Here is a 72,089-nt window from a genome sequence, read left to right as displayed (position 1 = left end):
GGGATCATCAGAACGCTTACCTGGAACTCTGAATTACGAAGGATTTTTTACTGTATTTGAATAAACCCTTCACGACTAGGTGTTCCTAAAAATTAGGTGACGACTCTTTTAAAACAAAGTCCGAAAGAGCACCAACAAGTTCGAAGTAGCTTTCTGAGCGCTAACCCCGCCCGCGAAATGCGAACCGTAACAAATGGCGACTCCGCTAGGGACTTAAAGGTTCTAACCATAAGGAATCGAATATAATATGAGTATATTTGCCTTAACTGTTTATGTGTTTACTTTCCCGCAATTCTTAACTGTCATTGCATGAATATCATGACTCCAACACTCCTCGCATTTATTTTACACTTTGTTCTAAAGGCGGGGAACAAAAAAATTCTTTTGGAACCGTTATGAGGTGAGGTTGGTTCGCAGCCGTCTAACAGCCCTAACGGTTTAGCCCCAGTTGTCCACTCGGGTTCCCAGTCTTTTTTGAAAAGCCCACTCTAGTGAAAACTAGGATAGAGCTAAGACAAATCCCTACTGGACTACAGCATTCATACTTAGACGAGCTTTGGTTATCTCAGACCTACCTAAGGTTCATTAAGAGAGACTACTTTGTGCTCGGATGATCTATAACCCGAAGAACACCGCATTTCATTTATGTGCCATGTGGAAGCATGTTTGTGCCTATGTGATGAACCATTGATCCTATGGGTATGAGAGAATCTTAACCATGTTTTGTTTTGTAGATGGAGTGCAGAATCTGTTTTGACATAGTCACCGAGGCTCCATAGTTGCTAAGATCTTGGTATGAATGGTTGGGTGATGCCCACCGGAGAATAATTAGTTGCACTGTAACGACCCTTTCCGGTCATTATGGGAATTTAGGACTCCATTGGGAATTCCAAGGCCGTGGGTGGATTCATAGGGCGTCTTTTGGTATGTATGCATGTTTCGGGTTGTGGTTTTGAGGCCTTGGGTGAAATGTGGCGTGATAGGGGGAAAACTGGACAGAAAATTGAGCTACTGCCCAAAATGCATCGCTGCGGCGGTAGGAGTACCGCTACAGCGGTACTGCTGTAGCGATGGGCTAACCGCTCCCAGCGGTCCGCCATTTTCTCTTGGGGCCGATGTGGAGGGACTTTTCCCGCTACGACGATGCCGCTATAGTGAGGTGGTGACCGCTATAGCGGTGGCTTGGCCACTATAGCGGGACCGTTGCGGCAGCATAGTGACCGCCGCAGCGGTCGACGGGAAGGCAGTATCCGTGTTCTAATGCCTTAGTTTTATATTTTCATTCATAACACACCAACACACTTTCCAACAAGCACCTAGAGAGGATTTCCAGGCTAGGGCAAGTTAACCTTGAGAGGTAAGTCGCTTTGCTTTCCATTCTACCATTTTATTACCTCCATTATTGTAATCATCTTCTTGGGTCTTTAATGGTGAAAGTGAAGTAGGAACCCTAGAATATCAATAAACCTTCTAAACTTGATGGGTGGAAATTATTAACGCGTAGTTATCTTTTAAATGAATTGATTAGTTGCTATTTGTCATAAATTGAACAATTAGAATAGTAAACTAAGCGATTGAGACCTAGGGTTCTATAAAAATGGTGTCTTTGTCATAGAAAACTATTTGTAATGGGAATGTTGGATAGAATGTGGTAAAAATTGACGGTTTATGAATATTAGGGGCTTTGATAGGTTGTTTATCACCTAGAAAATCATCCACCCTTAGAACGGGGAGAGGGAAGGGTATTTCTTGCCCTGGTATTTGCAAATTGAGCAATGTGACTCATTAAGCCTTCTATTTTTAGACCGCGAATGTATTGAGGCTTTGAGGAAAGGAAAGGCTGTAGCAGAGTGACAGGCATTGTTCTAGCTCTACTCTGAGGTAGGTTACGGTTTACTTGAGTTAGACTTTGGTTAGTTGAATGTATGTTTTGTGATTTCATTAGGAGAAGGCATGTCTAGTATTCATTACATGATATTGTGTGGTTAAGCTCCTATGTGCTTGTGATGGAGTGTTGTGTAGGCTTCATGCATTATTCTTGCGTGATTTAATCTGCAGTGGATGTATTGTGATGAGAAGTTAATATAGTCTTCTCGAGGGTATTATGACATTAAATGACGAGGTGAATATGGATATTGAGAAGGTAAGAAACACTGTTCTATAAAAGGTATGACAAGGCACACATATAGCCTAGATTATAGGCTCGTGGTCCGAGGATAGTTTCGAAAATGAGAGGTTTATTGTTATATCCCGCGTCCGAGGTTCGTTCTGGAGCGGAGGTTGTGCTCGGGTCCGAGGAGTGTTCCGGAACGAGTGGTACATGGACACCATGGGTGCCCTGCAGGTCATGACTACTGATCTATGACATTAGATAGCATGTGTGTACAGCGAGGGGGGTTATAGTGGTAAATTTATTTCCGTTGTGGTTGACGTGTTTGTGATTCTTGGAAATTTGGTGATTTTTTGTGATTGTCCGTAGTTGACTTGTTGTGATGTATTGATATTCGTGTATGATTAACTGGCTTGTTTATTCTATTGATTTCATAAGATATGCATGATACTAATCTTAGTCGGCCTATGATGCTTACCGGTACATAGTGTTTGTACTGATACTACCTTGCTGCATTCTTTGAGTGCAGATTTTGATATAGAGATTGCTACTAGTCCTCACATCTAGCGTGAAGGATAATTGCTGACAGATTTTGGGGTGAGCTTTTTCTCATGCCAGGCTGCCCGAAGATCTCCTACTTATGATGTCTTTTCTTATTCTGGACATTATGGATATTTATTAGGCAGATTTCAGTTCTTAGACATGTTTTGGCTTAGAGTCCTGTACGATGACTTTCGAATTTTTGGGATTGTAATAGTTAGAACTTCCGCACTTACTACAGTATTTATGGCATGATTTACTTGTTCTTTTGTTGTTAAATGAGTAATAATTGTTTAGCTTGATTTATATAAAAATCGTATTTAATGGATTAGGTGGTATGTATGTTGGTTCGCCCATTAGGATTAGGTGGTACATAACGGTTCGCCTTTTCGCAGGCAGGGTTAGCGCTCAGAAAAGCTACTTCGAAATCGTGGTGCTCTTTCAGACTTTGTTTTAAAAGAGTCGCCACCTAATATTTAGGAAATTAGGAAAACCAGTTTTGGACGGTTTATTCATACGCCGTGAAAAATCCTTCTTAATCCAAAGTTCTAGGTAAGGGTTCTGGTGATCCCCTAGGGAAGGTGTTAGGCACCCTAGTATTAAGGATCCATACTATACGGTTGACCTTCGAATTCCAATGTGTGAGTATTTGCATGAACGGTTTATTTAGTGTTTATTTCCCGCAAAATCCTGTCATGTTGCATATCGTTTTTTGAAAAGAATTAAATATATTCCTCTTACATATGGGGTGTTAGGTTCGGATTTATGATATCCGGGTATAATTAGTTCCTTTTATATATAAGGATAGTAGTTTTTCTATAGAAAATGATAAAAAGTTTATTTATTTTTTATGACTTGGGTGATTAGGTTTTATTCATGCTTTACTCACACGTGGATCAGGACAATCCGTTTAATATATTTCTAGAACATCCTTACCTAAATTTTTTAATTAGGCATAAAATTGGACCGCTTTGATTTTTCAAGAAAGGGATTCTTTATATATATTTTTTTGCATGTTTTGTCGTTTAAGAAAATGAATTATATTTATGGTCTAATAACTTGTGCATATGTTCCCTTAATAATGTACTCCTTATATATATATATATATATATATATATATATATATATATATATATATATATATATATATATATATATATATATATATATATATATATATATATATATATTTTATAAAGTCTCAGATTTATTTCGAAAAGGTAAGGTTTTTTACTTTAAAATCCATTTTGTTTTAGGGCCAGAAATACTTTACTTCATCTATTTAAATCGTGGGCCCTAGCCCAGAAACTTTAACCATGGGTTATTTATTTAGAGAAAATCATGTGGGTTTTGACCCAAAGATATAGTTTTATGTTTTAAAGGGACAAAACTGTGTGGGCTCTACCCCAAATATACCTTATTCTAGCCATTTAAAATATGGGCCTCAGTCACATTTTCTTTAACTACATATTTGTATTAAAAAAACCAAACGAATTTTTTAGCCCCAAATAGTGGCTTATGTAAATTTTGTTTTCAAAAGACCAAATTAAATGGGCTCTGGCCCAAAGAATATTTCAGTGAACATTTGGTTTCTTTAAGAAAAAGGACTTAGGTGGGCTCAGGCCCAGAAATATCATATTTTTTCCAACTCAAAACCCAGAAGAAGGAACATGTTTCAATAGTTTAAAAAAAGAAGTTTTTCGTATAATTTACTCATCCTCTTGATTTCATACAATACGTTATACCATTTTTGCTTTTCCAAAACCTCTTTAGTTTGTTATTTATTAAGACCAAAAGCAGTTGTTTTCTATTTTTTATCTTCAAAATCAGTACGCGTTTTTTCTAGATTTTCAAAAGAATTTTTCTTAGGATCTAGAGTCAATCTAAACAGCATATGCACCGTTTGCCTAAGATGCCTAATTCGCAACATAAATGGTTCCAATAATGTTTGTGGGTTTTTACAAATACGAATACAATACAAGAGCACTTAAACCAAATAGAGAAGACATAAATATAATAAGGAAAGTAAACTGGAGTGTACCAAACCCCAACCATTTTCACCCATGGTTGGGCCTTAATGTCATTTTTACCCATGACTGGGCCTTGAATATATTAGCTTCCCTTTCTTTTCTTCTAGACTCGATGAACTTGAAAGAATTTCCCTATTGGGCTTTTGACCCAATAGGGTGGCTGGACCTTGGCCCAAGTGGCCATGCAGTAGAGAGGGGAAAGAAACAAAAGACCTCGGTTAGTTTATATTTTACTACTCCTATCATACATATACTATGCACACATATATATAAAGTGCACTATTCATTTACAAGTCCTATTCTATACATAAATATACACATGTACAGGCAACATATCCCATTTATTCATAAGCCCATATGATGTGCATATGTGTTTTTCATGTCCTTAAAGTCAAACCCCAAACCTAGGTGGTGGGAAGGCTAAGTCATCACCCCCTTTATTCCTGATGTCGCACAAGTTCCAAGAGGTTTCATGAACCTCCAACATGGCTGGTAACCAGGGGAAGCCTCAAACTAGACCCCCCCCCCCCCCCTCCCCCCTTTCACCTAAACTATCTCTCAACCAACAATAACCATGGAAGACACAGATCCACATACACACACACGGCTTGGAATAAATAGGATAGGTCCAATATACATGTATATAGAATAATTATAAGTCAACAAGAATAGATGAGAACAAGGAGAAAATAAATGAATAGACTCAACAGGCAAATTAATCTTATGAACCAAAACCAAGGCACCAAATATGATCTAAACATGGAAAAAAGGAAAGTGATCTGCATGAACATGATAAGGCCAAGACTGAACCTAAACCAAGTAATCACAACACAAGCAATCATATAGGAGTAATACAGTTCTTAACAGTATTGAATCAAGTAGATGTGGCAAAGTATAAAGGCACATAAGAATAGGGTATATCAGCTTCTAGACATGGTACAATCACAATAGTTTTAGCATTCATGGAGTACATGTAGAATTATTTAGACAAAATCCTCAAATGAGCCTAGATGTCTTATTCACAGTCCAAGTAAAGATTATTGCCACTTTCCAAGAATCACATTCTCAAGTCTAGGTGATTTTCACAGAAAATACAGGAAAAACACAGGAAAAACCAAACTGTAATTTTGACAGATATGACATGACAAATCCAAATAGGTAAAAATCAAAACTCTTTTTATTGTAACAGCCATCTCCTAGTAAGGTGCGGTATTATTCTCAGCAGAATCCAGTTTGAGACACAAGCAAAATGAAATCCAAGCCAGTATCAATTGTGGGAAAATGCTAAAGAAATTTCAAGTCTTAATGGTTCTATGTAGAGGATACAACCTTAGGTATGGCAACTACATTTTTACACATAACTGAAGTAAGTAGAAGGGCCAAAAGTCCGATGGATGCACAGAAGTTTCACATTTTTAAGTTCTGAGTTTGAAATTTTTTTAGACTTTTCTCCTGATCCTATTCCATTGCAAAATAAACCAAGTTGATTTTGAAAGAGGGTGCACATGATTTAGATATGTTCATAAACAGTGGCCTGGTCCTAGTTTTCCTTTCCTCAAAACTGGACAAGTATAACATATCCTTAGCTGATTTTTAATGCTACATAAAAAGGGAGAACACATCTATCCAACATGATCAAATTAAGTTTTTATCTGCTACTTAGGTCTTGGACTAATGGACTCAAGAACATATCTCAAAATGGGAAACATGATGTATTATCCAAAGCATCACAAAGGAAGGGTCAAATATACCCCTAAGACACTGCATTATTACCTTAAATTGATGTAAGATACTAATTTCTTTAATTTTAAGGTCCTACTGTTACTTAGAAGAAGAAAGAAGACAAACCATCTTTCAAGCACAAGTTGGACACAAATCAGTGCGCACAAAATTCACATGAAGATCTAAATCATGATCCTAACTGTCACGACCCAGCCCCGTGGGCCGTGACTAGTGCCCTAACTGGGCACCCACACAGACTTACTTACCAGATCGACATATCAAAGACTTATTCAAATTTAGCATACGCTATTTTAAATAGATACTGAAAACATATATCATCTTAAGCGGTCACCCGTACAGAAATATCATACCAAAAACCGATAGGCTGGCGGAATACACATTGCCCGGATACACATACATATACAAACATATGGGCCGTTTTGGCCATAATAGCAAACGGGGCCGCTTAAGGCACAAATCACAAACATAATCGAACAAACGTGACCCATGACCCACATATATGTCTACAGGCCTCTACAAACCATAACAGAAACATATGACAGGACAGGGCCCCGTCATACCCCAAATAGCCATATACATACATACATACAAAAATATGTACAATAGAAGATATGTACCAAAAATATGGGCTCCGGATCAAAGGGAGCACTCCGAATAGCAGAATAAGTATCCTACACTGGCGGGTCACCAGAACGAACGTCTGTACCTGCGGGCATGAAATGCAGCCCCCGAATAAAGGGGGTCAGTACAAAATATGTACTGAGTATGTCAAGCATGAAATACAGTAATCCGAAGCCTAATTGAAGTGAGAAATGCGGGAAAATGGATACAGAGTTAGTATATCAAAATATGTGCTGAAAATATAAATAATGCAAATAAAAATCATGCATAGGGCTCAGGAACGTGGTCGCCACTCCGACGCTGGCGCCACAACACATCATACTCCAGAAGGTTTCAAATCTCCATACAACCCCCGAACATATCGTATCATCAGAACATATCACAACATCAGAACACATCATAGGCCATATCACATCATAACGCCGTATATAAGCGGTACCCGGTCCTATGGCGAGGTCTGGGGAACCGTAACACATCATACTGCCGAATATAACATAGTGCGCACGATCACAAAACTGGCCCGGGATCCGGCAAACGATATCAAAGTAGTAAGCACGAGCGGAGAGTGAGGAAACCATATGCATATAAGTACATAAATAAATTTCAAACCTCAATGGACAAATATATTTACCGACATCTGAAGGCTCAAAAATAAGATTCGGGTCAATCAGAATTAGTATAAGAAAGTTACGAGCTTTTGAAGTACAGAACCTTCTGAAAAACATTTCATAAGCCATACATGGAAATTCAAATATCATTCATATTAGAAAACTTTCGAACATCATTATGGATCAAATATTCATATTAGGAAACTTTCGAATAATATTATGGATCAAATCAAATGGAGACTTTTGGACCATATTTACGTAACAAAATATTCATCAAAGACTTTAGTCATCTCGATTTTCTTTCGAACAACATTCGGAAACATAACCACTAGAGTCTTCGAATATCACAAATATGTATCAAGCCATATGAAATAGCTTATGGAAGTCAAAGATGTTAGCCATCCTAGTGGCTCTAAGAGTAGGATTTTTCTTTATAAGCATACATATACATTTTTGTTCATTTCAAAAGGATCATGCCAAAAGAAGGAAATGTGGGCTTTACATACCTCGATCGCTCGCTAACCAAATCCCGACTCAAGTCTCGGGTTCTCCAATATCTACAATAACGTTATCAATTACCAAACATTAGCTACAATTACTTAGAAATCCAATTCTAACTAGTACTTGTCTACAGAAATTTCGGCAGCATCTCCCCTGTAAATTCAACATCCCCGAGAATTTAACTCGGCCAAATTCATCAACAACCATACCAAAAATACCAACAACCATACCAATAACATCAAGAATCAATTTAAAGCGCATTCTAATATTAGTATCCTTCTATCTCTACGTAGCATATCACATTCAATTTAACTACGTATTTTCAAGCCCATATCAACGCTTACATATTCATTACTAATTCAAGATCATTCAAATACAATTCAAAAGCATTTCAAACAATTCTACAAAATATTCAACAATCCCACCAACACCATATTCCACTCGAAATCTCCACAAATGCGACAAGGTCACAACGTCGCATTTGCTTCTTCCAATTTCATCAACAACAACAACAATTCACACTTTAGCAACTCCATTTCCATAATTACATAAAAACTATAATAAAATCACATAATTTCCTACAACAACTTACAACCAATTTTCATGCCAACTTGAACCATGATTCTTCCATTTACATCACAAAGGCCACAATCAACACAATTAACATACTAAATAAAATTTGTTCATCTTCCTCCACCAACAATACCACACGGCCACACACACACATACACATCCACACGACTACACCCACAACACACAAATTTCATACTTTTCATTCATTTCCACATACTACAACATATATATATATATATATATGTCTTCCATAATATAAAAAAAGGATAGAATTTTTACCTTTTCTTAACTTTCCCACTTGCCACAAAAGGTATTTTCTTGCCTAAAAAATTATACCACGTTGAAGAGGGTCTTGAACTTAGTAAGAATACTAGAAAATTAAGATTTTTGGATCAAAGGTTGATGGGCTACAATTTGTTTTCTCTCTTCCTCACTTGGCCGAACCCCCCCCCCCCCCCCCCCCTTTTTTTTTTTTTTGCTCTAGTTTTGTTGTTCTTGAAAGTTCTTGAATTATGAAGAACTTGTGGCCCCTTTTTCCTTTTTAATACATGGGTTTAAATTTTACATGGGCTTGGGCCTTTTTAATTGCCATGGCCGGCCACCACAAAACATTGGGCCTCTTTTTCTTTTTTGATTTTCCAAGCCCATTTAGTTAGGTTAATATTTTGTAAGTCATGAAACAAATTTTCAAAATTCCAATTTTGCCCTTAGCCTTCCTCGATATTTTCGCATCAATATGTTTCATGAACAACATATATGTTAAATAAATTCAAAATATTGCCTTATATCTTACTAGTCAATATTATTTCAATTTATCCGAATGTGCAAAATTACGGGATATAACACTAACTGTTACATGTCGTGTTCTCATGTGTTGGAAAGTGTGCAAGTTAAATGATATTAGTAATGGACACGAGGTTATTCCCTGAGCTTATAGGTGGTTAAAGTAATGGTACACATGTATCGTAAGGATTTGAAGTTAAACCAATAAAAAAAAAATAAGTTTGTCGAGTTTCAAAATTTATTCGAATAAAATACGGTCCACGCTATAATATCCCGTATTTTTGGACCAAGAAATGGAACCGTCCAACATGAGCGGTTTTACCGAGGCCATAGGATTTGGTTATATTCAAGCACGAAAATTAAAAGCTTGGTGTATATGAGGAATGAAGTCCAAAAATAATTTAGGCCTTAACAAGTATGACCACGGTGATTGAGAATAATATTTTGTGTATATCAAAAGAGACTATGGACGAGTGCTTTATCACATAATCGTAGCAATGAGTATATGAAGTGTATTAAAAATAATTGTTATTAAAGTGAATTGAGATCAAGAAATTAACTATGTGTATAATTGGTTAGAGGTTGGATTTTAAGTGGAGGTTTAGAATTGAATAAATTAAGCTGATAACACCTTTCCAATACGTGGCAGTAGCTAAACAAATTGATAGCATTACGTTCTTATAAGTGTAATAAATCAAGTTCACTTGAAAGTGCATAGTGCCACGTGAAAATAAGGAGACAAATGAGTCAAATGAGGATTTGTAGATAATTTCAAGGTGACAAGGATGTCCCCACGTGGCTTTATAGAAAGGAGCAGCAAGTGACTAGTACAAATTGTCATTTGGTGGCATCTTTATAGCCAATTTCGTAGTGATAGAGTCTTGCCTTTAATTGTGTGGAGACGTGGCCTTAAATAGAGGAATTCTTCACTTAATCTTTCATTTTAGTGATATGGAAGTTAATAAAATAGGGCTGCTATCTGCGGAGCCATGACAAACAAAAACGAACAGAGGATTGGTCATGATTTCGGTCTCGTTGTTCCATTTTGTGGTGTTGTTGAATCCGGGTTTTCTTCGTAGTGAAGTAAGGTGGAAGAAAATTATTTCTTGGAATATAAGGTAAGAATTCTCCTCTACTAGATATATTTAAATTCGTCCGGGTCATAGTTAAATTGTGAGACGGAAACTATGAAATTAATTGCGGGAAGTCGGATAAATTGTTATTACTATCATGTGGGCTGTTTTGGAGGTAATTTAAGAATGAATTTAATTTTAGTTGATATGAAATTATTGGTATTGTTTTTATTGGTATAATGATTGATATTTTGGCTAAGTTGGAATCACGAGGATTATTATGTTTTTAGAGAAGATGCTTCCCGAATATTGTTAGACTTCTAAGTAATTAAGGATTGGTTTGAAAGAGTATCCTAATTTAATTATTGGCATATTTGGTATTATTTGTAGATGGTATGAGATTAGTGAGACGTGGGCCGAATTCTATAGAGTTATGAAGTGAGTTATCGTTCTATTTCCATAGAATTTATGTGATGACATTGTTGCAGTCTTTATTTGTGATGCGGAAATGATATGAAGTTTTGTTGGAATGAATTATACAGGGGATTCATTAAATCATTTGTTAAGTTAATGTGAGTTAAAGCTAATCCCTACGGACTAATTTGAGCATATCGCTTTGGGATATAGACTTGCAGGTTCAAGAAATGAGACATAGGATGAGTAAGTAAGCGACGAGGTATGTAAAGTTAACCCTTCTTTCTTTTTGGCATGATCTTTATGAAACGAACAGACGATGTGTATATGGTTCCAAGGAAATTCCTATTCTTAGAGCCACTAGGATGGCTAATGTTATTGATTCCCAGAACTTACTTTATTATGTTTTGATACGTACATATGGTTCCAGAGTTCTATTTTGATATAATTCACAGTGACATTCGAAAAGTATTTGCTATGACTATTGTCTTGATTTGCAATTGATGGATCGTTTTGATTATTCCAGTGAGTCTCAGATATGATTTAAATTGCATATAGTTGCTCACTACTCTGCTCGTGCGTGCCTCAATATGTCTTTCACCGAGTCTCGGGCTAGGACACGTTTTCGTGCACAGCTTCACTGCATTGTTCACCGAGACCCTCACTAGAGGGCCGGGACACGTTATATGTATATGTATACGATGATATGATGACATGATGATATGATGATACGGTGATGGCGGCCAGGATGGCATATGATGACTTTATTCACCGAGTCCCTCACTAGAGGGCCGGGACACGTTATATATATATGCATGATGATGATATGATTTTATTTACCGAGTCCCTTACTATAGGGCCGGGACATGTTATATATATACATATGTACAGGATGATTACCTAATTATGTCACTACGTCCCATAACGGGTTGAGTATGATATATGATGTTGACATACATGAATTATGTTTCAAAGGCAAAGTGTTTTGGTATTCTGAACATTGTATTTGTTTCCTGTACTCCTTATTTCAGATATGATCCTTTTACTGTATTTCATGCTTTACATGCTCAGTACATATTCCGTACTGACCCCCTTTCTTCGGGGGAGGTGGGGGGGCTGCGTTTCATGCCCGCAGGTACAGATACTCGCTTTGGTAATCCGCCAGCTTAAGATTCCCTTTCTGCTATCTTGGAGAGCTCCGTCGTTCCGGAGCTTAGATTTTGGTACAGACTTCCTGATATGCATATATATATGTTTTTGTCCATGGGTATATCGGCCCCTATCCCATCATATGTTACTGTTGATATTCCTAGAGGTCTGTAGACATGTATGTGGGTTGTGTTCAGATGTGGTCAGTTGTGCCTATATGGTCATTATGGATGTTCTAGCGCTGTAGCAGCCTTGCCGGCTTGCATATATTATCGTTGGTTGTGGCAGCCTTGCCGGCTTGCATATATTATTATTCTGTTGTAGCAGCCTTGTCGGCTTGCGTGATATTCTGATATGTAGTGGCAGCCTTGTCGGCTTGCGTAGAATAATAATATATACAGTGACAGCCTCGTCGGCTTGCGTATGTTATTACGTTGTGATTGATTGAGGACCTATAGTATCGGTCCGATTATGTTTGACAGGTACATATGGATGTCCAGCTCGGGCACTAGTCATGGTCCATGGGGCTGGGTTGTGACAAAAGTGGTATCAGAGCAGTTCGTCCTCGGAGTGTCTACAGACCGTGTCTAGTAGAGTCTTGTTTATCGGTCTGTTGTGCACCACATCTATAAACAAGAAGCTACAGGACATTTAGGATGTTACCTTTCTTTCATATCTAAGATCATGCGATAGAGCCAAGCCATAGGAACAGAGATTCCTTATACTAACCCTTGATTTTAGCAGAAGAATGGCATCGACAGAGGGAAGTGACTGATGATGTTGGAAGTTACAAAGTACGCAGGTAATAAACAGTACGAACGATGTATGTCGAGCAATGTATTTGAAGTACGATTGAAATGTAAAGTTGAAGATTGAAAGGGAAAGTGTAACAGGTGCAGTTTGAGTTGTACATACGAGGTAAGTTCGTCATTTTCATACTGTTGTTGAAATTGGGAGCCTTGTGTGGATATAATATGATATGATATATACGTATATATGTTGTCCCTGTGAGGCATTGTTGGTATTTCCTGCGTGTAGGTTTTGGGATAGTAAGAAATACAGAGGAAACTCTACCAAAATATTCCTAGAAGAAAAAAAAGAATGAGATATAAGTTCATAAAAGTCTTGAAAGGTCATGTCAACAGTAATGATGAGATTTGACTAAGTTGCAAGTACGTATGACTTCGAGAAATAAAGTTAACAGTTGGATTGATAATAATAGTAATGATGAGGTCGATATCAATAAGGTAAATTTATCATGTTGGATTAAACCTTTAAGAGATACCCTCCATGTCATCCGTAAGAGGCATCCTTCTTATTTGGGAAATGTTATTTTAAAGAAACAAATATGAGCGGCAAAGTTTGGAATTCATTTGAACGGACCGGAATACTTTCCAGCCACATTTTACCGTAGAAGAGGCTCATGTTGAAGAGCAAAAACGTCCACAATTAAGTTTCACTTTTATATGAAAAGTACAAAGCATACAACAAGTAGTTTATGAACTAAATAATTTGTTCACGACTCAAGAACAAATCTGGAGGTAAACCATGTGAATCAAGCACTAGAAGTCCTGTGGTGCTTGTCGGATTCTAGTTTTTCTTCTGGTGGTGGTTGGAGAATGCTTCATGGTGACATTTTTATTAGTTTTAATCAACTAATTGGAGATGGAATTTGTGGAAAGAAAAACTCAACCTTGTGGGCTGTCTAGGATCATGTGTTTCACGCGTTGTTGATGAGATGCTAGGATAATTTGGAAGAGCTTGTGATACTAAAGGATGATTTAGAAAAAGGTGGCAAATCTTAACAAAATATTTTATTGAGGTATCGAGTGAACTGATAAGTAGAGATAAATTACGACGAGTTTGCAGTTAAAATGAGTAATAGTATGACTGAGATAAAAGTACGGAGGAGGAAGAATTATGACAAATTATGAAGGTATTGATAAGATAGCTTGTGAGATATTAAGGATAAGATTGATCAGAAAGGGTGAAGGGTTAAATACGCCTACTCCACAGAGTGTAATTAAAACATAGTAAGAATCGTGAATAAGGTTAAGAAGTGTTACATTATAGGATGGATAGCGAACAGGATGTAACGTGAACACCACAAGGATTGCTATAGAAATGAGTAAAGACTAGCAAGGAAGTAACTAAAGGATATGATGTGATTAGTATGAAATGGAAAACCAAATGTAGAACGAATATGAAAGACTTACAAAGTCCTATAGGGAAAGTTCAGAATAGTGATCAAGTGGTAACGAAAGTGAAAGCGAGCACAGGAAGAGAATGAGTTGATAGAAAGAAGAAGATAAGAAGAAAGCGAGTGAGATTACGGTATAGCGATGCGTTATGACGTGTATAGCTGAGGAAATGGGTAATATAAGCGATAGAATTGTGAAAGACCGAACTAAGGGAAGATGAGCAACGAGACCGAATGAATGCCAGAAATGACTGGTATGATGAGAACAAATAGAGATGAACGGAATATGTTTCGAAAATGAGAAAGGGGTTATGTAGAAGTAGTGTTTTCCGAAGGATACAGGAGTAGCATGAGATTCCTCGTGCACAGAATAAAAGATGGACATAGACTGGAGAAATGAAAGGGATACTAAAGGAAGCACTCAAGACAGACGTAAATAATTGAGTACGAGTATGAAATAAACAGGAAAACATATAGCTATGAACTTAAGGTGTAGTATAACGAGAAGGCGATAAGACAAGACCACTATTAAAACGAGTTTGATATGATTTTGAGTAAGATTAGAAGTGAGCGTTGGGTATACAACAAGGGTGAAAGCGCATGAGGCATAAAGGAGTATTGCGTATATGTGACTTCACCTCGGAAATAGTGAAATCCTTAAAGGACAAGAATTGTGGATTTGCGAAACAACTGATGTATTGTGAATTTATTAGAGGAAACAGATGATATCCGCTGAGATAAAGATATTGTTATAAGAAAGCTTGGGACATTTATCATCAGAATATAAGTGCTACCTAATTGGGAATTCGAAACGACTATAAGCACTAGCTAATTACTGATCGGAATAAATGGAATGTGACTTTGGATAAATTGCTACATTAATTACATTACTCGAGTACCAACCATCAGATAAGATTTTGTACTATATATTGAGAGTTCTCATCGCCTCGTGATTTGGTTAAGGTTTTGCACGTGGGGAATCAAAGTTATAAATGATAAAGAAAAGACCTGGACATGGTATAAGTACAACCCCAAAGAGGGGAAGCGGATGAAAGCAAAGTAAGTACAAATGGAAACAATTGACGCTATAATATATCCCATATGGATACTCAAACTTCAAGTGAGATCCCATGCTGAAACAAGTTGGTAATATCTAAAAGCTAGCGATAAATGAATAGTAGCGAAGATGGTATTTGAGACAGTGCTGAGAATTATTGGTAAAGATATTGGATAATATGACATTAGAAAGTGGATGCTTATAAAAGGAAGAATACGACAAGAGAATGGTAACGAGTAACTTAAAAGATATTATAAAGAGTAAATACTGGATTAGAGGTTAAGATGTTGGCAACAGAGTCGTTTCCTAATGATATTGTGACTTACAACTAGCAAAGGAGAAGGGACAGAAAAATCTCCTACAGTAGGATATGAGGAAATCAAAGGGTAAATAAAGGAAGGGAAAGGAGTACGACAAGACAGAGAACAAGTGAGTTTTAGTACAATAAGATATGTAGAGCAGAATAAACCAGGAGAAGGAAAGACTATGACTAAGATTGGATACACTTTGTACAAGAACAGTTATGCAACCTACGAATATTTGTATGCTAAGGATAAGACCAAGTGAGTACTTGATAAGAAGAGTGAGGATTTAGTAATAACAATGTGGTTACGATATTTTGGATACACTAAAGAAAGGTGTAAGATGGTTTAAGGCAAAACTGCAGAGATGAAATTAGTACTGAGGGCAAAAGCCATAGTTAAGGACTAGTTATATCAATTGAAAGATATAAGAGAAGAATATAGGGCCTGCATAAAGACTAGCGAGGCGACACTAAGGTATTTTCTGGGCTGATTTGAGCACCTACACATACTCTTGTAAAGATTGCAATAGGATGTGTGATAGGAGAACTAAGAGAAAATTTGAGTAAAGGGACAATAGAAGAGTTTGAGTCAAAAATAAAGAAACGACACGAGATAATATGCCTAAAGTATTGCCAGTTAGGTTAAGGGAAATTATGAAATGATTTAACCGAGGCAATCAGAACAAGTGAGTTACAGGATGACAGTGAAGTTATAATATGAGGGAACTCCAGCGCTACTTGATAGCCAACTCTAAAGACTAAGATCAAGAGCTAGAAGCAAGGTGACAGTTAAAATCGTATAAAAGAAAGTCGAGAAGTGACACATGATACAGAAGATTCCAGAATATGGACTGTAACAGCAGAGCAATGCAAGTTTATTGGAGTAAAATAATGTTATACCTTGGAAAATGACGTTTTATGCGTAGAGTTTGTGAAGGGTCTACAAATTACCAGAGGTATGAAATACTCCAAGAATTGTAAAGTCTAATAAATCGACGAGGGACGTTTGTGCGTTATAAAATCTTATATGAAGATTAAGAGGCAAGATGAAATGAACGATATATCTTAAAGGAGTAACTATAGGAGAAGAAAGAGTCGAGTGATGACTAAAGAGCACCATGAATAGAACTGAACGGTATGCAGACAAGAGCAAGAGAAAATGTTACGGGAATGGTTATTTGGAGATCTGGAATCCGTTATAATAAATTGAAGGGAATCGACCGACGAAAGAGGCATGTGAGGGGCATAATTCAGTAAAAAACAACACTTGAGGAAGTCTTTGGAATGCAAGATTAGCTTAACATTCGAGGACGAATGTTCCTAAGGGGGGAAGGATGTTACATGCCGTGTTCTCATGCGTTGGAAAGTGTGCAAGTTAAATGATATTAGTAACGGAGACGAGGTTATTCCCCGAGCTTATAGGTGGTTAAAGTAATGGTACACATGTATCGTAAGGATTTGAAGTTAAACCAATCGAAAAAAATAATTTTGTCGAGTTTCAAAATTTATTCGAATAAAATACGGTCCACGCTATAATATCCCGTATTTTTGGACCAAGAAATGGAACCGTCCAACATGAGCGGTTTTACCGAGGCCATAGGATTTGGTTATATTCAAGTACGAAAATCAAAAGCTTGGTGTATATGAGGAATGAAGTCCAAAAATAATTTAGGACTTAACAAGTATGACCACGGTGATTGAGAATAATATTTTGTGTATATCAAAAGAGACTATGGACGAGTGCTTTATCACATAATCGTAGCAATGAGTATATGAAGTGTATTAAAAATAATTGTTATTAAAGTGAATTGAGATCAAGAAATTAACTATGTGTATAATTGGTTAGAGGTTGGATTTTAAGTGGAGGTTTAGAATTGAATAAATTAAGCTGATAACACCTTTCCAATACGTGGCAGTAGCTAAACAAATTGATAGCATTACGTTCTTATAAGTGTAATAAATCAAGTGCACTTGAAAGTGCATAGTGCCACATGAAAATAAGGAGACAAATGAGTCAAATGAGGATTTGTAGATAATTTCAAGGTGACAAGGATGTCCCCACGTGGCTTTATAGAAAGGAGCAGCAAGTGACTAGTACAAATTGTCATTTGGTGGCATCTTTATAGCCAATTTCTTAGTGATAGAGTCTTGCCTTTAATTGTGTGGAGCCGTGGCCTTAAATAGAGGAATTCTTCACTTAATCTTTCATTTTAGTGATATGGAAGTTAATAAAATAGGGCTGCTCTCTGCGGAGCCATGACAAACAAGAACGAACAGAGGATTGGTCATGATTTCGGTCTCGTTGTTCCATTTTGTGGTGTTGTTGAATCCGGGTTTTCTTCGTAGTGAAGTAAGGTGGAAGAAAATTATTTCTTGGAATATAAGGTAAGAATTCTCCTCTACTAGATATATTTAAATTCGTCCGGGTCATAGTTAAATTGTGAGACGGGAACTACGAAATTAATTGCGGGAAGTCGGATAAATTGTTATTACTATCATGTGGGCTGTTTTGGAGGTAATTTAAGAATGAATTTAATTTTAGTTGATATGAAATTATTGGTATTGTTTTTATTGGTATAATGATTGATATTTTGGCTAAGTTGGAATCACGAGGATTATTATGTTTTTAGAGAAGATGCTGCCCGAATATTGTTAGATTTCTAAGTAATTAAGGATTGGTTTGAAAGAGTATCCTAATTTAATTATTGGCATATTTGGTATTATTTGTAGATGGCATGATATTAGTGAGACGTGGGCCGAATTCTATAGAGTTATGAAGTGAGTTATCGTTCTATTTCCATAGAATTTATGTGATGACATTGTTGCAGTCTTTATTTGTGATGCGGAAATGATATGAAGTTTGGTTGGAATGAATTATACAGGGGATTCATTAAATCATTTGTTAAGTTAATGTGAGTTAAAGCTAATCCCTACGGACTAATTTGAGCATATCGCTTTGGGATATAGACTTGCAGGTTCAAGAAATGAGACATAGGATGAGTAAGTAAGCGACGAGGTATGTAAAGTTAACCCTTCTTTCTTTTTGGCATGATCTTTATGAAACGAACAGACGATGTGTATATGGTTCCAAGGAAATTCCTATTCTTAGAGCCACTAGGATGGCTAATGTTATTGATTCCCAGAACTTACTTTATTATGTTTTGATACGTACATATGGTTCCAGAGTTCTATTTTGATATAATTCACAGTGACATTCGAAAAGTATTTGCTATGACTATTGTCTTGATTTGCATTTGATGGATCGTTTTGATTATTCCAGTGAGTCTCAGATATGATTTAAATTGCATATAGTTGCTCACTACTCTGCTCGTGCGTGCCTCAATATGTCTTTCACTGAGTCCCGGGCCAGGACACGTTTTCGTGTACAACTTCACTGCATTGTTCACCGAGACCCTCACTAGAGGGCCGGGACACGTTATATGTATATGTATATGATGATATGATGATATTATGACATGATGATATTGTTATACCCCGTATTTTTGAACGTCAGATTATTAACTGAGGTGGGGCCCAGACGTCAATATTTTTTTTTTGGGACACGTGACAAGTTATATGAATCGCATGTGTAAAGTAAAACACAACTTGTGAAGGGCCTTGGGGCCAAATCAAAGTGGAAGCCCTCCAAACGAATTTTTTTAAGAAAACGTTTTCGGATAACCTGAATTGGAGGGGCAAAACCGGCATTATAAGTCTGGAATTTGGGAAAACACCCAGAAGTAAATGTTGTAGATAATTGAAATAGATTTCCAACGGTAGGTCGTGGGCCTATAGGTGACATCGGGATAAGGAGATATGAACATTTTAAGGCGGAAAGGTCAAGCTGGGCAGTGAAATGGGCCCAACCCAATTCCAATCCGGGTCAGGCCCATTTCCTTGTTATTTAAGGGAGGTTTCAGCCTCCTCCTCCACATTTTCAGATCAGAAAAGATCCAGAAAATTCTTTAGAGAGAGAGAGGGAGGAAAGACTTAGAGAGATAAATAAAGTTTGATCAAAATCTGAGCCCCGAATCCCGAAGCCCATGAAGAGAAAAGTGTTCTACGTCGCGTTGCCTTCGATTTGAGCTACAAATCAACTAAAAATAAGAGGGTGGACGTGGTAGCTGTGCACTTAAGGTATGATTAAGGCTCTTTTTCATTGCCAACAAGTTTATTTAAAGTTTCAACGGAATAGAACGGGAAAATAGCGACATAAATTCGTCCGTTGGCATTGAAATTGATTGTAGAAGATTATGTCATTTTAATATGATTTTATGATATTATGGAAATGAAGTTGTTAAGATGTGAATTATGATTATGGTTGATGAAATTGGAAGGTGGAAATATGTTATGAATATGTATGTTGAAGATTTGAAGTTTTGGATGGATTATGGTTTGGTGGAAAATTTGTATATTTTGTATATCATGTGAATATTGTATAGAAATGATATGAAGTACTTCCAAATCACATTGTAATGGTCTTGATTAATGATGAATATGGAAATGTTGATACTAGTTTGGGTTTGTGAAGTTGAAGTGGAAGTTGTTGGACCATGTGGAAAACAAGGCTAGTTATGCCATACTATGTGTTTTGTAATGCTTGTTGTTGTTAGTGATGTTGTTGTTGGGTTGCTGTGTTGATATATTAAGCCGAGCTAAGTCTCGGGGATGTCATATATATAGGGGAAATGCTGCCGAAAAGCTTGAAATTGACAATTGGTAAACATGACCATTTGTAGATTCTGGACGAAATTGGAATTGAAGCCAAGCGAGCGTAAGGCGCAATCGAGGTATGTAAAGTCTTCCCCTTTGTTCTTTGGCATGTGCTAGATGTACTAGGTCAAGATCGGAGCCTCGGGGGCGATTCTGCTCATAGAAACTCGAGATTGATTTTTGATACTATTCATTCAATTCAATTGAATTTCAAAAGGCGCATTTCGCTAGAAAAGTGGTTAAACCTCCATAACTTGTACAAATGTAACCCGATCACTATGAAACCTTCCTGGATGACTCCGTAGAGTCTAATGGGCGTGATTCTTGTCCGCCGCCTCGACTTGGCCCGAGGTGGACCCGTTATTCCCCGATGCCTCTCTTATTGTTCTGTCTGTCTTATTCCCATACGATAAGTCGAGGAAACTTATGGCTATTGTTCCGACTACTAAACGGGAGTTATTTTAACGAACCTGAATTGATTTAATGTTCATGGAAACAATTACGGGGACAGAAACCCTGATATAAATTCTGTATGGCTTTAGCCAATGTACTCGTGTCCGGAGCTCGCAGGTAGCTCCTGGTTATTATGTTGTTTACTATACGATAGGTGCTATGACCACCTTTATGAGCTTTATAAAATATTTTTTTTTGACATCTAAAACGTTTTGAAAATATTACCCTGATATTTTGGATAAACTACTTACCTCCCGTACTTACTAATATACGATTTTGGTATACCTGAATCTTGTGTGATGTATGATCCTGGCATGTGTGATTATGTTGGGAAAGTGATAATTTGGCATTTTGTATGGTTGTTTTCTGTTTTACCGAGTCCCGGGCCGGTTATGTGAATATGCGCATATGTAATATTGGCCGCTGGACCCTCGACCGCGGCGTGTCCGACATTGACAGCTGGACCCTTGACCGCGTCATGCCGGACGTGTGGCATTGACTGCTGGACCCTTGACCGCGTCTGCCGCACTTGTGATTGTGCCTGACATAGACCGCTGGACCCTTGACCGCGGTATGTCAAATGTGTGATTGTGACCGCTGGACCCTCGACCGCGGTATGTGTGATTGTAACCGCTGGACTTTTGGTCGCGGTATGTGTGATTATAACCGCTGGAACCTTGGCCGCGGTACGTGTGATAGTGACCGCTGGGTACTTGGCCGCGGTATGCGTGGTAGCGACCACTGGACTTATGGCCGCGGAAATTGTGCGTTGATTCCTTTATATGTGTGAAACAAAAATGTTTTTCAAAAGAAAGTAAAGCATTTTGACATTCTAACTGCCGTATTTGCCTGCTGGAACCTCTTGGGTATGACTTGTGCACTAGAGGCGACCCTGTGGCGACCTGGTTATTCGTGCACACCCCAGTGCACTGTCCATTGCGCCCCTCACTAAAGGGCCGAAGTAAATGTATACTACCTGTGCTTGTGTAAGTTTATGATTCTGCATGCATGGTTCTGCCTGTTACATTTCTGGACAGCGGATTCGGAGAATGATTCTGTTGGTGTTGCTTCTGCATGATTGAGCCGGAATATGCTTCAGTCGGCTATAGTTCTACGCCCCTAGCTTCGGTTGCGGGTATGTCAGTCGCACTCTGTGCCCCGATCCGCACGATGATCTTGCCAGTTAGGCTTTGTACCTCTGTTTCATATCACGATTCAGACGGCTACACCCCGTGCTTATGATATATATCGTGGTCCTGGCTACACACTCTGTATTTCCATTTCGGACTTGGATCCGATACTACCTGTTCTATTTCTATACTTCTGGCTCGGTTTTGCTTATATTGTTATATTTCCGCTTTACATACTCGGTACATTTTCGTACTGACCCCCTGTTCTTCGGTGGCTGCGTTTCATGCCGCGCAGGTACTCCCAGTTGAGTTGAGGACAGATGGAAGATGTTCCAGTGCAGATGGCAAGCTCCATGTGTTCCCGGAGTGCTGCCGAGTCAGATTCTGTATGTTATGCTTTTGGGATCTTATTAGAGACTTTGCAGACAGTGTCGTGGGTATTGGTTGTCGGTCTGTGTACGTAATGAATTTTGTATGACCACAAATTTGTTCGGCTTGAAAGCCACGAGAAAGAATATTTCTGAAAGAAAAGTTTTGCTATGTACTTTATTATTTGTTTTAAAGAAAAAAAAAGTTGACGTGATTTTATGTGCAACGAGAGTCTGAGGGTTCGCTCGGCCCTAAGTAAGGGTCGGGTGCCCATCACACCCCAGCGAGGTCGGGGTGTGACAGATATGATGATACGGTGATGGCGGCCAGGATGGCATATGATGACTTTATTCACCGAGTCCCTCACTAGAGGGCCGGGACACGTTATATATATATGCATGATGATGATATGATTTTATTTACCGAGTCCCTTACTATAGGGCCGGGACATGTTATATATATACATATGTACAGGATGATTACCAAATTATGTCACTACGTCCCATAACGGGTTGAGTATGATATATGATGTTGACATGCATGAATTATGTTTCAAAGGCAAAGTGTTTTGGTATTCTGAACATTGTACTTGTTTCCTGTACTCCTTATTTCAGATATGATCCTTTTACTGTATTTCATGCTTTACATGCTCAGTACATATTCTGTACTGACCCCCTTTCTTCGGGAGGGGGGGGGGGGGGGGCTGCGTTTCATGCCCGCAGGTGCAGATACTCACTTTGGTGATCCGCCAGCTTAAGATTCCCTTTCTGCTGTCTTGGAGAGCTCCGGCATTTCGGAGCCTAGATTTTGGTACAGACTTCCTGATATGCATATATATATATCTTTTTGTCCATGGGTACGACGGGGCCCTGTCCCGTCATATGTTACTGTTGATACTCCTAGAGTTCTGTAGACATGTATGTGGGTTGTGTTCAGATGTGGTCAGTTGTGCCAATATGGTCATTATGGATGTTCTAGCGCTGTAGCAGCCTTGCCGGCTTGCATATATTATCGTTGGTTGTGGCAACCTTGCCGGCTTGCATATATTATTGTTCTGTTGTAGCAGCCTTGTCGGTTTGCGTAGAATAATAATATATACAGTGGCAGCCTCGTCGGCTTGCGTATGTTATTACGTTGTGATTGATTGAGGACCTATAGTATCGGTCCGATTATGTTTGACAGGTACATATGGGTGTCCAGCTCGGGCACTAGTCATGGTCCACGGGGCTGGGTCGTGACACTAACTTAACCAAATGTTAAAGAATCTGTTGCATATTATCATATTATCTTCATAAACTCTTCTTGCCTTATTTTCAAAATAAACAGTATTCCTTTTTGAAAAGCCTTTTCCTCTTTCCAGTTTTACTGCAATCTTTCACATTATCATATATCACCTAGCCTAGTCAACCACCTCCCTTAAGACATATCAGAGCAGACACAGCAAAACCAAGTTTATTAATCTGATTGAACAATTAATGAATGCACAAGAAACTCATTTTTTAAGATCCAATTAACTTTAAAAAATGGCAAGGAAACACCAAATGTGAAAAGGTAGGAGGTTACACCCCCATAGGCTTATGAAGAACGCCATGACAATCTCTTATTTGGGAAGAAAGATACTATGGGTCAAGTAATGCTTGACCCTTTCTCAATCCTCTCCTAACATGTCTTTAAAATACTTTCCCATTTAGCCAAGTGGTTTTCACCGCCCACATCTACATTTATGGTCCCTGTTATTACCCTTTAGCATATACCAAAGAATGACTAGACAGCTCACAGGTCAGAGCCAAACATTTCCTTAAGGTTTCAACCACAGTTTTCCCTCTTCTTCTATCCTTTTATCCTCTTCTTTTACTTAGACTAGAATCATAAGGTCTTTCCTATTTGTTTTCATTTTTTAAGCATAGACAATCAAGGACCATAAGTTATTATCACCATATTCTTCACTTATGCATACAGAAAAGAAGATAGAATTCATATCTCAAAAACAAAAGCCTTAGTCTCTAAACTGTTTAAGACTGGACAAATCAAAACCGAATTGCTTCATTTCACTCTTCTTTTAATACTTAAAACTTATTAAATTGGAATACTTAGGATCTTCTATTAAAACTTATTACATTGGAATACTTAGGATCTTCTATTAAACTAGGGCTTATACATGAGTGAAATAATACACAGATGCAAGACTATGACATATCAGTCCACTTCTAAAACAAGTTTACTTCTATAGTTAGATAAAAAAACCTAATAAGGGTAGGACTAACAACAGGAGATCAAAGATAACAGAAAAAACTTCCCTCCTAGACAACTACTTCCTTCCATTTTTATACCTTTTAATTCCAACATGATCAGTAACCAAGTTACAGACTAACAACCACCTTGTTAGCTAATTACTAATTAGAGTAACTCTAATTAATCTTCAAATGAGGATTTAGTCTTACATTTCCTAGAGTTAATTCTTTCTTTTCATTTTTCCTTTCTACCAGACTATGAACCGTTAGAAGTAGACCAATTTTAGATGTAAGACTAGTGACATGAACTACACAAAACAAATTATGGACTCAATATGTTTAAGCAATAAGTTCAGACAAGAAACTAAAGCTTTTGATCAAAGCAAGGAAAGAACAGATTCTACACCCAAGCACCTCAATCATGTTAGTTCTAGGATTTGCTACAAATCATAGACAATTAGCTCACAATCTGGCCTACATTAGATGACAACACAATCACAAGTATTGCCATTAACAGTCTACCAACCCACAAACTCAAACTGGACCTGATTCCCTTTTAATCTAATTATTATTTAATAGAAACAGTATTGCTTGACCCCTCAATCTAATATTTCTATGATTAATACAATTTCATGGAACATTGGGGGGGGGGGGGGGGGGGTACAATCCAAGAAAGCTTTTATAAGGATTATTAAAATTGTGAAGAAGCATAAGGTGCAATTTGCAACTGTGCAAGAACCTTTTCTAGATGACTCTCATCTTGAAAAATATAGAAGGAAAAGTGGTTTCCAAAATGATATGGTCAAAATAATTGGAAGATTTGGTGTTTTTGGGATGATTCATTGGACTGCACAGTGGTCTCCAATAGCAACCAACAACTTACCTTAAAGATCAAGCAACTGACTACTAGCAGAACTTTTTGGTATGCTATTGTCTATGCCAAGACCACTACAAGGAAAAGAAAGAAGTGATGGTATAAGCTGAGACACAACATAGGCATAACTGATGGTTCATGGGCTGTTTTAGGGGATTTTAAAAGTAATACTATCTCTAACGGAGAAAAGAGGTGGTAGACCCTACAGAATCAGTCAAAGTATGGACTTCATAACATGTATGGATGATTGTGGCTTGGTGGATGTTGGTTATAGTGGTAACACTTTCACTTGGACTAATGGAAGGAAAGCAGGTAGCTGGACATGCAAAATACTGGATAGAGTCCTTTACAATGAGGAATGGAACAACAACATGGGTGCTACACTGGTGAAAGACAAAGCTAGAATAGGATTTGATCATAATGTAATTCTTTTCAACTGTAAGGAACCTTCTAACAATTTAATTAAATATTTCAGGTTTCTAAACTTTTGGACTTTGCAGCCATGTTTCTTACAGGTGGTACAAAGCTCTTGGGAGGAGGAAATGCAAGGAAACTCCATGTGGATCTGAAAACAAAAGCTGAAGAGACTTGCTAAGAACCTAAGCCAATGGTCCAAAGATATCAAAGGAGATGTATTCCAACATGTTATAAAACATGAGGAGCTGATCCTAGACAAGGAACAAAACATAGATATTGCTGATTCAGAGGAGAATAGACGGGAACTCAATAGAGTAAATGCTGATTACATCAAGTGGACTGGAATTCAGGATAACGTCTTGCACCAAACGGCTAATATCCATTGGGCTGAAGAGGGAGATTATTGCACCAAGTATTTCTTCAGTTCTATAAATCCCAAGAGAAGGAAAACTACTCTTCATAGAATTAAAAACACTGAAGGAACCTGGACTGAAGGCAATGAAGCTATTAGGGAAGCTGTTATACAACATTTTCAAAAGCTATATACAGACTCTAATCAAATGCCAGACTTTGGAGTACTGTATCACATTGACAAGCTCATTACTGAGGAGGACAATGTAAAATTGGACGCCTACCCAAAATAAGAGGAAGGAGAAGGAGGAGAAGAACAAGGAGGAGAAGAAGAAGAAGGAGAAGAAGAAGGAGCAGAAGGAGAAGGAGAAAAAGAAGAAGAAGAAGAATAAAGAGAAGTAGGAGAAGGAGAAACCCTAACTTTCCATAATCTAATTCTTAACCAAATTTGAGATTCAAGCTTAGAATCTAGGTACCCATAAGGTTTCATGATTATATTATGCAAGATTCACCAAATAAACTGATTTCAATAGCTTAAGACTCAACAATCCAAAAAAGGGTTGCAAACCTATCTTCCCCAATTAATGCATTCAAACTACCATGGATTCCTTTATAACTAAATAAACTAACCACACAAAGAAGTAAAAAAGAACTTACCCAAAGAAGAAATGACCCCAAAGCTCGGTAAATTGCCTTCACAATCTCTTAGGGTTCTAATTTAATGAATGAATGAAGAGTGGTTTGAATTGGAATAAAAAGGGAATCTGTTTCAGTGATCCCCGCTTCCGCGGATATGGATCGGCTTACGCGCTCCAGCCTCGACAGATACTTGTCTGCTGAGTCGGACCTCATTAATGACTAGGCATCTCGTGTCTGCAGGCCAAGTATCGCATGGACGGACCCGTAGAGGCAGAAACACACCCGTTGAAGCGGGACATCAGAAAACCAGAAAATCTGGTTTTCATCAAGTTCCACTCCAAATCTCCACATCCACCCGATACCTCCTGGGTACAAACTGAACATGCAGACACATGTAAAAACATGCTACGAACTCAACCATAGCATTGGAATTCCAATGGAGGTCACCTTCAAGCTGTCAACCCCCAACGGCTAAAACTAAGTTTCCAACAAAGGGTAACAAAAGCTCCCGAATACCTCGGGAACCTAACCAAATATCCCACCAAGTCACAATCGAACCTCCGAACCTCATGGAATCAACGGAATTTAGAAAGTGTTCCATTTATCCAAAAGTCAACTATTAATCAAAGGTTTTTCGCTTTAAGACTATAATTTCTCCAAATCACTCTAAGACTCGCCCGATAACCTCGAGAACCGTGTCGCCATCCTCATGGGTCAAAATCATGCTAACGAGGCTCAAAGAAGAGTCAACGGGGGCAATTTAGTTAAAAATTCAATAACGACCAAATGAATTGTTACATCAGATATCAATTAAATAATTGTTTGTCCTCGGACGAAGAATGAATGAAACGAAGGAAAGGTACCTGAGTCGGTGAAAAGCTGGGGATATTTCTCTTGCATATCTTCCTCGGTCTCCCAAGTAGCCTCCTCAATAGAACGGTGCTTCTACTGCACCTTGACAGAATCAATCTCCCTTAGACTTCAACTTCCTCACCTGCCAATCCAAAATCGAGATCGGCTCTCCTCGAAGGACAAATTCTTATCAAACAACACCGAATCCCACTGAATGATATAAGAACCGTAAGAATGATACTTTTTCGACATGGAAACATGGAATATCGCATGAAAACCTAATAGACCCGGTCGAAAAGCCAACTCATAAGCCACCTCACCAACACAACAGAAAATCTTGAAGGGACCAATAAACCTCGAGCTCAACTTACTCTTCTTTTCAAATCGCATCACACCCTTCATGAATGAAACCTTCTACAGAAGCCTCAAACGGTTCCATGTCAATCCTCAAATGATAACTGTTGTTGTACGCAAACTCTGTCAATGGTAAGAACTAGACCCAATAACCACCAAAGTCGATAACCCAAGCTCTCAACATTTCCTCAAGCACCTGAATAGTCTTCTCGGACTGATCATCGGTCTGTGGATGAAATGCAGTGCTAAGATCCAACTGAGTACCCAACTCCTGTTGCAAAGTCCTCCAGAAGTAGGAAGTAAACTGAGTGCCTCTATATGATATGATGGAAATGGGCAACCCATGCAATCAGACGATCTCTCTAATGTAAATCTACGCCAACTTTTCTTCATTGTAAGTCACCTGAACCGGAATGAAGTGCGCATACTTAGTCAACCTATCAACAATAACCCAAATCGAATCGAACTTTCCCAAGGTCTTTAAAAGCCTCGAACGGTGCCATGTCTGGGATCCATCAATACTTATGAGACACTTCAGGAGGTCAATCAAAAAGCATACGAATTGGGGCTTCTGTTAGGATTAAAAGAATTGCACAAGAACGACTATTACCTTTAACGGGCGAGAAAGAATGGACATGGTAAGTTAAGGCAGAAGTGAAATGCGGGTCATATTTAGGTTCCTCAAGGTGTGGTTGTATGGAAATTACGAGGCTATATGTTGTTGAGAACAATACCTTGTATACCAATTCAGTTGAGTAATGCAGATACTTTTGGGGCCCGAATGGACAGAGGGAACTGCCAACCATAAACTCTAGATCTCGAACCTTTCGATCAGCATACTCCTTTTGGCTACTCTAAGTTGCCAGAAGCTTCTCCTAAATCTGTTTCACCTTGACCAAGGACTCTCTCAACAAATCCATAACCCAAGGTCTCACCTCAAAAGCATCAAACCACCCAATCGGGGAACGACATCTCCTACCATATAAAGCCTCGAACGGTGCCATGTCAATACTCGAATGATAACTGTTGTTGTACGTAAACTCTGTCAATGGTAAGAACTAGTCCCAATAACCACCAAAGTCGATAACCCAAGCTCTCAACATTTCCTCAAGCACCTGAATAGTCCTCTCCGACTGATCATCGGTCTGTGGATGCAATGTGGTGCTAAGATCCAGTTGAGTACCCAACTCCTGTTGCAAAGTCCTCCAGAAGTGGGAAGTAAACTAAGTGCCTCTATCTGATATGATGGACATGGGCACCCCATGCAATCAGATGATCTCTCTACTGTAAATCTACGCCAACTTCTCTTCATTGTAAGTCATCTGAATCGGAATGAAGTGCGCAGACTTAGTCAACCTATCCACAATAACCAAAATCGAATCGAACTTTCCGAAGGTCTTTAGAAGACCAATCACAAAATTCATAGCAATCTTCTCCCACTTCCACTCGGGAATAGGCATCCTCTGAAGCACACCATAGGGTCTCTAGTGCTCATACTTAATTTGCGGGCAATTCAAACTCTGAGAATCAAAATCTGTGATGTCCCTCTTCATCTTACTCCACCAATAGTGCTGCCTCGAATCATGATACATCTTTGTTGCACCCGGATGAATAGAATACCTGAAACTGCGAGCCTCTCCTAATATCAAACGAATCAAACCTCCCACACGAGGAATGCAAATATGCCCCTTAATCCTCAAGACACACTCACTATCAAGCATGGCCACCTTGGCCTCACCACTCAACATCTTATCCTGAATCTTAGACAATTTCATATCATCGAACGACTGGGCCTTAATCTGCTGCAGTAGAGACAATCTCGCCTCAACATAATCTAGAACCTAGCTAGGTTTAGAAATATCAAATCTCACAAAGCTATTAGCTAGAGTCTGAACCTCCATGGCTAAAGGACTCTCTTCAACAACCAAACAAGCTAAGCTACCCATACTCCCCATCTTTGGGCTCAACGCATCAACTACCACATTTGCCTTGTCTGGATGGTAAATAATAGTGATGTCATAATCCTTAAGCAACTCCATCTATCTATGCTGCCTCTAATTGAGATCCTTTTGGTGGAACACATGCTGAAGTATGCGATAGTCAGTAAACACCTCACAACGAACCCCATACAAATAATGCCTTCAAATCTTCAACGCGAAGACTACCACCGCCAACTTCAAGTCATAAGTGGGGTAGTTCTTCTCATGAACCTTCAATTGACTCAAAGCATGTGCGAATAAGGTGCCCTCTCACATCAACAAACAACCCAAACTGATGCAAAATGCATCACAATACCCCTCAACAAATAATGCCAAAATCGGGGCTGAAGTTAATAAAGCCTTGAGCTTTTGGAAACTCTCTTCACACTCGTGGGACCACTAGAAGGGAACATTCTTCTGAGTCAACCGATTTAAATGCGAAGCAATCGAAGAAAACACTTTCACAAATTGACGATAATAGCTCACAAGCCTACGAAACTACGAATCTCGGTAACTGAGGTAACCTTGCCTCAATCCCTAACAGCCTCAATCTACTTGGGATCAACTATAATCGTATCCTTAGACACAACATGGCAAAAAAATGCCACTGAACTGAGCCGAAACTCACACTTAAAAAACTTGGCATACAACTTCTTTTCCTTCAATAGACCAAGCAGAATCCTCAAGTATTTCTCATGCTTTTCCTTACTTCAAGAATAAACCCATATGTCATTGATGAACACAATCACAAACGAGTCCAAATATGACTTGAAGATCCCATTCATTAAATCCATAAACGCTGCAGAGGCATTAGTAATCCCAAACGACATAATCAGAAACTCATAATAACCATATCGGGTTCTGAAGGCTGTCTTCGGAATATCCTCTGCTCGGATCTTCAACTGATGATACCCTGATCTCAAGTTGATCTTAGAGAAGACCGACGTGACTTGAAGCTCATCGAATAAGTCATCTATGTGCGGTATCGAATGCTTCTTCTGAATAGTAACCTTGTTCAATTGTCGATAATCGATGCACATCCACATAGAACCATCCTTCTTCATCACAAGTAGCACAGGAGCACCCCAAGGGGACACACTAGGACAAATGAACCCCTTGCTCAATAGATCTTGCAACTGTTCCTTTAACTCTCTCAACTCGGATGGAGCCATATGGTAAGGTGGAATATAAATAGGCCGATTACCTGGCTCTCAATTAATGCAGAAGTCGATATCATGGTCAGGCGGCATACCAGGCAAGTCTGCGAGAAAGACCTCTACAAACTCACTAACTATAGGAACAAACTCCAAGGAAGGAGTATCCACGCTCGTATCACGAATATGAGCCAAGTAGCCTAAACATCCTCGATCCACTAACTTCTTCGCTCAGAGGTACGAAATGATCTTCTTAGAAGTAAGGCTAGGAGTACCCTTCCACACCAAACGCGGAATACCGGGCATAGCTAATGTGACTGTCTTGGCGTAACAGCCCAAGATAGTATGGTACGAAGATAACCAATTCATGCATAAGATAATATCAAAGTCTACCATACTAAGGATCACCAAGTCAACCACACAAGCCCGATAGACTCGATCTACTATCACAAAATCTCCAACCGGGATAGACACACATATGGGCACATCAAGAATATCATAAGTCATATCCAATCCAGTAGAAAAGTAGGTAGACACATATGAGATGGTAGAACCCGGATCAAATAAAACCGAAGCTGCCCAATGACAAATAGAAGTAGTACCTATGATGACTGCATCAGAAACCTCTCCCTCTGGTCTACCAGGAAAAGCATATTAATGGACCCATATGCCACCGGACTACGCATCACCTCGGCCACTCTGGCCTGACTGAGCTTCTCTCCTAGAACCTTAAGAACCACTCCTATCGGGCTGATAACCACATCTAGTAGATTGAGAACCACCGTGGCCTGTAAGAGCATCCCCCCTCCCCAGAATGTCCAGCCATGCCGGCTGAAGGTGCTGCAGTCCTGGGAGTCTAAAAGCTAGAACCTTGCTTGGCCCTAATCTATCTAGGCCTAGAACATTCTCTAGCAAAGTGGCCTAATTCGCCACATTCATAGCATCTGACTTCCCATGGTGGTGACACGGAAGCCAAAGAACCGGTATAACCACCACGGTCTGTAGGTTGAGAAAAAGAACCCCTGGAAATATGCCCAGCATTGTAACCACTCTATCTCGAAGGACCACTAGTTGAAGCTTGGAGCGCTGACTGGATGGGACGGCCAGGATAGTGCTGATGAGTCTTGCCTGACTGGCCCCCACCTGTAGAAGCATAACCATTGAAACTGCCAACATGACAGGCCTTTTTGTCGCTACTTCCACCGCGTGCTCGGAGCCTAGCAGACTCCACCCTCCTGGCATGATCCACCACAGATTGGAATGAAGACCCTATAGCAACAAGCTAAAGACAAGACAAGTGCAACGAGAGTATCCATCCTCTGACAAACCTCTTAACTCTCTCAGCCTCGATAGGAATCAACTGAATAGCATATCGACCAAGGCAACGAATCGGGCCTCATACTCAACTATTGACAAACCCCTCTACTCCAAGTTGTTAAAAACATCTCTCCTCATATGCTTAAGATTGAAGGGGACGTACTTTTCCAAGAACGCCTGATGAAATATAACCTAAGACAATGGAGGCTACCCAACTAGCCGACACTCAACAAAAGACCTCCACCACACCTTAGCATCACCTCGAAACTGATAAGCGACATAATCTACCCTATGAAAATCAACAATACCCATCTTGTAAAACCTCTCATTACTGTCAACTATAAACTCATAAACATCCCCAGATGGAATGCCAAAGAACTTCGGTGGCTCCATCTTAATAAATTTGGCAAATATCTCCTGATCTTCAACGGCCTAGGATCACATGCAGGTGCTGGGATCTCGTCGATACATGGAGCCATAGCAGCAGCAGGCTACATCCCCCGAATCCGGCCCTGCTTGGGAGTTTTCTTGCTTCCACTCTAGTCTGTGACCCTCCTGGAGTGGCTGGATGGCCATCCAAAACATGCATCCCATCAAGATAGTGCATAATACGGACCATGGTGTCCTGAAGCAATGGAGTAGAAATCACCTCGAACTGATTCCGGGCTGGTCCCAGCTCTGTCTCATCTACGGGCTTATGCTCGGGCTCATGCACTGGTTCTGGTGATAAGAATCTAGCACATCTCTGACCAACCACAGGGGCCTTACCCTTGGCTGGTGCTGCACCACGGCTTCTACCATAGCCACGACCTCTCCCTCGGCCTTATCCTCATGCGTCGGCCCTAACGGCGAGCTTGGGCAATCATCCCTCGCGATAGTAACACAGGTTCTCACCATTCGTGAGAGAATAACAGTGAAATCAAATGCCAATTCGAACATCCTAGATACAAATTTGAATACTCAAGATACAAATTTGAATAAAGTAGTACGAAGAAATGAAAGAATTGGAAGTTTTCTAAATGTCCTATACCCTTTTGAATATAAGTACGGAGCTCATCGTACCAATCCGCAAGACTCTACTAGACATACTCTTGTACTTATAAGACAGGGTAACTAAAGGCTCTGATACCAACTTGTCACGACCCAACTCGTGGATTTTCGTACTCAACAGTTTAAATAATCAAGAAGAAGAAAATATAAGTACTAAACAGTCTCAAATCATATAAATAGCTACTAAGTGCGGAGTAATACTACAATGCCCCCAAAATCTTATCTAAGTACAAGAGCCACTAAATATATATAAGTCTAGAATGTCAAATAACATAGTTTGAAAATACTGTCTCGGAACAATGGGCTGATATCATAAGAAGAGTTTTCCGGGCTGCTGGTCAAGAACATACCTCACCCTAGAAACTTATACTAAGGGCATAATCACTCACAAGGTGCTGAAGTGGAACCTATAGCAAACTCTGCACACAGAAAAGAGTGTAACAAAGTAGCATCAGTACAAACACTATGTACTGGTAGGTTTCATAGGTCGACAACAAATAGTTCACATATATGAAAATAAAACCAACACGTATGCAGTTAAGAAATCAGACATACTCACAAATCAGATCATCATAATAATAAAGGAATTCCACCAACCATAAGTCACACAGAAACTCAACTATTCAAGTCATAAGCCTAGGTGAAGTCACTAAACCATAATTCAGTTAAATCAGATAATTGATCTTTACCATAAGAATAATTCATCAGTCAAATCAATAATAAAAGTGCCATATGATGTCATGGATGAAATGTAATGATATGCAATGCACTGGCCAATACCTCAAACTTGTACACATATGCTACAGACAGAATTTTGACGCCTCGATAGTCATGACCCATGGGGGACCCGCGAAGTTCATGTACACCACTCGCATCCGGACCACACATCAAATTCACAAGTTCACAATTTCCACTACGTACCGCACATCGGATTACGGATTCTCATTTCTTTTCTTTTCTTTTCACAATCCGGCAAAAACCTCGGATGTTCCACTCTTCTCGCTTATCAGTAGCAAGTCACATGTTCACATCAATGTATCATATGAAATGAGTTTGTATGCCATGCATGATATCAATATCAACAATAAATCATAATCAGGATCTCATTCGTGTCTTATCATAAGTACACATCACAATTCAATCTTTTATCATTATCCTTCCTTTCTACTATGATAAGTGGAACATCAAAGAGAGAGATGAATACAATACAACATAACATAGCAAGAATGGAAACAAGCCGAATCAAAGAAAATAAAGAGACAAGACTAACATGACAAATATAGCGACAAGCCCACACAACAACTGACGGAACCAACCTAATTGAAATCCATCCCAACAACATACCCAAAGGCCTAACATGCTTTCCCTGTCAATATCAAACTCCCACATATGCTTCACTATTTGGAGTCTAACCGAAAGGTAAATTGTAACCTAGCTCGATCCGGAGGGGGTGTCACGAACTACCCAACTTGAGCCTTGCCCTTCCGAAGAGCTTCCGAAAGATCGAAGTCTATCAACAATGCATTCTATGTAAGAAATCGAGAATAACGACATCAAATAAGTTGTAATATTAATTGAATCAGAAACAACCCTTTTAAAGAGGGAAATCGGGCCCAAAAGACAAAAGAGGAATTTCGAGATAAAAATCGGTAACCCAACATTTAGAAGTTAAATACGATTCCCCAATTGCTAAATAGACTCAAGAAATTATCAATTTTCCCATCAGATCAAAAAACACCAATTTGGGATAAAACCCGAACTTTCCATAATCTAATTCTTAATCAAATTTGAGATTCAAGCTTAGAGTCTAGTTACTCACAAGGTTTCATGATTATATTAAGCAAGATTCACCAAATACACCCATTTCCATATCTTAAGACTCAACAATTCACAAAAGAGTTGTAAACCCATCTTCCTTAATTAACACCTTTAAAGTATAAGTCATACAAGTCATTTTTAAAGTCTTAATAAGTTTGATAATCATAAAAATATAAGGAAAGTGATACAAGCCCCAAAATCTGGTGTCACTAGTACAAGAACTGACTAAATAGAAGTACAAATCTGGGATACAGCCCAAAATACTATCTGGGAAAGGAAAAGACAAAAAAATAAAGGATAGAGGGAAAATCCGGTGCTGCGGATCATCATGTAACTCACCCGAAACTTTCCAGATGGCCTCCTCAACAACCAGCATAGTCTCGAGGTCCACTCGTGCCGAGAATAGAATTTACTCACAAAAAGGTGAAGCAAGTGTAGCGTGAGTACGGGAATCAACGTGTATCAGCAGCATCGTCAATCGACCCTAATTAAAATGCAGACGAGGGTTGGTCTACCGATACTACTTCCACACTTAACTACTGGTAGTCCATCATAATAATCGTAATACGCACAATAATCTCAGGTTACAAGCTGGTGAAAGCTTCTAAATCCTCAAGTCCATCAAGTATTCAAATGAGCATTTAAGACAACACAGTCAACAATTTAAGTAAATCATACAAACAAGGAACCAATAAAGTAAAATGATATGAAAATGCTATGAAATGCAAGGCCTTTTCCATCACCCAGTACACACACATTCAAATACTATGAATCGTGACCCATGGGGGACTTGCGAGGTCCACATACCAACTCGGGATTTGTACTAAAATATTCAACAAAAAAAAAGGCAATCGCTAAGCCATAATGAAAATGATCAAAATCTAAAGGTACTAAGTCATGCTAAAATAAGTACAGTTAACAAGTATTAATTAGATGACTAAATATGAAATAATAACTAAATTAAATTCTATATTTTCGCTGTCTAAACCAATGCAAAACTAAGAATAGATATTCAGTAATATTATTACTCCTAGTGTTAGAATTGAATTTATTTTGTTAGCATTAGGATTGGTTTGGGCTTCATTTGAGTCACTAAAATCTATGGGCTATAAAACTTATTGCACCATTGAAAATTCTAAGTCTAAGCTTGAAATAATACGTGAAAAGACATAAACTATGAAAATTTTTAAGAAATATTTATAAATTACATTACAATTAAATATTCTTATATAAAAAATATTTCTAAAAACTGTGTACATGTAATGTCGAGTTGTTTGGTTCGGATTGACTTTTTTTTTAGTTAAAACTAAACCAATCCAATTATGGTGGTTTTTTTTTTTCAATACCAAACCAAACCACTAATCGAATTTTTTTCTCGATTTGACTCGGATTGTCTGTTACTTATCTGTCGGGGATGGGATGCTAGTTTTCTTTTCTTTTATTTTATTGGCATATATCTAGTTCTGTATGGGGAGGGGGACAGGCGAAGGCAGGGTAATGTTAGGGATATTCGATACTAAAAAACTCTTTGCCGATTAAATACTGCGACATATTTTGTATACGATAATTTACACTTTCTTACTAAATATAATAAAAATAAGTGACAAAATCACTTATTTTCCAATGAAAAATTATTTCACAATAAGACATTTTTTACGGAAAAAGTTTTTTTTTCATGCCAAACACACACCCTCATACCATTTTATCATATCCAACATTCAAACAATTGAGCATTCCATCAATCAAACTCAATTTTGCCTTGGCTTTGTAGATTAGATCGGTGATAGAACAGTATAGGATAAAGCTTCTTATGGAGCTTTGATATGACAGCTTACATTATGTCAACTATCCTTATGCAGTTGGATTTAAATTTTGAGTCACACTTAACAGATCCAATTGAGACCTGAAACAGTCCCCACCTTTCCACCAACTAGTTAATATTAATCATTTTCCCCCTTCTTCAACTATATAGTTAACCTGCTTGCAGCTAGTTCACTTAGAGAACTCTCTACTTTACCTTTAAGGTGAAGGCCGAAGGGTTTAAATCTCATCAGTAATAATGTAATATAGTGTTTCTGATAGAATGTATTAATCTGTGTAATTGAACTCTAATTCAAGATAATTTGAAACACTAATCTAACACTATGCAATCTGAGTTAGTACTGATACTAACCCTAACTATTTGGGGAGAAGACAACTATAGAGAGAAGTAGATATAAGTAGAGAGAGAAACATTTTTATTGATTGTGTTTATTCAATTGAGTACAATGCTCATACATAGATATTTATCAAGTTTGATCTGATATTCTAGTCTGTGCTTTGAGTAGTTAGTTACTTACTAACTAACTCTAATAGATGCACCCTTATAGTCTTGTTTATTTACACTTTGCACCCTATATATTCAATACTGCCCCTCAAGCTGGAGGGTGGAATGCATCAAACACTCCAAGCTTGGATAATAAAAGTTGATGTCGTGCTTTTCCAAGTCCTTTTGTCATCATGGCTGCTAGCTGGATTTGAAGTTGGTATATACTGTGGAGTGATCAGTCCACTCTTGATTCTTTCCCTCACAAAGTGGCAATCCAATCCAATATGCTTTGTCCTCTCATGGAAGATGGGATTTGCTGCTATTTGAAGAGCTGTTTTACTATCATAGTGCAGTTTAACTGGTCCTGCTAGTTCCACACTCAACTCTTGCAACAATCCTACCATTCATGTGATTTCAGCTGATCCTGCTTTCATACTCCTGTAATCTGCCTTTGCAGAGCTTCTACTGATGGTCTGTTTCTTCTTGGATTTCCAAGATAACTAGGAATCACCCAGTTTCAACACATAGCCAGTCACAGACTTCCTGATATTGGGACATGAAGCCCAATCAGAGTCACAAAAGGCTTCTAGTTGATCAACTGATCCCTTCCTCATTAGAATCCCCATTCCAGGTGAACTTTTAAGGTATCTCACAAGTCTTAAGGCAGCTTCCATATGGGACTGCTTTGGATGCTGCATAAATTGACTTAATAGTTGCACTGCAAAACAAATGTCAGGTCTTGTTATGGTTACATAGATCAGCTTTCCTATTAATTTTTGGTAGTTGGCAGCATTCTGGAGAATCTCATCTCCTTGTATCCCTTCATGTTGATCATATTCCACAGTGGTAAGTTTCAAGTTAGGCTCTAGTGGTGTAGCAACTGGTTTTTCCCCACTCATGCCAGTGCTAGAAATTAATTCCAGCACATATTTCCTCTTGTTAAGAAGTATCCCTTCGTTGGATCTCATGACTTCAATTCCTAAGAAAAAATTTAATGGTCCAAGATATTTCATCTTGAAGTTGTTATTCAAGGTCTGTTTAGCCTCATCCACCAATGTCACAGTACTACCAGTGATTAAGAGATCATCAACATAAACTAAAATGATCACAATCTCCTGACCTAATTTCATTGTAAACAATGAATGATCATGATGGATTTGAATGTATCCTTCTTCTAACAAGGCATCAGTTAGTTTAATGTTCCATTGCCTGTAGGCCTGTTTCAGGCCATATAGAGATTTAAGTAATCTGCACACTTTATACTCCCCCTGCCTCTGAAAACCCTGAGCCACATGCATGTAAACTTCTTCAACCAAATCACCTTGGAGGAAGGCATTCTGAACATCCATTTGACATATATGCCAATCCTTAGAAGCAGCAATCCCAATGACAGCTCTAAAAGTAACCATCTTGGCTACTGGAGAAAAGGTTTCATGGTAAACAAGGCCCTCTTGTTTAGTATAGCCTTTAGCAACTAGTCTAGCTTTATATCTCTCCACCTCTCCATTTGCTTTATATTTAACCTTATACACCCATTTGGAGCCAAAAGCCTTCATGTCAGCTGGCAAATCCACCACTTCCTAAGTTTTGGTGTCTTCAAGGGCTTGAATTTCTTGTTCCATTGCCTCTATCCACTTAGGATCTTTAGAAGCATCTAGGAATGAGTTCAAGGGATGTAGTAAAGGCTGCAAGATAAGCCTGATAGTGGGAAGGAAGATGGTGATATGTGATATGATTGGAGATGGGATCATAACAAGAGGAGGATGCAGGAGGATCTACAATATAGTCCTGGTGCCCAGTAGGAGGTTTAGACTGTCTAGTGGAATTGCTAACTGGTAAGGGTGCTGAAGAAGTAGGTTCTATAACTGAAAGAATAGGCTCAGTAGGTTCATTGGTTAGGACAGGATCTGAAGATTCAGTGTTATCTGAGGTAGTAGTATTTGAATCATGACTAGTATGTTGTGAAGGGGCAGGATCAACTTCAGGAGGGCCCATATCCTGAGGATGATCAATGACATCAATGTGGTGGTCTGAAGTTTCATTGGTATAATCAGTAGGTTCAGAGGGAACATTAGTTTCTAAATTTGTGGGAGGTGTGTCTGAAATACCAAGTGGACAGTCTGCAACCATCAGTTTGACAAGATCTGTTCCTAAATGGAAAACAACACTCATGAAAAATAACATCCCAACTAACCAACATACAATTGTTAGATAGATCATACACCTTGTAACCCTTTTGCACCTCAGAATACCCCAGAAATACACATTTTCTTGCCCTCCTGCATATTTATCACCTTTGGGCAGCATACCAGTAAAACATAAACAACCAAATACCTTGAGGCGTTCTATTTGAGGGGATCTCCCATAAAGCATTTCATAGGGAGATTTACCTTTCAAAATTACTGTAGGTAATTTATTGATCAAGTAGACTCCTGTTTTCACACATTCACCCCAAAACTTAATTGGCAAGCCACTTTGAAATCTTAAAGCTCTGCCGACCTCTAGGATATGTCTATGCTTCCTCTCTGCCACCCCATTTTGTTGTGGGGTATAGGGGCAACTAATTTGATGTACTATCCCAAGTGAAGTAAGTAAATCAGTTACTTTGGTATTGAAGAACTCAGTACCATTATCAGACCTTAGTGTTTTAACAGCAATATCAAACTGAGTTTTGACCATGGAAAAAAAATCCTTCATCATCACTACTACATCACATTTAGATTTCAACATACAAAGCCATGTGTATCTGCTAAAGTCATCAACAATAGTCACAAAATAGTTTTTACCATCATGAGTTGGGATTTTGTAAGGCCCCCATACATCTATATGCAGTAATTGAAAAATGCTAGTTGAAACAGTAGTACTAGTTGGAAATGGCACTCAACATTACTTAGCTAAAGGGCACACCTCACAGTGTTGGTGCTCACCATCATGAAATTTATTCTTCAACTCTGCAATCTGCTGGAGCACCTGATCAGATGCATGTCCTACCCTCATATGCCACAATTTCATGTCTGTCTTCTCCTTTATCACATTCCCTACTGTTATTGTTGCATTGATCTTTATTAAGTATAGGCCATCATGTTCCTTACCAATCCCCAATACCTTGCCACTGTAAAGGGCCTGAAAAAGGCAGAAATCAGGGTAAAAGGATACAAAACACCTTAGTTCATTGGTGAGTGTGGACACTGACAGCAGGTTGTACTTAAAATCTGGAACATGCAACACATTTTTTATTCTCAAATTCCCTAGAATAAGAGTATCTCCAGTGTGTTTTATTTCTGATATGTTTCCTGTTGGTGTTTGTACTCCAACAGAGCCTTGTTTGTCAATTGTACTAATATTATCTAGCACATCTTTGCATGAAGTGACATGGTGAGAAGCACCAGAGTCTACTATCCACTCACATTCAAGTACACTTTCCAGGAAAGCAAATATACCTGTCATGTTGGATGCAGTTGAGCTCTCTCCCGTCTCCTTGTTGTTCAGTTTATTTACCACATATTCATACTGACTTTCTGAGAGGTGATGTCCCTGCATGAGTTGACTCAGGTTTGCTACCTCTCCTTGAGCAGTTGCATTGTTTCCATATGGTCTATTTCCTGTCCCCAACTGTTTCTTCTTGTTTTTGAAATCAGGGGGATAGTCCCATAAGGAATTGCGGCAGTCTTTGTGAAGTCAAATGTTCTATATAAGGCCTAGCTTCCTCACATTCAGATGAAGGAGGTGGAACTAACATGTCTAATACATTCCATAAATTCTTCATTCTACTATAATATGTGGTAACAGTATCCACACCTTGAGTCAAAGTTGCAATCATAGTCCACAAGTGATAAATTCTTGTCAAATTTGATGTATCAAATCTCTCTTTGAACTCATTCCAGACTGCTCTTGCATTAGTTGCAAACATAATCCCCATCATCAGTTCAGGTGCAACTGTACATCCAATCCATGAAAGCATAATCGCATTGCATCCTTACCAATGTTCATCCAAATCTCCCCTGTACATGTCCTTTATACATTTTCCATTTACAAATACAAGCTTATTTTTCCTAAGTAGTGCTAATCGCATCGAACCACTCCATAAGCCATAGTTTTCTGGTCCTGTGAGCCTTGTCGGGAGTAAAACCTCTCCCAGTGTATCTGAAGCTTGAAGATATAGAGGATGGTTGTGATCTAACTGTGTTACTTCATTCCTTGGTTCGCAACACTTCTGACTTCATCTACCGCCATTGTTGCACTAATTCAAGCTTTTCTAGATATCGATTACTTCTAATCCCAGCACCGATGCTCTGATACCATGATAGAATGTATTAATCTGTGTAATTGAACTCTAATTCAAGCTAATTTGAACACTAATCTAATACTATGCAATCTGAGTTAGTACTGATACTAACCCTAACTATTTGGGGAGAAGACAGTTATAGAGAGAAGTAGATAGAAGTAGAGAGAGAAACATTTTATTGATTGTGTTTATTCAATTGAGTACAATGCTCATACATAGATAGTTATCAAGTTTGATCTGATAGCTGCACCCTTGTAATCTTGTTTATTTACACTTTGCACCCTATATATTCAATAATTTCCTTACCCCTTTTCCCCTCCACTTCTCCTTATGTAATTTATAAATAAAAACACCTACTTGCTATACTTCTTTTTTGATATGATATACAACGATCATCTTAATCTAGATTCATGCAAATAGAAATCAAGTTTCACCAAAAGTCTTTCTATTTTTGTAACTTGATTGAGACTTTTAATTATTATGGAAGTATCTTGTCCATCCAGCAAATATTCATTGGGTGGTAACCTACTTGATATACAACAAAGCTAGAGAGAGCGAAAGTCCTAATAAGTTTCAACCAGAAAAGACAAGCAAAGAGCTTGCAGCAAAGGTCAAATTGTCAAGAATTATGAAAACTTTCGGGGATCAAGAAAGTCAACATTTACATGGTTTCATACCATGAAATTATTATAGTATAAATTACATGAAATATCTTTATAATATGGGTCAATTATAAATATATCTATACTTTAAGCTCAAAAACTCAAACTCCTATACTAGTACAAATTCTACACAAATATATAATAGCTTGAATAATATTTTAGATTTTACTAGGGTGTTAACTGTCTAGTTTAAAAAAACATGAAAACTAAGTGATAAATGTGTTAAAATATAATTAACAAAAGACAAGCCTTATAAAGTCAATGCCCATCTTGTATAGCAGAATACCTTATTAATTCACATTAAAGCATACTACCGAATTCCAAAAGAACTAATTTAGTAAGACTTGTGATTTGTGGAGTCTTCGTTAGATTGTGTAGGATGGCCTTCAATTATTGAAAATGTCAGTTTCAATATCATAATTTTATCATGCTCAGGCGAAAAAGTCAATTTGGGTTGTTCTTCCATCTTAAAAGTCTGAAATTGAATGTATCTACCATATATTTTCATACCTTCACAATGGTCCAGCGTTCCAAATTCCAAGTTAACGTATCCATTACACAAGGCTTACCTCACTAGTTATTTGTGTTTGCCTATACGGACTTAACTTTTATAGTATAATAATTTTTAAAATATTAATCCATCTTAAATAGCTAGTAGTAATTGACCAAAAAAGAAAGTTAAGATTATATACCTTGTTAAAACTTGATTGACTTTTACGCTATTAGTACACTACACATTAGTACAAACCTTGTCAAAATTGAAAGATTTCATATCTCCTGGCAGTACTCCGTTTGGACAACATTTTGGTTGAGGTTAAAGTTGAAAACCAGTATTTGGACCTAAATTTTACTTGGAAAAAAGCTGAGATAATTTTGTGAATGAAAATCATACAATTTTTTTCCTCTCATCACTTCCTCTTGAACAATTGGAATATTGAAATGCTAGAATTAAAAATATCACAATTAAGTATTAATGTTAGAATGGTAAGTTAATTATTAGTAACCGTTGGAAAAAGGAAAAAAAAAAAAAAGAGCAAAATAGAAGAACTCAAAATCGAAATCGATCATTCCTATTAATTGCCAAAGAAAATTCCCGTAAACAGTGTTCTTCCATTAAAGTTCGTTAACATACATATCAATCCTCTTTGACAATTTGCATTTCGACAAAATCTTCTTTGACAAGTTGAACAGTACATAATATCTTCATGGCCGTACCTTATTCACACATTCTTCACGAACATCTTACGTAACTTTAATTTCTTTTCTTTATTTCCACCCTCTCAATAGGGTTACTTACAATAAATTTCTTATTGTTTGTTTCTCATCAACTCCTGAGTTTTCCTCCAATAGTATCCAGATTGTTACGTCTGTTAATTTTGTTTCTCAAGAATACATGATGAGGAATTCAAGAAAACATAAAATGGGGACGGAAGAAAACACCATCCCTAGGAAACAAACGTTTGGGAGCATGTTACAATCCGATCCAAATCATGATCAAGATGAATACAATACTAATTTTTGTATGAGCAATATATCCGAAGCTGGCCCTGCAAATTACGATAATCGCCCTTCCGGATTGAGCTCAGACTACAACATGATGATCTCTCCTTCACCTTCAGATCAGGACCACTATTCATTATCTTCTCCATATTCAATGCCTTCGATGGATTTAACATCTCCTTTATCGAAATCTCCATGGTCGACCTCTAACATCGAAAGCTTTCCATACACGGGCCTTATGGGCTCCCTCGTTCGTGAAGAAGGACATGTATATTCATTAGCAGCTTCTGGGGACTTGTTATATACTGGATCAGACAGCAAGAATATTAGGGTATGGAAGAATCAGAAAGAATTTGCTGGATTCAAATCTAACAGTGGATTGGTGAAGGCAATAATCATCAAAGGAGAAAGAATCTTCACCGGTCATCAAGATGGAAAGGTAATGTTGAGATTTGTAATCATCTCATCTAAAAGTTTAAGCGACTAGAAAGAACACACTTTTATTTAATTTTCTTAATTATATCTTAAACACGTACCTTCACATGCAGACCTGATAGAAAAGTTTTTTTGATATTGAGAATATCACAATTCGTTTCGATGTAGGGAGGTGATATTCCATGTTGAATTGTGTGTTTAATTCATCTAAAAGACTTAAAATTCTTTTTGTCATCGGTGTGGCAATACCATGTTGAATTGTATGTCTAATTTGTCTAAAAACTTAAGTTGTTATAGACAGAGCCGGAGCTAAAATTTTTAGTTTATGGATTTTGATTTTTTTTTTTTTTTGTTTACTAGATTCTGGATATATTATTTGTACATATCAAATGAATTTTTTAACACAAATACAAAGTTTGAGCCAAGCTAATGAATTCCGCTGAACCCATACCTAAAGGGGTGGCTAACATTTTATTTTTTTAATTGTGTCTTCACCAGGTACGAGTGTGGAAGGTTTCTTCAAATGATCCAAACGTTTACAAGCGCATTGGAACATTACCAACTTTGAAGGCATATATAAAAAGTTCAATGAATCCCAACAATTACGTTGAAGTGAGAAGAAATAGAAATGCCGTTTGGATCAGACATTTTGATGCTATTTCATCTCTTAGCATGAGTGAAGACCAAAATCTCTTATATTCAGCTTCTTGGGATAAAACCATAAAGGTTTGGAGAGCATTTGATTTTAAGTGTTTGGAATCTATAAATGCCCATGAAGATGCAGTAAATTCAGTAGTTGTTGGGTTTGATGGGCTAGTTTTTTCAGGCTCAGCTGATGGAACAGTAAAAACTTGGAGAAGAGAATTACAAGGGAACAGAACAAAACACTTCTTTTCACGAACGTTGTTAAAGCAAGAATGTGCGGTAACATCCTTAGTTGTTGATCCTAGTTCCAATTTTCTCTATTGTGGTTCATCTGATGGACTAGTCAACTTTTGGGAACGCGCAAAGTTCTTGTCACATGGAGGAGTTCTCAGAGGTCATAAAATAGCAGTTCTTTGCGTAGCCACCGCAGGGAATTTAGTTTTTAGTGGATCAGCTGACACAAATATTTGCGTGTGGAGGAGGGAAGGTAGTGATCATACATGTTTATCAGTGTTGAAAGGACATTCTGGTCCTGTTAAGTGTATGGCTGTTGAAGAAGATCATGGACCAACAAGTAATGGTGATCGGCAGTTTATCGTGTATAGCGGTAGCCTGGATAGATCAGTGAAGATTTGGAGAGTGTCATCATGGCCGCCAGCCATGCAACCACAGCTTCAAGACCAGTCCCAATGGGGTACGAATTAGTAAAGGCGAATTTAGGATGTAGAGTATGTGGATTCAAGATGAGTTGAATCAAATTACAGGTTATATATTTCCTCAGTCTCAATGTATGTGACATTATTTGGCTCGACATGTGTCGTTCATTTTGAAAGGAATTGATAAAGACATAGTGTCACATAAATTGAAACGAAGGAGGTATATTCTGAACATTTTATATGTATATAGTTCGGCAACCAATATGCAAGATCAACAACATCAACCAGTCCCCAAGGGGGTATGCGTTAAAAGAGTGAATTTAGGATACAAAGTCAGCGAGTACAAATGAGTGTATTTTTTAGTTTTTTTCATATGTATATAGTCCGGCAGAGATGCACGAACATCAAATTCAGAACCAGTCCCAAGGATGTATGGTTAGTAGACGCAAATCTAGAATGTAAAGTTAATGTGTCCAAAATGATCAGGTGATTGTATATGTATACATTTACACTTTTTTAAAATATGTATATATATAGTTCAAGATAAAATAAGTTCAATTAAAATTGCAAAATTGTCAAAATCCGCCTCAAAATTATTGTCGCCAACCTTTATTCCGTAAATTTGTAGCTTATCGTTGTAAGGTAGAAGTGTTAGCCAAAAGAAAGGATGGAAAATGGTTGGAACACAATAGAGAGGATATGGCAAATCTATAGGCGCGGCTACCTTTGGGGTTGACCAAGAAAAGTACAAAATTTAATTTTTCGATATCTTTATTGTAGCTTCTTCGATGAAAATTGTGCATATACTTTCTATTTTCACCTTTACAATTGGACATAAATGTCAAAGGAGGTGAGGACTGAGGAATTAATGAGAATTTTTTACCAAAGTAAGCTATTATTTGAGCCAATTCTCCAAAATAATACGTTTTTTTGAAAGTTAACCGAACTAGCATAAACGTATTCCTGAGTAACGAATTAGGTATTATTTTATTCAAAAATTCCAACGGACAAAAAAGTCACCGGTTAACAGCGTTAAAATATAATTCGTTACTACCAATAACGTATTATGGCTAATACGTTACTGACAGTAACGAATTTAGAAATTCTAGGTACAAACAATCTTTCTATGAAATCTGACATTGATTGATCCTAAAGTCGTAACCCGCAATTACGACTTCAGCATAAAACGTAACTGACAGTAACGTTTCTTCTGAAACTAGGCACGCGCAATCTCTTGCAGAGAATCCTCACTACAAGAAAGTAAAGATACGACGACATTTATTTAGTGACATTTAAAATAAATGTCGGGGAAAAAAGAATTTCTCGACATTTATGAAAAAATGTCATAAAAATAATGACATGTGATGTAAAATGTCGTAAATATAGTGACATTTGACGAAAAATGTCACTAAAATAATGACATTTGGAATAAAATATAGCTAAACAACAATTTTTGGCGTAAAATGTCGTTAAAATAACGACATTTGATACAAATGTCGAAAATATTATGACATTTATTTCAAATGTCATATTATTAGTCGCTAATTACTGACTTTTACACCTAATGTTGGAAATCTAAATCTTTTTAAATTATGTCATCACTCTTTATATTTAATTCTAGGGAAAGAATTAGTGGATGCATAAAGTAGTAATTATATATATATATATATAACGAATGAGTTTGGAACTAAAAATATGGCTAAATTACAACAACAACAACACATTCAGTGTAGTCCCACACGTGACTAAATTATTTGTGTAAATTAGTTAAAATTAAATTATACAATTATAACAATAGAGCTATTGACTATTTCTACCAATTAAAGAAAACTATCGCACATATGACTTTTTAAAAAGTATTTAACTAGTAGTATTAGAATAGGTGTCATTGCGGATAATATTTAAAGAATATTAATTATTTTCAGAATATGACTTGGCTTTTTTATCCATTATTGATCTTTTCATTATTGTTATGGCCAGATTCTATTATGAATTTTTACAACATTCTTCATAGGGCACTCTTATTTTTTTCTTGTTCGAACTCTTGTAATGGAGGAAAGAACCGAGAAAAAGGCATCGACGACAATCGATTTTACTACGGGACAATTCGTGTCATATTTATTTTATTTATATGCATTTGAACTTTATTTAAGCTCTTATTAAAGTAATTGATTTTGCAAGGAATACTATTTGCTACTACTAATAAAAAAAAGCTTATGAAATTATAGTAGTTATAGAAATAGGAGCAGTATTTTTTTTTATTTTGGTTCTATGTACTTTAATACTCTTTTTCATTTGGACCCAGACTTTTCCCCCAAAAAATTAAAAAATCCCCAAAGACTAAATCTTCCCCCCAATAATTTTAAACTTAATCAAATACTACTCCCACGAATAAAAGCTGGAACCCTAACCTTTTCCCTTCCCCCAATTCCCTTTACGTCATAGGCTGCACCGGCGGCCTAATTTCTCCATTTCTCTTCTCTCTCTCTCTGCTTGAATTTTATTTGTCATTTACTTTTCTTGATTTATTTTTTCTTTTGTAGGTTTTACGAAGTGGAGTCCCGAAAGAGATTAATTGTATAATATGATTGTTGCATTGGATCATATTTTTGTGGATGTGAAGGTAATCCTCTGTGGTGTGGGCTTTAGGATTGACACTGAATTTTGAGATCTGTATTTTACTTTTTTAACTGTACCGTGAATGTAGCAATACTCTTATTTCACGATCTTTTGTCTTCTATAAAAGTTGCCTGCTATTTTGTTTAAACCATATTTTTCTAACTTCTAATATTTGCCCTTATCTTTGGTTTGCTGTCAGAGATCTCTTTCTCATCTTCATCAGAAGTCGATATGCAAAAATTAGAGTCAAGAAGAGAAGTCTTTTGAAGAGGATGCATGTTGTCATAGAGATTCAAGATGCTGCTTTGTATGAAGGCTCAACAAGTGACAATCAATGAATTGGTGTTTTTGTGGTCACTAGTCAATATTAGATTTTATTTATAGCATTCTCAGCTTAGGAGAAAATTTTGTATTCTTCCGGAACCATATATTTAATGGTGTTCACGAGATTTTTCAAAAGTTTGTCGAAGTGACTCTTTTGTTTAATTCAAAGTTCTATTGTAGTGTATAACTTGTGTACTGGAATTATATGATTCATCGTGGCATTAAATTAGATTTTTTCAGTATATAAAAAAGAAAAATGATGCTATTGACTAGAGATGATTTTCCGACATTTCTATGTATGCGTAGTAAGGATGGTATGATTTGATGACATTTCGTTATATGTCGCAATTAAATTAATTTCAAAATCGGTGACATTTAATAAAAGTTGCAAATAAATGTCGCTAATTATTTTGCCGACATTAATCTAAATGTTGGAAATTTTGTTGTGACGTTTTTAAAAAGTTGTAAATAAATGTCGTAAATTATGTACCGACATTAATATAAATGTCGGAAAATTCCCGACCCTCAAATTTACGACATTTGTACTAAATGTAAAATAAATGTCGCTAAGTGATTTTGCGACACTTATGGCACTTAATATGACATTTATAAAATGTCGTCGTAAGCCTAATTTCTTGTAGTGCCTGTAAATTGGGAATCCTTCTGACTGATTTGAATATAAAACGTTATTTGTAGTTACGTTTTATTTGTAAAACGTGACACACAATAAGATTGTGCACTTACAAGTCTTCTGACTGATTTGACTATAAAACGTTATCTGTAGTTACGTTTTATTTGTAAAACGTGACACACAATAAAATTTACCTTTAATAGTTGTTATCTGTTATGTCAATGTCATTTCCATGCTGACAACATTTTCTTACACAATTTAGTGTGCAAGTTATGTGATTATTTTATTCACATAGAAAGAAAAAAAAAATTGGATATTGTTACCCACGTGATTAGATGGCAGAGTCAGAGCCAAGAGTTCAACTTTATGTTTTTAGATTTTAGAACGACGATTTCAGATTTAATACTTATGTTCTAAACTTATTATTTATACATATTTAATAAATTTCTTAACACAAATATATTATTTGAGCAAAAATTATTGAGTTTGGCGAAACCCGTGTCCAGGCTTCTAGTTTCGCTCTTCCAACAAAAAAAAAAAGTTACAAAACTACCTTTAGCGCAGTAAAATACTGCGTTATAGAAACAGTACCAAAAAGCAAAAAAAATTGGCCAAACTTTATTTTTTGCAACAATTAGTGTTTTTTTTCATACTTTGACCAACGATTAGTCGTGTGTCATGACTTCGAAACGTCAATATTTTATATAGAACCTGATATTTTTTTCTGCGTACAATAATGTAGGCCCAATACATCAAGGATACGTAGACGTTCAGATCGTCATTTTAGGGGCTGAAAAGGTGCCCGAAGTAAGTTTTGTTTGAAAAAACTTAGTGTTTTTTTCATACTTTGACCAACGATTAGCCGTGGGTCAAGACTCCGAAACGTCAATATTTTATGTAGAACCTGATATTTTTTCTGCGTACAATAATGTAGGCCAAATACATCAAGGATACGTAGACGTTCGGATCGTCATTTTAGGGGTTGAAAAGGTGCCCGAAGTAAGTTTTGTTTGAAAAACCTTAGTGTTTTTTCCATACTTTGACCAACGATTAGTCGTGGATCAAGACTCCGAAACGTCAATATTTTATATAGAACCTGATATTTTTTTCTGCGTACAATAATGTAGGCCCAATACATCAAGGATACGTAGACGTTCGGATCGTCATTTTAGGGGTTGAAAAGGTGACCGAAGTAAGTTTTGTTTGAAAAAACTTAGTGTATTTAAGTATCACTATCTTTGTAAGGCCTCACACGCTAAGCAACATGAGATAGCGGGATTCCTACCACTACTACAGGTATACCTAAAAATATTAATAAAAGTATTAACTGTATTTATAAAAAAAAACTTGTTCAATTCCGAGATGAGGCTGACTGGCCATAGCAAATCCATAATTTTGAGCCAACAAATTCATGTGATAACCATGCTGACCACTCATTTGAAATATATTATTTTGATTTGCTGGTTTGGTCTTTACATAAATCTCCAAAATATTTATATCGATCTTATCCGCAAATTTTTGCCGTATGGAGAAAAATTGTAGCAAGGACTGGTCATTCTCAATTTTAAACTCAATGAACCTTGTATTGTTACCTTGAAATGAGCATGGATATTTTCCAGAAATATCAATTTGAATATTTTCACTATTTGTCCCCATCTTCTCATGCAATAGTTCAACCAATTCAGCATAGTTCGTTGAAATAAACATGCTGACAATCATTTTGGCACCTTCAGTGTACCTGAATCCGTTCATTTCAGTAATTATTTCGCCACCCCAATACAAAGCAACCATCACATTATGTTCAAAATTGGCCATCTTTACTCCTACACACGAAAATAAGACACTTATTATTATTAATATAACAGAAAAATAAATTAAAACTATAGTATTATTTTAACATATTACGAAATATTTGACTTAATTAACTTATACCTGTTGAATTTTTTAATGCTGTTCCAACAATAGGCCACACAAGTAGAAGCTTTGATGAAAATTGTTCGAATGTGTTTGAACATTCGTTTCATACACTATATTTTATAATGATATGTGGTTTGTTCAAGAAGTATGAGGAAGAGGGACTTTAGCAGTGTGTCGTTATTGTGTGTCACGTTTTACAATTAAAACGTAACTATTAATCACGTTTTATAGTCAAATCAATCAGAAAGATTCCCAATTTGCAGGATTCTCGGCAAGATTTGCGCATGCCTAGTTTGAGTAGAAACGTAACTGTCAGTTACGTTTTATGCTAAAATCGTAACTCCTAGTTACGGCTTTAACATCAGTCAATGTCAGATTACATAAAAGGATTGTTCGTATTTGAATTCTCTAAAGTCGTTACTGACAGTAACGTATTAGGAATAATACGTTACTAACAGTCACGAATTAGCTTTTAACACCGTTAACCCGACCTAATTTTTTCCGTTAGAATTTTTGAATAAAATAATGCCTAATACGTTACTCAGGAATACGTTTATGCTAGTTCCGTAAAAAAAAAAAAAAACGTATTACTTTGGTAAATTGATTTAAAAAATAGCTTATTTTGGTCAAAGGCTCAATTAATGAGGATGTGTATGTGAACTGTTTCATTTGTTATATATGCACGGGACATCTGCATAGAGAAAACATTAGATTGAATATCATCCTTCCTTATAATAACGTTATAATCCTTTTACACTTTTGGCACTTTTGGGTAAGTCTGTAACGGATCTAAAATTTAGGTACTATGAAATTTGAATTGAAAAAATGGAATTTTAAATGTATATGTACCTTTATGCTTATTTTTTGCACTTGCGTGTCACGGCGAAGCATTAGGTTACACATTGAACTCACAAACCTTATTAAATTCGTAATCATTATTGAAAAATTATTTATTTTGAATAAAATAAAAAGGCTAGAAATTAAAATTACTTAATAAATAAAAATGAAGTAAATAGTGGCATAGGCCTCGACGGCGGATGTAAATCAGAATTTGAAATTCTTTGGCCGTTGGGAAGGAACGGAAATATATGGTTCTTTGTCTATTAAAATTTCAGACTTTTAAGAGAATAACCAAATTGACTTTTTCTCCTGAAAATGTGAAAGGAAACTAACATTTCATTAATTCAAGGCTATTCTAGGCAATGGAAGGAAGACTGCAATGCGGACAAACGGAATGCAATCTAGAAATTCGTCAAGATTAGTACTTTTAATTTTACTTTATTTTCAAATAAATCATGAATTTTCTAGAATGTTATTAAAGATATCATCGAAAACTTACAGAATGTTATTAAAGATATCATCGAAAACTTACAGCAACTTGCCAAACAAAGGTTTTGTTGGTCACGAGGGACGGAAAAGGCTAAGTTAGCTGAAAGATGATTATCGGTTCAAGAACACAAGGTGTCCTTCTTTTTTGGGGTAAGAAGGGGTATATTCAAACACCCTTTAGTTGTACAGGTACATCTTGGATTTGTTATGTTACAGCCAGAGTCCTACTCATGACGACCTTGTTGAATAGGGGGAAGTTGTAAGTATTAGTGCAGGTCAATTGTTGAAGAACCGGGCACTCAAGTAACATTAAGAACTTTTTACATCGAAGGATTTGGTTTCCTTAGACATCCGTATAATAGAGTTCGTCCATTTACGAGCTAGTCTTTTGGACTCGTAAAAGAAATTGTACTCTTGTTAAAGTAGTCCGATCCGTTTGAGATGTTGCATGCTTTAATGCGAATTAATATGGTAGACTGTAATACCAGATGGGCATGCATTGACATTATAAAAATTATATATGGGTGTGCAAATGTTTGACTTTCTTGATCCTCAAAGGTCCATTGATTTAATGAAAAGATGAATATAAAGTACGGAAAAGGCTCAAATATGCCCATCCAACTATCAGAAATGGCTCATTTATGCCACTCATCAATAGTTTGACTCATTTATGCCATCGAGCTATAGGAAATGACTCATTTCTGCAATTGAACTATAAGATATGGCTCATTTATGCCACTCATCAATAGTTTGACTCATTTATGTCATCGCCTGTTATCAAAATGACTCATCCATGCCATATTTCATTAAAACTGGTTTTACAATACCATATATGACACGTGGCCTCCAACTAGATTATGATTGTGGGTGGGCAAGGTGTATGAATCGGATTTTTTATTATTTTGTATTTAAAATTGAGCTGGTTTAATTAAATGACGTAGACCTCTAATTGGAGCCACGTGTCGTATATGGTATTATAAAACCGACGTTAATGAAAAATGACATGGATGAGTCATTTTGGTAACGAGCGATGACATAAATGAGTCAAACTATTGATGAGGCATAAATGAGTCATTTCCTATAGTTCGATGGCATAAATGAGCCAAACTATTGACGAGTGGCATAAATGAGCCATTTCCGATAATTTGATGACATATTTGAGTCTTTTCCGTATAAAGTATTAGTAGTCAAATTTAGATTCTTCAAACATAATTAATATGGATAATTAGATAAAGCAAATTCTTAATAAATATCTTAAAGGGAATGTCAAGTGAATAGAGGACAAGTAAATAGAGAACGGAGGAATAGTTGTTATCTGACTTTGGTGGTTGTTTATCAAATAGGTTAATTAGTTGTCTATGGCGAATAAAATTACTCTCTTACTTCATTACGTGAATTCCATTTGTTCGATTGGAAACATAATTTTTTTTTAAAATATGGTGTTAACATATTATGATATTTATGTGGCTATAATCATATCATTAAAGATAAAGTATGAAATTTACCATTAAATTATTTTTATATATAAAAAATGATCATGTTTAAACTAAATAAAACTAAATAAAATAATGTCAAGCTAACGAGAAAAAGAATGTATTGTTGCTCCCAAATGGACACACAAGTCTACGTGGTCGTACAAGTAATATAGGATTTAAAGCTCAGATATCGTACCCACAGAGACTTAGATTTTATACTGTTCAACTAATTCAAATTTCGTTGTAACCATTCGAGAGAGTGAAGTCAAGATGTTTATTGTAACTAAACTAGTTGACTGAAAGTAAACGAAACTTTGTGATTTAGATGACTGGGAAAAAGACGGTAAGGTTTATCAGATGAGAAAGAGTTCCAGAGTCATGGCTTTTAACAATCCAGTTAAGTATTCTAACAGTTCTACCTATCTAATTTCCTGGGTTACTGATTGACGAGTTAATTATTAAATTATGAGCATCTTTCAAGTTGCTCATAAGTATGTTCGAGCTACTCCAATGCCTATATTCCTATGGTCATTAGAAAATAACAAGAATGCATTTAAATCTCTGTATTCAACTAAGTGATCCTAAAGGGTATATTCCTCATTAGTGTAACGACCCGCTAGGTCGTTATGGGAGGATGACTTAGAAAACTAAACCTCCGTTGGGAATTCCGAGGCCGCGGCTGAGTCCGTAGCGTAATTTTATGTGTTTGTGCATGTTTTGTTGAGTCAGTAAAGCCTTGGATTTGTATTGGGATTTTTGGGTAAAAACTAGAACAAAAACCCGAACTACTAGTCAAAATGGACCGCTACAGCGGGTGAGGGACCGCTGCAGCAGGTCCATCGTAGCGGTCAGGGGGTCGCCACCATGAGAGGCGAGACTTTGATGAGGTCTGCCATATCGGAAGCCTTCCTGCTATAGCGAGACCGCTGTAGCGAGAGACCGACCATTGCAGCGGTCGACGAGAGGCAGAATCCGTGATTTATATTCTTTATTCTGAAACCATTTGCCACATTACACCAAAACAGTTCCAAAAACTGCTGTGGAGAAAAACTAAGGCTAGGGCTAAAGTGCGATTGAAAGTTAAGTCTCAACTCTTAACTTTGTTAATTTCATCATCATGTTAGAATCCATGACTAGTTAAAGGTCCATCAATGGTGAATGAAAGGGCTAAAACCTAGAACTTAAGAAAACCTGTGGTTAATGAATGGGTTGTTGATTTTATTGTTGATTAATCATCTATGAGTACATACTATTGCTTGCTAGGATGAGAACTTGGCTATTAATGGTGGAACTTGAGGATTGAGACCTAGGGTTCCATAAAATGATTACTTTGGCATAAAAATTGCTTGTAATAGGGTTGGAACAATTAGAAAACCCATGAACGGATAGTATATGATTATTAGGGTCGATATTGTGATGAAATAACACTTGAATAATAGTTCACCCATTTGAAAAGGGTAGAAGTAGTTGGGTTCTTTTCCCAAATTGTTGTATTGTAGGAGTAGATGGTTGAATACTCATGTAGCTCTATATTTCTAGACTTTGAACGTTTTGAAGCTTTGCGAAAAGGGAAAACTATTGCAGAGTGATTGATTGTTCCAGTTCTGCTTTGAGGTAGGTTACGGTCTACATGAGTTAGACTTTGATTAGTTAATCGTATGTGATACGAAATTTATAGGACACGAATGATTAGGGCTTCGGACATAGAGTGTGGTTGATAATTCCTACAGTTCGATACAGATTGATTAATTACACGATGAATTGATATGAAATGATAAAGCAAGAGTTCATATATACTCTTCTTGTTGATTTGGAGAATTTTCTTATTCATGTTATTGATTATTGAGTCTTGATATGATTTGTGACATGGTGACTTGTGTTCCCTGATATTGATTGTTCTCATTCCTTATTTGTTTATGGAACGAATATACATTGTGATGAGGAAAATATTATAACTATGAAAAGGCACATTTGACGGGGGGTGAGGATGTGGCCTAAGTTAATGGCTCGTGATCCGAGGTAAGATTCCGGAGCGAGGGTACATGGACACCATGGGTCCCCTGCAGGTCATGGCTAATGGGTCAAACACTACAATTTAGCATGTGTGTACAGATATGTGACAGAGTTGAGATAATTTGTGATTTGCGATTGTGTTTGGTGATTATGTGTGTTGAATTACTCTTGTTAATTCCTATTTGTGTGGATTTAACTTATCCCTGTGTTGGCTGATATTTCGATGTTGGATGATTTCTGTTGATAGTTCATGAGATTATGTGATGTTGTGCCTATCTGTCTATTTTATTGATTTTATAATTGTATGCATGATACAAATTTTGTCGGCCTATGATATCTACCAGTACATAGTGTTTGTACTGATACTACCTTGCTGCATTCTTTTGAGTGCAGATTGTGATCCAGAGACTTCTACGAGACCTCATATTTAGCTGAGGCCAGATTCCGCCAGATTAGAGGGTGAGCTATTCTCCATGCCAGGTCGCCTGAAGACCTTTCCCATTCTAGATGTCTATTTCATTTCAGACATTTATGTTATTGTTAGACAGTGTTTCTTTCTTAGGCAGTTATGTTAGAGTCCTTGTACGATGACTTTCGGATTTTGGGGTTATAATAGTTCAGACTTCCGCAGATGTTATTTATTTATGGCATGACTAGATATTTGGATATTTTTTTATTTGCTATCCTTGAATGCTTTAATTTGGCTAGGTAATTTGAGAATGGTTTGGATGGTTAGTTAAGTAGATGATTCGCCCACTAGGGGATTTGGGTGGGTTCCACTCACGGTTTTTTAGGTCGTGACAAAGTTGGTATTAGAGCCTTAGGTTCGTAGATCTCGTTGTACAAGGACACATCTAGTAGAGTCTTGCAGATCGGTACGGAGACGTCTGTAGTTATCCTATGGGACATAAGGAAAATTCAACTTTTTTTTTGTGCTACTTGATTCCAATTGGTATCTGGATGATTCAAATTGGTATCTGGCTCTTCTTTTTATTTTTCACAGATGGTAAGGGCTTATGTGGAAGCAGTAGCTAGTGAGGCACCCGCGCCGGCCGCTGAGGGCGCAGCGCATGGTGGAGGACAGGCCGTTGGGGTCGTAGTTCGTGGAGGAGGCCAGTCCAAAGGCTGTGGTCGTGGTAGAGGCAGGAGAGCAGCAGCACCAGCTAGGGGTGAGGCTCCTGCAGCTGGTCAGAAACGCGCTGAGTCCCCCGAGCCTCAAGATGTTCCAGATGAGGCAGCAAAATTTACAGCAGCACCAGCACAGCAGATATTATAGCTCCTCTAGTGTTGTCAGATGTGATGGTCCGAGTGTTGAACTTGCTGAATGGTTTGACAGAGGTAGGTGTGTTACCAGCTGTTCCAGGTGCACAAGAGGCCACAGTGGGTAATCTAGCTCCGGGCAGAGTTCGTGCTCTGAGGTTACAACATGATGCAGCTGTGGCTCCTCGTTTGGGTGAGGCTACAGAACTGGGTGTATTTCCTAGGCTATTGGAGGGTCCTGTGTTGATTGGGGAGGAGCATGATTTGTTTTGGAGGTTCACTAAAATGAAACCTCCAGAGTTCTACAGCACTGAGGTTGAGGATGCTTACGAGTTCATTATGGACTGTCATGAGAGGCTCCATAAGATGGGGGCAGTGGAGAAATATGGCATTGAGTTCGTGACCTTCCAGCTCTTGGGTGATGCCAAGTTATGGTGGAGGGATTTTGTAGAGTGCAGGCCAGCGAGGTCATCTCCGTTGACTGGGACCCAATTCTATCAGGTGTTTCTAGATAAGTATGCTCCTTGTACTTTGAGGGACCGTAGGCGTGATGAGTTTAGCAACATTGAACAGCGTAATTTGTCTGTGGCTGCTTACGAGGCCCGATTTCATTCATTGTCTCGCTATGCCCTCCAGCTTGTGCCTACGGAGGAGGAAAGGGTTAGGAGATTTGTGAATGGATTGAACACTGCCCTTCAGTTGTCAGCTCTTCAGCTTGAAGTGATAGGTGCTTCCTTTCAGGAAGTGGTGGATCATGTTAGGACTGTTGAGGGAGTTCGGAAAGAGCGTTACCATAAGCACGTGGAGAAGAATGCCCGAAAGGGTGGTGGTTACAAGGGTTTTGTTACTAAGGGCCAGCGTTCCCAGCTTTATTCGGGACGCCCTGTTCAGTCGGCTATGCAGGTTTCAGTTGGAGGCCCATCAGGGGTCAGTCAGCAGTATTCCAGTCAGTCAGGAGGTTCGCAGACTAGAGCTCCAGATTATGGACGTTACTCGACTTTGTTTGTTTCTGTTCAGTGTCCGACGCTAGAGTGTTAATGCTTTGAGTGTGGTGACATAGGGCATTTAAAGAGAAATTATCCCAGACTTAGGCAGAGTGGTCAGGGTACTCAATTTCAGGCTCCCCAAGCCCCAGCATAAGGTAGAGGAGGAGGATCTTATGGTGGGAATCGTGCTCAGTCTGGGCGTGGTGGTCACACAGCTGGTAGAGGTGGGCCCCAACCTAACAGAGGCAGGTCTCAGTCTGGTAGAGGTGGTCATCAGGCCGGCAGGGGCGGAGCTCAGACAGGGCAGGTTGATCGCAATAGTTCGCAAGCTACTGGCGGACGGCTTCATTGTTATGCGTTTTCTGATAGGATAGAGGTTGAGCGCTCAAATGCAGTTATTACAGGTAACATCTCAGTCTATCACCGATGGCTTCTGTATTATTTGACCGGGGTTTTACACTTTCCTATGTGTCTGCATATTTCTCTATGTGTTTTGATATGGTCTGTGATTTACTTAATGCCCTTATACATGTATCTACTCCAGTTGGAGATTCTGTGGTTGTAAATAGAATTTTTCCATCTTGTATTGTCACACTTATAAGGTATGGCACTTGGGTGGATTTGGTGATCTTAGATATGGTAGATTTTGATGTCATCTTGGGTATGAGTAAGCTAGCTCCTTATCATGCAATTCTAGACTGTCATGACAAGATAGTCACCTTAGCTATGCTCGGGGTGCCTAGACTTGAGTGGAAGGGTAATCTTAGTCCCTTCCCAAAGAAAATAATTTCCTTTATTCGTGCAAAGAAGCTAGTGGACAGGGGGTGTTTGGCTTATTTGGCACATATTCGTGATACCAGTGTTTACAGCCCATCTCTTGAGTCAGTTACTGTAGTACGTGAGTTTGCAGATGTGTTTCCTGCAGACTTGGCAGGCATGCCACTAGACCGTGACATTGATTTTTACATTGACTTAGAACCAGGGATTCACCTCATTTCTATTCAGCCATATCGAATGGCACCAGTAGAATTGACGGAATTAAAGGAACACCTTTAGGATCTTCTTAGTAAGAGTTTCATTCGTCCAAGTGTCTCCCCGTGGGGCGCTTCCGTTCTATTTGTGAAAAAGAAAGACGGGAATTTGCGGATGTGCATTGATTACTACCAGTTGAATAAAGTCACCATCCGAAATAAATACCCCATTCCTCGTATTGATGATTTGTTTGACCAGCTATAGGGGGCTTCCGTGTTTTCAAAATTGACTTGAGGTCGGGGTACGATTAGTTGAAAATTCAGGCAGAGGATATTCCTAAGACTGCTTTCCGGATCAGGTATGGGCATTTTGAGTTTCTGGTTATGTCTTTTGGGCTTACTAACGCCCCATCCACTTTCATGGATTTGATGAACTGTATTTTTAAGCCATACTTTGATTCTTTCGTGATTGTGTTCATTGATGATATTTTGATTTATTCGAGGAATAAGGAAGATCATGAAAAACACTTGAGGGTTGTTCTTGGGTTGCTGAGAGATAGGGAGTTGTATGCCAAGTTCTCTAAGTGTGAGTTTTGGCTTACATTGGTGTCTTTCTTAGGTCATGTGGTTTTGAAGGAAGGGATTATGGTGGATCAAAAAAAAATTGAGGCAGTGAGGGATTGGGCCAGACCCACATCTGTGACAGAGATTCGCAGTTTCGTGGGGTTGGCTAGTTACTACCGTCGGTTCGTGAAGGGGTTTGCTTTGCATTTGACGCGGTTAACTCAGAAAGAGGTACCTTTTCAGTGGTCCGACGAGTGTGAAGAGAGCTTCCAAAATCTCAAGACCTTATTGACTACAGCTTCTATCCTATCTTTGCCCGTTTAGGGCAAGGACTTTCTAGTTTACTGTGATGCTTCTTGTTTTGGTTTGGGTGTTGTTTTGATGCGGGAAAAGAAAGTGATTTCTTATGCTTCTAGACAGCTAAAGGTTCATGAGAAGAACTATCCTACGCACAATTTGGAGTTGGAAATTGTGGTATTTGCTTTGAAGATTTGGAGGCACTACCGCTATGGTGCCCGTTGCGAGGTATTTACTGATCATCGCAGTCTTTAGCATATGTTTACTCAAAGAGACCTAAACTCTAGGTAGCGGAGATGGATGGAGTTGCTTAAGGATTACGACATCACCATCTTGTATCATCCTGGGAAGGCAAATGTGGTGGCAGATGACTTGAGCAGGAAATCAGCTAGTATGGGGAGTTTGGCTTGTTTGATTGCGTTAGAGCATCCGTTGGCCAGGGAGGTTCAGACTCAGGCTAACAATTTCATGAGGTGTCTAATTCAGGCAAGGTGTTGGCTTGTGTTGAGGCGAGATCATCATTTCTGGAGCAGATTAAGGCCAGACAGTTCGAGGACGCGAGTTTGTGCAAGACTCATGACAAGGTTTTGCGTGATGAGGCCAAGGAGGCCGTGGTAGATGATGAGGGTGTATTAACAATCAAGAGGCATGTTTGTGTTCCCTGTGTTGACGATTTGATTAAAACAATTCTAGCGGAGGCTCACAGTTCTAGATATTCCATTCATCCTGGTGCTACCAAGATGTACCGTGACCTGAGGCAACACTATTGGTGGGTTAGGATGAAGCGTGATATTGTTGAATATGTTTCAAAGTGTTTGAATTACCAGTAGGTTAAGTACGAGCATCAGAGATCCGGAGGTACCTTTCAGAGGATAACTATTCTCGGGTGGAAGTAGGAGAGGATAGTTATGGACTTCGTTATTGGTCTTCTGAAGACCTTAGGCAAATTTGATTCAATTTTGGTCATTATTGATAGACTGACCGAGTCGGCCCATTTCATACCGGTTCAGATTACTCATACCGTCCAGAAGTTGGCCCAGATTTATATTCGCGAGATTGTTCGCCTGCATGGGGATCCTATTTCCATCATATCCGATAGAGGCACGATGTTTACATCTTGTGCATTTGGAGTTGGGTACTAGAGTGGACCTTAGCACAACTTTCCACCCTCAGAAAGATGGTCAGTCTGGGGGGGACGATTCAGTTCCTAGAGGATATGCTCCGAGCTTATGTGATTGACTTTAGTGGCCATTGGGATCAGTTCTTACTATTGGCTAAGTTTTCTTATAACAACAGTTATCACTCGAGCATTAATATGGCCCCGTTTGAGGCTCTTTACGGGAGGAGATATAGATATCCTATTGGATGGCTTGATGCTTTTTAAGTAAGGCCATGGGGTACAGATCTCTTGAGAGAGTCCTTAGATAAAGTTAAGAAGATTCATGAAAAGCTCCTAACTGCTCAGAGTAGGAAGAAAAAGTATGCAGATCGAAAGGTCTGAGATCTGGAGTTCATGGTTGGGGAACAAGTGTTGTTGAAGGTCTCACGCATGAAAGGTGTGATGAGGTTTGGGAAGAAAGGTAAGTTTAGTCCCAGATTCATTGCTCATTTTGAGATTCTCAATCACGTGGGGGATGTACCATACAAGTTGGCTTTTCCCCCAGGTTTGTCAGGTGTCCACCCAGCGTTCCATATCTCTATGTTGAAGAGATATCATGGTGATGGTTCGTTTATCATTCGTTGGGATTCTATCTTGTTGGATGAGAATTTTTCCTATGAGGGGGAGCCTATTTCTATCTTAGATAGAGTGGTTTGTAAGTTGAGGTCAAAGGAAATAGCGTCCGTGAAGGTTCAGTGAAAAAATCATCCCGTTGAAGAAGCTACTTGGGAGACCGAATCCGTTATGCGAAAGAATTATCCCTAGCTTTTCACTAAGTTAGGTACCTTCCCCTTGTTCCTTCTATTGTCCGTTCGGGGACTAACGATTATTTAATTGGTATCTAATGTAATGATCCGCTATGTCATTATAGGAGGGTAACATAGAAAATCAAACCTCCGTTGGAAATTTCGAGGCCGCGGTGAGTCGGTAGAGTAATTTTATGTGTTTGTGCATGTTTTGTTGAGTCTGTAGGGCCTTGGATTGGTTTTGGGATTTTTGGGTAAAAATTGGTGCAACAATCGGAGCTATTGGTCAAAATAGACCGCTCAGTGGTTGAGAGACCACTGTAACGGGTCCGTCGTAGCGGTCAGGGAGTCGTCGTCGCTGGAGGCGGGACTTTAATAAGGTCCTACATAGCGGAAGCCTTCCCACTATAGCGAGACCACTGCAGCGGTCAACGGGAGGCAGAATCTGTGATTTATATTCTTTATTCCGAACCCATTCCCTACATAACACCAAAATAGTTTCCAAGAACTGCTGTGGAGAAAAACTAAGGCTAGGGCTAAAGTGCGCTTGAAAGGTAAGTCTTAACCTATAACAACCCGCTTGGCCATTGTAGTCTTTTCAGCATTTTGACCTAAGGACTATTGACATGCTTCCCGAGGTGTTTGGATTTAATTTGGGTGACTTTTTGGGAAGATTGGGCTTAAAGCGAAAAAGAGTTGACTCAAAGTTGACTTTTGGTTAAACGGACTTTTTCGAAAATCTATCGATCTTGAGAGGTCCGTATGGTCATTTAGAATCTAGTTTGGTTCCTAATGCGCTCGGATGCATTTTGAGACTTCGGTTAGGAAGTTGGAATTGAGGTATCGGGGGTTGACTCGGTCAATGAGACCTCCATTGGGAATTCCGAGGCCACGATTACGTTCGAAGCGGGTTTTTATGTGTGCCTGTGAATGTGGTATATGAGCAGATGTTCTCAGTGATAGTCGGGATTTTGAGTTGAGATTGTGATTATTTTGGGGAAATCTGGTTCTGGTGCCCGCTATAGCGGTGCCAGTACCAACTCAGCAACCGCGCTATAGCGGTGCCAGTACCACCTCAGCAGCACCGCTATAGCTGTGGGATGGCCTCCATAGCAACTAAGTGTATTTGTGGATTGACCGTCGTGGCAGTCTGAGTGGCAATCGAGGCAGGACTGCTGCAGCGGCACCACTGCCGCATAAGCGGTATCGGGTTGATTAATTCATTAAGTAAGCATTAAAAGCCCTAAGTCCCTCATTCTTTATTATTTAGACTTTAGAGTTCTTGAGTGTTTTTCAAGGATATTCTTAGAGGAAACTCTTGGTAGTAAGTTCTTCTAATTTCTTTACTATTCCACTGTCCTTAATCACCTTAGAATTCCTTTATCTTGATAATTCATTAAATATTTGAAGATTAAAAGAGGGTTCCGTGAGTTCTTCTTTCTACTCTTCTAAATCATGATTTGTTGGTTGGGTTAGCTCTATTAAGCTTAGAATTGATGACTAGAACCTATAATTGAATGATTTCTTCCCAATTAGTGGCTAAATTATGGGATTGGAGGTTAGGGTTTATACCTAAAGTTGGGATTTTGCCCAGAATCTGAATTTGAGTAAATTGTTGATTCTTCTAGCTTGATATTGATAGGAATTGATCACTTAGAGCTTTAATTTCATGTTGAGAACTTTAGATTCCTAATTTCACCCTTCTAGTTCATAAATCATATTCCATAGGTTGGGGATTTGGTCTTGAAGAAGTACGGTTGGTTTGATGTTCTTCTTGATTCCAATTCCATGATTTGGATATGTTAGACTTTTATTATCTCAAGGCTCTAAGGAAAGGGACGACTAAGGAATGATTGTTGGATACCTTGCTGTTCAGCGTTCCAGGTAGGTTATGGTTTACTTTATGGTGAGACTTTGATTAGTGAAGCGTATGTTTAGATGATATTGTCGGAGAATGCATATAAACCTTCGGGTACGAAGTTGAGATGGATATTATCTTAGGTTGGGCCTTGTTGTATGATTTGGGGCTAGCCACCCTGTTGTGTTGTTGACTTATCATGATCTATTACTTGTTGGTGCGTTGACATATTGAGACATTGATAATTGCGGCTACTGATATATCATGGATTTGATATTATGGTACTTACTTGTTTGATACTGAGATGAGAATGTTGATTCATTGTGGCTTATTGGGTAGCCTTATTATTGATGTTACTCGTGTGCCCGCGCGCGGAACTGTTTCGGATTATATTGGTTGTTGATATCACATTTCATCATTTTTATACGCGTTTCCATGATACATTGATATATGCATGGTTCTAGTACTGATGATGATATGTGAGAGAGTGTCGCCTCTGAGGTTTCTGCCGGAGAACGTAAAAGAGAGATGAGTGTTCGTTGCCCGAGGTTTCTTGCCGGGAACAGTGGAGTATCTGATGCCTGAGTTATTTACTGGTATCGTGAGAGTGTTCTAGTGATCCGAGGTCATACTTCGGAGCGAGTGGTACATGGACTTCGGCGATCCCCCATAGGTCATGATCGCCGAGACGTGGAGTCATTCCGTCCGAGACATGTTGTACAAAGCTGCATATGCATTGCATTTCATCCTACGTACATTATTGCATTGCATTGTATCTTGATTCTGTTAGTTGTTGTGATACTACTATGATATACTGATTCGAATTGCTATACTGAGACTTGGCACAGTTGGGTTTAGATGCTACAACATAGGTGATGACTTGTACCGTGGATATGACTTATTATTGATTTATACTTATTGGATTATGCGTTTATCTTACTTTGTCGTCTTGGTATACGCTAGCTAGTCTTAATCGACCTATGATACCTACCAATACTTGTTTTTTGTACTGACCTGCACTTGCTGCATTCTTTTATGAATGCATAGTATCAGGAGGGATCGACTTCTACTCCTCGGGCTAACTATTCGAGGATTTACTGATTTGAGTCTTCAAGGTGAGCAGGGGACGTTCGCTACTCGAAGATTCCTCTATCTACTATGTCTTTATTTCTGTTCTAAGACATATGTTTTGAGACTATTGATGTATTTTATTACTTTCAGGCTTGTAGTATCTAGTTAGAAGCTCTTGTATGGTTAGACCAGACTCTAGGTGGATTTGATGTATTTCCTTACTTCCGCATATTTCTATATCATTGTCATCGGACTTACGTATTTTTATCTCTTTTGCTTATTTATTTATTTATTCATGATTTTAAGATAGTTAGAATAAGAGTTCGCTTACCCCGGTGGGAAAGGTAAGTGCTTGCGCTTCTCAGCGAAGTTAGGTCGTAACAAGTTGGTATCAGTGCCCTAGGTTACCCGGTCTGTAATACAAGAGCATGTCTAGTAGAGTCTCGTGGATCGGTACGATTAGCTCAGTACTTATCTACAGGAGGGTATAGGACATTTAGGAAAACTTCACTTTCTTTCCTTCTTTCATGCTACTTTATTCTAATTGGTATCTACAACAATCAAATTGGTATCTGACTCTTATCTCTTCTCTCACAAATGGTGAGGACTCGAGCTACGATAGCCTGAGACTAGGTGCCAAATCCCGTAGCAACGGTTGGCACCAGGGGGCAAGCGACAGCCGGAGGACGCGATAGAGCTAGAAGCCGTGGGGCTACCCTAGCTAGGGGCGGGGCTCCTGCGATAGGGCAGCGGCATGAGAGGTCTCTGTCTCTAGAGCCTAAGATTCAGCAGGTTCAAGACCAGGCCACTAAGGATGATGTGGCTCCAGTATGGGCACCCCCAAGGCCATTTCAGAGCAGATGATGCAGGATACTATGGCTTGTGTTCTACTTCACTTAGATTCCTAGCAGGCTGCCGCTGGTGTTACTTCTCCTGGGGGAGGATCGCAGACTAGAGTTAGGCTGCTGACCCTTGAGCAGAGACCAAATCGTGTAGTTCACCCTATTGCGGCTATGGCTCCACGGATGGATGCAGTGCTAGCCTAGGGAGATGATCTTAGAAAAGTGACGGGCCTTGTTATGATCTTGACTGATCAGGAGTTGGTTAGGAATTTTAGGAAGTTAGAGCCACCGAGAATCTCAGGTACTTCTGGAGAGGATGCGTATGAGTTCATCTTGGACATGCATGATTTGTTACACGGGATGGAGATCGTAGAGTCCCATGGAGTTGACTATGTGTCCTACCATTTTTGCAGAGACGCGAAGACTTGGTGGAGGTATTTTATTGCTTACAGATTTGAGGGTTCTCCTCCCCTGACTTGGACACAGTTTCATCGAGCCTTCTTTGAGAAGTATATGCCCCGGCCTTTGAGAGAGGAGCATAGGGATGAGTTTATACATCTACGGTAGAGGGGATTGTTTGTAGAGGCCTATGTTACTCGCTACTTGCACTTGGCTCGTTATTCTACTCCTTTGATTCCTACTGAGCCTGATAGGATTCGACGCTTTGTTGGTGGGGTTGTTGGTTCTCTTCAGATTCGTTGCCTTAAACTTGAGGCTCTGAGGGCTTCCTTCCAGTCCATCATTGAGCATGCTTCTTTAGTCGATGCCGCTAGGGCCCAAACATTTGGAGGAGGTAGTGAGAAAAGGCAGCGACAGTTTGGGAGTTATAGTGGTTCCAGCTCAAGGGGCATCGATCAGTCTTCTAGACCGTATCAGCCCTATTCCCGCTGCCCAGTGCATTCAGCTTTGCAAGCTTTCTCTAGTGGGCCATCTAGGCAGAGAGCTCCCGAGAGCTCATTTTCTTGACCAGCACAGGGTTATTCCAGTGGGGTCTTCAGCTTCAGTCTATCAGTCTCCGCTTTCTAAGGCTTGTTTTACATGTGGAGGATTTGGTCATATTGCTTGGGACTATTTACAATCCAGGCAGGGTTATCAGCCTCAGAGGACCCCAGTATCCTCAAGTAGCTGAGGTGGTGCTTCTTTGAGAGGCAACGCTCAGTCAGGCCGCATTGGTTATCAAAGTTCTAGAGGGGGATCCCAAGCTAGTAGAGGTGGGTCCCAGAGTTCGAGAGGTGAATCTCAGTCTTGACATGGTGGGGCCCAGTCGTATTCGTTCCCAGGTAAACCCGACGCGGATGCCTTAGATGCCGTCATAGCAGGTACTATTTCTATCCGACATAGAGCACCATCTGTATTATTTGATCCTGGATCCACTTATTCGTATGTGTCTGCATATCATGCCGTTAATTGGGATTATCTTGTGATAGCATAGCAATACCTGTTCATGCGTCTACTCCGGTCGGAGATTCTGTTGTGGTTGATCGAGTTTATTGGTCGTGTTTGGTTGCTTTTATGGGTTATGACACTTGGGTAGATTTGATGATTCTTGATATGGTGGACTTTGGTATTATTTTGGGTATGACCTGGCTTTCTCCTTATCATGCGATCTTGGACTATATGCCAAGACAGTCACCTTAGACATGCCGGGCATTCCTAGACTTGAGTGGAGGGGTACTCCTAGCCCTCCTCCGAAAAAGATTATTTCCGTTCTTCAGGCGAAGAAATTAGTCAACAAAGGGTGTTTAGCTTATATAGCTCATGTGTGTGACACTACTATTGCATCTCCACCTCTTGAGTCCATTCTTATTGTGAGCGAGTTCGTAGAGGTATTCCCGTCTGATCTGCTGAGTATGCCACCCGATCACGATATTGACTTCTGTATTGACTTGGATCCGAGCACTCTCCCTATTCCACCATATCAGATGTCACCCGCCGAGTTGAGAGATCTTAAGGAGCAATTGCAAGATTTTATTGAGCAAGGGGTTCATTAGACCGAGTGCCTCCCCTTGGGGTGCTCCATTGTTGTTTGTGAGGAAGAAAGATGGATCTATGAGGATGTGCATTAATTATCGCCAGCTAAACAAGGTTACTATTCTGAACAAGTGTCCTATGCCTCGTATTGATGATTTATTTGACCAGCTTCAGGGTGCTTCAGTGTTCTCGAATTTTGATTTGTGTACCACCAGTTGAGGATCAGGGCTAAGGATATTCCGAAGATAGCCTTTCGGATGAGATATGGACACTATGAGATTCTGGTGATGTCATTTCAGCTTACCAATGCCCCGACAACATTCATGACTTTGATGAATGGCATTTTTAGGCCATTCCTTGGCTTCTTTGTGATTGTGTTTATTGATGATATCTTGGTGTATTCCAAGAGTAGAGAAGATCATGAGAGCCATATTCGCACTGTATTTAGGTTATTGAAGAAGAATAGCTTATTTGCTAAATTTTTGAAGTGCGAGTTTTAGTTAAAGTCTGTGGCATTCTTGGGCCACGTTGTGTCTAAGGACGGGATCATAGTTTACCCTCAAAAGATTGAGGCTGTAAAGGATTGGGTGAGGCCTACTACTGTGATCGAGATCTGTAGTTTCGTGGGTTTGGCCAGCTACTACCGCCGATTTTTGAAGGGTTTTGCTTCTATGGCTTCGTCATTGACCAGATTGACTCAGAAAGATGTTCCCTTCTAGTGGTTCGATGATTGTGATGAGAGCTTTCAAAAGCTCAAGACTCTTTTGACTTCAGCCCCGATTCTAGCATTACCCGTGGAGGGTAAAGATTTCTCAGTCTATTGTGATGCATCCCGTGTGGGTTTGGATGCTGTGTTGATACAGAAGGGTAGATTTATTGCCTATGCTTTATCATCCAGGGAAAGTCAATGTTGTTACTGATGCCTTAAGTCACAATGCCATAAGTGTGGGGAGTTTAGCTCGTTTAGTTGTTTTCGAGCCTCTGTTGTCCATGAAGGTTCAAACTCTAGCCACCAGTTTCATTCATCTTGATATTCCAGTCCCGGGCGGATTTTTGCCTTGTGTGGAGGTGAGATCATCCTCATTGGATCAGATCAGGCCTCATCAGCTTGAGGATGCTCAGTTGAGCAAGATTCGAGATAGGATTCTGAGGGGGGAGGCCAAAGAGGCCATGATTGATTCTAAGGGCACTTTGAGGATTAAGGGGCGTGTGTGCGTTCCTCGTGTTGGTGACTTGATTCATTTGATTTTGACTGATGCCCATAGCTCTCGATATTCCATTTATCCGGAGGAGACAAAGATGCACCGTGATTTGAGGTAGCACTATTGGTGGCGTCGTATCAAGAGGGATATAGCCAATTTTGTAGCTAAGCATGGTAACGGTCAGCATGTTAAGTATGAGCACCAGCGACCCGGTGGTGTACTCCAGAGGATGCCCAATCCCGAGTGAAAGTGGGAGAGAATTTCCATGGATTTCATTATGGGTCTTCCAAAGACCATGGGTAAGTTTGACTCTATTTGGGTGATAGTTGATCGGTTGAATAAGTCCATTCATTTCATCCCAGTTCAAATTTCCTATATCGCGGAGGAGTTAGCCAAGTTATACATTCGTGATATTATAAGATTGCATGGGGTTCCTATTTCTATCATATATGATCGGGGTACTATCTTCACTTCTCATTTCTAGAGGGCTTTCCATGATGAGTTAGGTACCCGATTGGATCTTAGCACAACTCTCCACCTCCAGACAGATGGCCAGTCCGAGCAGACCATTCAGGTACTGGAGGATATGTTGAGAGCTTGCGTTATTAACTTTAATGGTCATTGGGATCAGTACTTGCTGTTGGCAGAGTTTTCATATAACAACAGTTATAACTCAAGTATTAACATAGCGCCTTTTGAGTCTTTGTATGGTAGGAGATGTAAATATTTTGTTAGTTGGTTTGATGCATTTGAGGTTCGACCTTGGCGTACTGATCAGTTGAGAGAGTCTCTTGAGAGAGTGAGGATCATTCAGTCCAAGCTTTTGGCAGCTCAGAGTCGACAAAAGATGTATGTGGACCGAAGGTCCGAGATTTAGAGTTCGTCGTTGCTGATCATGTTCTATTGAAGATTTCACCCATGAAGGGTGTTATGAGATTTGGGAACAGAGGTAAGTTGAGTCCGAGGTATAATGGGCCTTTTGAGATCCTTGATTGTATGGGCGATGTTGTTTATGAGTTGGCTTTGCCGCCAGGTTTGGCAGGTGTTCATCTAGTTTTTTATATGTATTTGTTGAAAAGTACCCTGTCGATGGCACTTATATTGTTCGTTAGGACTTGGTATTTCTTGATGAGAATTTGACTTATGAGGAGGAGCGTATTGCGATTTTGGATATGCAAGTTCGAAAGTTGAGGTCTAAGGAGATTGCTTCTGTGAAGGTGCAATGGAAGCATCATCCTGTTGAGGAGGCCACTTGGGATACTAAGTCCAACATGCGTAGCCGATATCCTCAGTTGTTTGCTAATTCAGGTACTTCTCCATTTTTTCCCTTCGTCGCTTGAGGACGAGCGATGGGTTAATAGGTATTTGGAGTAACGACTCGCTTGGTCATAATAGTATTTTTGGCATTTTTGACCTTTTCTCGAGCTGGTTTAGCTCATGTTTTATCTGAGGGGATCTTTGACACACTTCCCGAGGTGTTTAGATTTAATTTCGGTGACTTTTTGGGAAGAATAGGCTTAAAGAGAAAAAAGAGTTGACTCAAAGTTGACTTTTAGGTAAACGAACCTTTTTTGAAAATTCATCGATCCCGAGAGGTCCGAATGGTCATTTTAGAACTTGTGTACATATCTGGTTTGGTTCCCAATATGCTCGGGCGCTTTTTGGGACTTGGGTTCGGAAGTTGGAATTGAGGTATCGGGAGTTGAATCGGTCACAAGACCTCCGTTGGGAATTTCGAGGGCACGATTACGTTCGTAGCGGGGTTTTATGTGTGTCTGTGTATGTGGTATGTGAGAAAATAGCCTCGGGTGATAGTCGGGATTTTGGGTTGAGATTGTGATTATTTTGGGGAAATCTGGTTCTGGTGCCGCTATACCGCATCAACAGACCTCTATAGCGGTGCGATGGCCGCCACAACGGCTAAGTGTATTTGTGGATTGACTGTCACGAGCCGTTGAGGAGGGACCGCTGTAGCAGTCCCGCTGCCCCAGAAGCGGTGGTGGGCTGATTAATTCACTAACTAAGCATTAAAAGCCCTAAGTCCCTCATTCTTTATTATTTCGACTTTAGAGTTCTTGAGAGCTTTTCAAGGATATTCTTGGAGGAAACTCTTGGTGGTAAGTTCTTCTAATTCCTTTACTATTCCATTGTCCTTAATCACCTTAGAATTTCTTTATCTTGATAGTTCATTAAGTGTTTGACGATTAAAAGAGGGTTCCATGAGTTCTTTTTTCTAGGCTTCTAAATCATGATTTGTTGGTTGGGTTAACTCTATTAAGCATGGAATTGATGACTAGAACCTATAATTGAATGATTTCTTCCTAAGTTTTGGCTAAATTTTGGGATTGGAGGTTAGGGTTTATGCCCAAATTTGGGGTTTTTGCCTAGAATCTGAATTTGAGTAAATTGATGATCTTCTAGCTTGATATTGATGGGAATTGATCACTTAGAGCTTTAATTTCATGTTGAGACATTTGATTCCTAATTTCACCCTTCTAGTTCATAAACCCTATTCCATAGGTTGGGGATTTGGTCTTGAATAGAAGTAGGGTTTGTTTGATGTTCTTCTTGATTCTAATTTCATTATTTGGATATGTTAGACTTTCATTATCTCGAGGCTCTAAGGAACGGGAAGACTAAGGAGTAATTGTTGGAGACCTTGTTGTTTAGCCTTTCTGGTAGGTTACGGTTTACCTTATAGTGAGACTTTGATTAGCGAAGCGTAAGTTTAGATGATATTGTCTGAGAATGCATGTAAGCCTTCAGGTACGAAGTTAGGATGGTTATTATCTTAGGTTGGGGCTTGTTATTTGATTTGGGGCTAGCCACCCCGTTTTGTTGCTAACTTATCTTGATCAATTACTTGTTGGTACGTTGACATATTGAGACACTAATAATTGCAGCTATTGATATATCATGGATTTGATATTGCTGTACTGACTCGTTTGATACCGAG

General features: G+C 38.6%; 2 protein-coding genes and 1 long non-coding RNA gene across 3 annotated transcripts; all 3 read left to right on the top strand.

Annotated features, from left to right (window-relative positions):
• The first annotated feature begins 13,184 nt into the window (after positions 1-13,184).
• Positions 13,185-23,006, top strand: LOC132619235 (uncharacterized). Its single transcript, XR_009574626.1, has 3 exons — positions 13,185-18,091; positions 18,674-18,722; positions 22,298-23,006. It is a non-coding gene; the product is annotated as an uncharacterized LOC132619235 (long non-coding RNA).
• Positions 23,007-25,715: 2,709 nt separating this feature from the next.
• On the top strand, positions 25,716-26,537 carry LOC132620039 (uncharacterized). The gene is made up of 3 exons (XM_060334766.1): positions 25,716-25,898; positions 25,952-26,035; positions 26,139-26,537. Exons 1-3 carry the CDS (start codon positions 25,716-25,718, stop codon positions 26,535-26,537), a joined length of 666 nt encoding a protein of 221 aa, XP_060190749.1.
• A 16,850-nt stretch (positions 26,538-43,387) lies between these two features.
• LOC132617584 (protein JINGUBANG-like) lies at positions 43,388-46,435 on the top strand. The gene is made up of 2 exons (XM_060332626.1): positions 43,388-44,601; positions 45,096-46,435. Exons 1-2 carry the CDS (start codon positions 44,056-44,058, stop codon positions 45,945-45,947), a joined length of 1,398 nt encoding a protein of 465 aa, XP_060188609.1. The 5' UTR covers positions 43,388-44,055; the 3' UTR covers positions 45,948-46,435.
• Positions 46,436-72,089: the final 25,654 nt, after the last annotated feature.

The sequence above is a fragment of the Lycium barbarum genome, chromosome 11 (genome assembly GCF_019175385.1).
Source record: "Lycium barbarum isolate Lr01 chromosome 11, ASM1917538v2, whole genome shotgun sequence".
Taxonomy (NCBI): domain Eukaryota; kingdom Viridiplantae; phylum Streptophyta; class Magnoliopsida; order Solanales; family Solanaceae; genus Lycium; species Lycium barbarum.
Note: the sequence above shows the minus strand (reverse complement) of the source record. Positions and strands in the feature narration are given on the sequence as shown.

What these genes read in the sequence shown, in the direction of transcription:
- LOC132617584 (XM_060332626.1), top strand. Translation starts at nt 44,056, where the DNA reads ATGATGAGGAATTCAAGAAAACATAAAATGGGGACGGAAGAAAACACC. An exon ending in CCGGTCATCAAGATGGAAAG is followed by an intron (nt 44,602 to 45,095) that starts GTAATGTTGAGA and finishes TGTCTTCACCAG; the next exon opens with GTACGAGTGTGGAAGGTTTC.
- LOC132620039 (XM_060334766.1), top strand. Translation starts at nt 25,716, where the DNA reads ATGGATGATTGTGGCTTGGTGGATGTTGGTTATAGTGGTAACACTTTC. An exon ending in GAATAGGATTTGATCATAAT is followed by an intron (nt 25,899 to 25,951) that starts GTAATTCTTTTC and finishes TAAATATTTCAG; the next exon opens with GTTTCTAAACTTTTGGACTT. An exon ending in GAAATGCAAGGAAACTCCAT is followed by an intron (nt 26,036 to 26,138) that starts GTGGATCTGAAA and finishes AAACATGAGGAG; the next exon opens with CTGATCCTAGACAAGGAACA.